General features: G+C 39.3%; 2 protein-coding genes across 2 annotated transcripts in view; both read left to right on the forward strand.

Moving 5' to 3' along the window:
• The first annotated feature begins 18638 nt into the window (after positions 1 to 18638).
• Positions 18639 to 39608, forward strand: LOC118701901 (desmoglein-1-like). Its single transcript, XM_036406870.1, has 16 exons — positions 18639 to 18686; positions 25264 to 25299; positions 25669 to 25797; positions 26465 to 26620; positions 26754 to 26901; positions 27861 to 28024; positions 28274 to 28408; positions 29015 to 29200; positions 29371 to 29630; positions 30560 to 30702; positions 30851 to 31069; positions 32208 to 32720; positions 34862 to 35010; positions 35495 to 35555; positions 36959 to 37167; positions 38637 to 39608. Exons 1-16 carry the CDS (start codon positions 18639 to 18641, stop codon positions 39606 to 39608), a joined length of 3528 nt encoding a protein of 1175 aa, XP_036262763.1.
• Positions 39609 to 51006: 11398 nt separating this feature from the next.
• DSG2 (desmoglein 2) overlaps positions 51007 to 72089 on the forward strand; it is a 21838-nt gene continuing 755 nt past the window's right edge. The window contains exons 1-15 of the mRNA XM_036406746.1: positions 51007 to 51077; positions 57211 to 57246; positions 58114 to 58248; positions 59211 to 59369; positions 59640 to 59784; positions 60927 to 61087; positions 61919 to 62053; positions 62200 to 62385; positions 63337 to 63596; positions 64282 to 64424; positions 65055 to 65282; positions 66789 to 67019; positions 68044 to 68186; positions 69331 to 69675; positions 71717 to 72089. The exon at positions 71717 to 72089 is cut by the window's right edge and continues 755 nt beyond it. Of these exons, the coding sequence (XP_036262639.1) occupies positions 51033 to 51077; positions 57211 to 57246; positions 58114 to 58248; positions 59211 to 59369; positions 59640 to 59784; positions 60927 to 61087; positions 61919 to 62053; positions 62200 to 62385; positions 63337 to 63596; positions 64282 to 64424; positions 65055 to 65282; positions 66789 to 67019; positions 68044 to 68186; positions 69331 to 69675; positions 71717 to 72089 (2725 nt within the window). The 5' untranslated portion in view covers positions 51007 to 51032. The remainder of the gene's footprint in view (positions 51078 to 57210; positions 57247 to 58113; positions 58249 to 59210; positions 59370 to 59639; positions 59785 to 60926; positions 61088 to 61918; positions 62054 to 62199; positions 62386 to 63336; positions 63597 to 64281; positions 64425 to 65054; positions 65283 to 66788; positions 67020 to 68043; positions 68187 to 69330; positions 69676 to 71716) is intronic.

Genomic DNA, 72089 nt, shown 5'->3' on the forward strand with positions numbered 1-72089 from the left:
GAAGAATTCCTTTAAGCACCCACAAAACAAGGTTTAGAAGTAGATCTGCCATGCAGCCCACTTAAGTCATACAACACTGTTTCCGTAGTCACACCATGTGGAAAAACTTCTACAAGCTGAGAAATACATGTACAGTGAATTTCTTGAGAGGGATGGAAAGCCAGCTCACTGTAGATCTCCAGCTGATGCTCTGTCTTGCTGAATGCAATCACCCTGTGATCCCTCTGTAGTCACTGGGAGGAGATAAGCATCTCCAGTAAGTAATTGAGAATTTGGACGCTCTGATTCATTATCTACAGGAGACTTCCTCTCCAGTGGCTGCCCAGGGAGGCAGTGATCCTATTTGCTTTACCCAAGTTAAGTGTTTAAACTTAAATATGCTAAAGAGTTCTTTAGACTAGCCAGGGAAATCCCAATGCTTTCTTCCATCTTCATTTCCTTTTCTGTCCTGGAAAGCAAGTTACACAGAATTTGTATTTAAAATATGTGCATTCCTTTCTGCAAATGAGAAAAGTGTATCTAGACTGCCCCAATATCTTTTTCTCACAGAAATAATCAGGTTTATTTTACTTTTTTTTATCCCCAACTGCACTAAGACTTTATCCAAATAATTTTAGGAATGATTTGGGCCTACTCAGCTCCATTCCTCCTTAGAGGAAATTAAATTTTATGCTCCTACAGCTGGATGGATTTAGTTTGGGGGGTAGAAGGAGACAAATAAAAACCTACTCCTCCTCAGATATGCATATTGCCTTTCTGGTTACCTCCTTCAGGGAGAAGTAGCTTCTCTGAGGGATCAGCTTTCAGTGAAAGGTTGATTGCATGAGGAAAGGAGAAGGGTGAGCAAAGCACACTGTGGCCTGGTGTTCAAGGGATTTATTGTGAGTTGGAAGGGAATAGCATAGGAGTGTTTGGATGCCAAGTCCGACATGCCCTCATCAATCACTCTTTGTCACTTACATCGATAACAAGTTACAAAGAGTTTTTGAATGACTGTTGACCACCTCTTTTGCTTCTCTCCTCTCAAAGTCTGTTGTTGGTAGGATGTAATCGGCCATCTATGTATTTAAATCTAATTGCATATTTTAGATGCAAAGAGGATGAAAACTGGGAGCTCTTGATTAAAAGATGGAGATGGCTTTAGCAAACAGACACTGAGGAAAATGACTTGCAGCTCATGACTTCCAGGAGGAACAGCAAGTTGTGCCTGTTGCTGGTGTTACAACTTGTGACTGGGGGCAGAAAGGTCCATAAATATTTTCATGGGCCATAATTATGTACATGAGTAGAAAATTTGGTCATTAGAGGACTCTCGAACTTCAGTAAACTAAGCAAGAATCCAAAGCTGAAATTTGTGTACCAGAAAAACACAAGCTGTAAATGCAGTACCAATTTTCAGATGGAAGTAAAATAAACATTAAACAAATAACCATGGGGAGCAATGGAATATCCAGCATGCAAAAGCCCTGCGTCAGGACCAGATATATTCTGAATTATGTACTTTGTTTCTAATGCATGACAAGTAAAATTATTGTAATGGTCCCCTCTAGCCTTAAAACTATGAACTGCTTCCTCTGGTGCAGCAACCTCACTCAGCAGGCTGACAGGAGAAGAAGTTTATTGCACCAGCCACTGCTCTTAAAACCACACCCCAAAGGAAAGGTGCTTGCGAGGAAATTGGTGCGGTAGGTTAATGAAAGGCAACAGTGACCAGCACAGAGAGAGGATTCATTCATCCTGCGCTCCTAACAACCACAGCTTGCGCCAGCTGGGGCAGGACAACCAAGAGAAGCATCTCGAAAATCACAGCTGAGAGTGAAAACTGAAATTCAAGACTGTTCTTCCACTAGTGTTGGTGTTCCAGCTCTCTAGTTTTGCATTCTGTGTCTGTGCAGAGACTCTATCCAAGTGCCATCTTTCATGAAGATGGTGCCTTTCTTCCCTAGGAAAAAGTTTCAAGTGCAAACTCAGCTTCCAACACCCACCACAAAGATTCCTCAAATTTTCCTTCCTCCTACTCAAAAACTGGTTGAGCATGAACTGTGTACTTTTCTGAAATAAGAAACAAAATCAGATGTGATGAAGAAAAATATGAAGGTTTTGATTAGCTTTCTTAAAACCATTTAAACTTTACAGTAAAATGTTATTTTTTTCCATAAAATGAGAAACTCCAAGACTGAGCCAAGAGTTATAAATGCATCAGATAAGATTTTCTAGCCATTTCTGGTGATCAACAGCAAAGAACAGCCAAGGTAGTGCTCATAGTGGAAGCTGGCAGGTTTGGTAGAATTTCTTTTTGAATTATTGGCCTTTTATTCAAGATAAATCATGACTGAATTTTAAGAGGATTCTTAGAAACATTGTTCCCCCTTCTAATCTATGGATTTGGTATAAGTGGCTGTGTCTATTAAAAAAAATGACAGTCTGCTTTTTGCTTACTTAGCAATTTCCTTACCAAGCTACCAACTGCGTCACTGTCTTTCTCAGCTGCTTCCTAAATCCAGTTGGACCAGTACAGTGAGGCTGACTTACTACCCTTCTTTTAGCTTTTTTGATAGCTGTTAAGAAGAAGACTATGAGCTTATTTTAGACGACCATGTGTTTCACACAGAGGGAGCCAATAACATTCATTATATACAAAGTTCTCCTATAAGCACCTGGTCCCGTAATCCAATATATTCAGCATTGCTTTATTCTGACAGGGTTTTTATATAGATTCTTTACATTTCTGGTTTTGTTTGCTGTTCCTTTCAAGTCTCAGCAATTTCAAATCCTTTCAAATATCTGAGCAATTGCTTGGAGGGGAAAAAACCCAAATATTTCTTTTAAAGAAAGATTCTATTGCACACAACGCAAAATATTCATGTTTCCTGGGCCAGAAGTTAGACTCAATGATTCTTGTGGAGCTCTGAAGGTGATTTTATGATTTCCCACTATTATTACCATTATTAACAATATTGCTACTATTATAAAACAATTATACAACACTGATTTTATGAACGTGACTAAACCCAAATTCTCTTTCAGAAAGAATTAAAAACAGGAATTAGAGATGCGCATATGCCTTCAGGCTATGATCTTATTGGCATGCTGGAGACCAGAGGTGTGGTGGGATGGCACCTATGACTGGAGTGTTGGAGGGAAGGGAAACATGCAGGTGCTTTAGAAAGGACAAGTAGGAAAGACAAGGAGGTGGTGTTGCACTCTAAGTCAGTGACCAGTTGGAGTGCATGGAGCTCTCCTTGGGGATGGATGAAGAACCAACCAAAAGCTTAATGGTCTGGATTAGAACAAGGGCAGGGATAGGTGGTTTTGTAGTAGGGGTCTGCTACAGACCATGAGGGCCAGGAAGATTGGAAGATGAGACTCTCTATGGACAGATAGGGCAGCCTCACATTCACAATCCTTGGTGCTCATGGGGGGACCTCCGCTGCCAGGATATTTATTGGAGGGACCACACAGCAATTCAGGAGGTTCCTGGAATGGCTCCAATAGAGAATTTCTTCTCCAGGTGACAGAGGAGCCAACAAAAAGAGGTGCTGTGCTGTACCTTGTTCTACAAACAGGGAGGGGCTTGCAGGGAATGTGAAGCTCTGGGGCAGCCATGAATTGGTGGCATTTGAGATCCTCATAGCAGTGAGAAGGGTCCACAGCAAGTTCCCTACCTTGGCCTTCAGGCAGATTTTGGCCTCTTCAGTCATCTGCTTCATAGAGTGCCAGAGAATAAAGTGCTGGAGGGAAGAGAGGCTCCAGAACAATGGTTAATATTCAAGGATAACCTCCTCCAAGCTCAGGAATGATGCATCCCAGTGAAAAGAAAGTCAGGCAAGAGCACCAGAAGGCCTGTGTGGATGGACAATGAGCTCCTGGACCACTCAAACATAAAAAGGAATGTGGGTTGATGCAAGGAGGGGTAGTCTGGGAGGAATACAGAGAAATTGTCCCAGCAGCCAGAGATGAAGTTAGGAAAGCTAAATCCCTGAGAGAATTAAATCTGGCCAGGGACATAAAGGGCAACAAGAAAACCTTCTGAGGGTCAGTCAGTGACAAAAGAAAGAAGAGGAAAAATGTGGGTCCTCCCAAGAAGGAAATGAGAGATCTGGTTACCTGAGATATGAAGAAGACAGGTGTACTCAAGGACTTTGGTTTAAATCTTCATCAGCAAGTGCTCCATCCACACCACCCAAGGTACTGAAAGTAAAGGCAGGAACTGAGAAAATTAAGAGCTGCCAGCTGTAGGAGAAGATCAGGTTCAAGAACTAAGGAACCTGAAGGTGCAGAAATCCATAGGACTTGATGAGATACATCCTCAAATCCTGAGGGAATTGGACAAGGAAGTGGCTAAGTCACTATCCACCATATTTGAGAGGTTCTGGCAGTCCAGTGAAGTTGTCATTTATGGGAAAAAGGAAAACATAACCCAAATTTTTAAAGAGGTAAACAAGAAAGACCGAAGGAACTACAGGTCAGTCAATCTTACTTCAGTGCCCAGCAAGACCATGGACCAGATGCTCCTGGAAATTGTGATGAGGGAAATGAAAAATAAGAGATGATTGATAACAGTCACTGTGGCTTCACTAAGGGTATATCATGCTTGACAAATTAATGGCCTTCTACATCACGGTTACAAAGTTGGTGGATAAAGGAAGAGCAAATGATGTCATCCACCTGGGCCTGTGCAAAGCATTTGACACTGTCTGGCACAACATCCTTGTCTCTAAACTGGAGAGACAGGAATTTCATGGATGGTCAGTTGGTCAATAATGAATTGGCTGAATGGTCACAAATGAAAAAATTGTGATGAGCTGTGGCTTGATGTCTGCATGGAGACCGCTGATGAGTGGCATTACTCAGAGTTGATACTGGGAATGGCACTGTTTGACATCTTTGTCATTCTCACAGGCACTGGAAACAAGTGCAGCCTCAGCAAGTTTGCTGCTGACACCAAGCTGGGCGGTGCAGTCAACAAAGGGAAGGGATGCCATCCAGAGGGGCATGGACAGGCTTGAGAGGTGGACCCATGTGCAGCAATGCAACATGCAAGGCACTGCAAAGTGCAAGGACCTGGATCAGGGCAATTCCAAGTACAAATGCAGGCTTGGCAGAGAATGGATTAAGAGCAGCCCTGAGAAGAAGGACCTGAGGCTGTTAGCTGATAAATTCAACATGAACTAGAAATGTGCACTTGCAGCCCAGAAAGCCCACCACAACCTGAGCTGGATCAAAAGCAGCATGGCCAGCAGGTCAAAGGAGATGATTCTGCCCCTCTACCTGCTCTTGTGAAACACCAGCTGGAGTGCTGCATGCAGCTCTGGGGCCGTCAGCATAAGAAGGGTGTGGACCCATTGGAGAAAGTCCAAAGGAGGGTGATGACTATGATCAGAGGGCTGGAACACCTCTCCCATGAAGACAGGTTGAGACAGTAGGAGTTGTTCAGTCTGGAGAGAAGAAGGCTCCAGGAGATGACTTATAGCAGCCTTTCAGTGCCTGAAGGGGGTCTGCAAGAGAGTTAGAGAGGGACATTTTACAGGGGCATGTAGTGATAGGGAATGCAGTGAAAGGGAATGACTTTGAACTGAAAGAGGTTAGGTTTAGATTGGATACATACAAAATTCTTTTCTGTGAGGGTGGTGAGACACTGGAATGTGACTCTGGTTGCCCAGAGAAGTTGTGGATGCCCCATCTCTGGAAGTGTTCAGAGCCAAGCTGGATAAGGCTTTGAGCTACCTGGTCTCATGGTTTCCTATTCATAGCAGGGAGGGTAGAATTAGATGATCTTTAAGGTCCCTTTCAATTCAAACCATTCTGTGACAAGACGCTTGTCATTAATTAACAAAAAAAGATAGAATACATTACAGTCAGGTCATAGTGCAAAGCTGGGAGTGCAAGAAGGGTATAAATGGTTAGCAGAGTTTCCTATCCTTGCAGAACACACAGTACCCTCTGTGTTGCTTCCTGGAGTTGCACTCTCCCAGTCAACTTGAAGTCATTGCTTGGTTGAAGTAGACTTAGGCTTTACATACCTTTCTAAAGCTAGTTTGACAGATCTACACTTCTCAGGTACACAGCTGAGCCAGTGGATGAAGTGTTCTGCCTTGCTGGAGTCAGCTTGTCACCTTGGATGTGGGGTACAGAAACTGTTTATCACTTAGTTTCCTGAGTGACTGATTGTTTTCTTAGGTGTGTGCCAGCACTCAGTGCACTATAAAGCCACACCTCTCCATTTTCACCACTCTCATTCCTTGTCTAATTACTTGTGCACCGTCATATCTTGTGAAAGCAACTGGACAACTTGCTAATATCATGACAATGCTTCCTTCTTCTATTTTTTTTGTTGTTGTTGTTGAGGCATCAGTTTTATATTTAACAGTGATTGAGACATTTTTAGTGTTTAATCTTTGCTTCTTCTGACGACATAATCTATGTATCAGAGTCATAAAGATATAAACTGCTGGTAATGATTTACTTTTTACAGAACTAAACATTGGTGTGAAATCCAATATTTGAACACTTATCCTTAATACCTGTTTTTCTTTTGTTGCTTCACCTACCCATCCTTTGCCTTTGTGTAAAAGAAACCCAAATAGTTTCAAACTGCCCTGGAAGCTCAAAGATGACATGTGGGAGGGTTGTGTGTTTTTTCTGCATTTGCTACATGAGGCAGCTTTGTCTCAAGGTCAAAGTCTGGAACATCCCTAGCTGAGAAACAGATGGAGAAAAAAGGCAAGGAGGGGATGACTATAAATTCAGTGAAATTACAGACAACTTAATTTTGTCTGAAATTGCATAGGTATCTCAGCATCTTTTGGCAGATGCAAGGTGTTCATATATTCCCACCATATTGATTAATTTCTGAATGTGTGTTCAAGCACACTGTCATATTTCATGCATGGATTAGATATATCAAATGATCAGAGAATGCACCTGTCCATCTTCCATAGCAGCAGGAGAGCTCTCCTCAGCAATTGCACCAGAAGAGTGAGCTGGGGACTGGGAAGGGTACAGGGCATGGTAAAGGCCAGGAGAATGAAGATCCCCACTGCAGGTATCAGGGGAGTGATAATCCCCACTGCAGGTATCAGGTATCTACCACAGTGACAAGGTCTTCCCCGAGGGACACCTCTGAGACAACCCCTAAGATGCCACAGGGCTCAGTACCAGTCCCTGCAAGCACTGCAAATTTGTACTGCCACTGGGGGTGTGTATCAGGTACTAGTGGAAAAATAGACACTTTTATGTAGCTCAGCCAAACATTTTCGCCAAAATGCCATGCAAACAAAATTTAGAAAAATCCATATCTGCTGGTTTTAAAGGGCTTTCTAGAGGCAGTATTCCCACATAAACCACCAGAAGGGGGAAAATAGCAAAAAACCTCCAACCAACCAACCAACCAACCAACCAACCAACCAACCAACCAACCAACCAAAAACTAGATTAGTCAACATGGAGAATACCTATTTCCCTAGATTTTCTCGTATACCTAGAATGCTTGTTCAAATTATTTAAACTAAGCATGACTTGAAATTTTTCACGTGTCCTTTAGATACCATACATAGCGTAGTGAGAACTTGGCATCATCTACTCTCCCTGTGCTCAGAGGCAGCACTGTCATCATCATGGGCGTTGGGAGCTGTGGTGTCTGTAAAAACTGTGAGTAAACAGAAAGCAGGGAGTTTTCACAGGTGTAGTAAAAGATATGCCAATTAAACTGGAGAGCAGTAGGATCTGAAACTTTTCAGAGGGACAATGTCTTTCCTCTATGTGATGGTGACCAAACCAGAAAATTAGTCTCTGAAGATTCAAAAGGAAACAGATCTGAATAAAATGCAGTACTTTATAAGAAAAATACATATCTGCATTGTATTCAAAATTAAGGCAAATTAATAGACAAATATTTTTGTAAGAAGTAATTTTAAAATGAAGCTTCAATAAATACCAAAGTGGATATTTGCTTGCACAGAATCTTGGTCGTACATGTAATCCCAGTAATTGCTTCCTTTTAATTAGGCTTGTAATAGGTACCCAACCCAGTCTAGATGTTCTTCAACAACTTGTCTGAGATGTCCATGGGCCAGATTGCAACAGAAGCTGACAGAGGGACAATGGAATAACACACCATGAGCCTGCCCATCATCAAGTGACCAGCACAAGGGTTGATATCTTCAGCTCACGTAGAGTTTGGAACTCAGGCATAGAAAAATCCCACCTGGCTAACTAAGTGCCTGCCCAATAAAGGCACCACAGAATGTGATGCTAAAAGCACAGTCATTTTAACTTTTGCAAGATTCAGAAAGAGCCACCTCTGGAGGGTCATCTTTGAGCTGTCTGGAGCATGTGACACTCTATTGACAATAGAAGCATTTGTGATGCTTAAGCAGGTGACATGAACCTAGGCCTTGGACGGAGGTAAGGGAAAGCTGGTCCACACAGCAGGTATGATAGGCATGGGAAATAGTAGACAGACAGCTTATTAAACGCCTCTCCAGCCTCAGGTGATCCCCTTTAGGCCCTGGGGGGATTGATTTCTTGGACTTAGAGATGTGAGAAATCTCCACTATCTGCTCTTCAGTGGAGAGTTTGCAAAGCCTAACAAACTAGACAAGTGTTAAAAAGTACCTGTGTCAAGAGAATAAATGAAAAGCCTGACTCACATAATTTAGGACTACAGCCTCATGGATCTGGACTTAAACCTCCTGTAGGGATGCTTCTTGCTATACTGTAATGAGGAAACCCACTTCACCTACAGAAACAGATTTTCTCTCATGGGACTTATTCCAAAGTTCAGGAAACTCAAGGATATCCATTTGCATGAATTCAATAATCTCTGTGTCAGTCACTTCCCAGAGATGAAAGACAGAATCCAGAACTGGAGAGATAAACAAGCTGATCTTTATTTCCAGCAATGCACCACATTAATCCTTAATGGTACATAATGATGGTTATTTACAGGGAAGGCTTACTCCTGATTAAAAGAGAAGTTTAGTCGTGATTCTTAGAAGGTAGGCTCTTTATTTTATTGTGTAAGGCCCCATCATTCAGTAGGATGCCAGTAAATGACCTGAAGAAGGTGACTAATGAAGAGCTCCTTATTGCTCTCATAACAGAGTGCATTCAGTGAAAGAATCAGTCTTCATGTTTAAAACAACAGAAGGAAGAACTTTTTCACATTGCATCTAACTAAATCTGAGGAACTCACTGCCACAGGGTGTTTTGGTGGTATGAAATTAATGAAGAAAGGTGCATCAAATACTAGGTAGGTATAACTATATGGATGTAATTTCCAGACCATGCAGTTCCTAACCACCAATGACCCTCTTCCATCAGTTCCTTTATGAACTTGGCTATTACACCAAACAGTTGCTGTTGACCACTCTTAGACTCAAGCTGTTAAGTTAAAGGGAACCATGGTCTGATATCTATGGCTAGTGATGTGATACATTTTCATGTCATTAAAATGACACAATATTTTTATTAAGACATCTTCTCCCAAGTTCAGTATGCAAGTATAGAATATACAAAGATCTGCAGCCAGACATAATACTTTACAGGCTTTGTCTGAAACATAAAAAGAGTTCAGAAGCCAATGATACTAGTGCTCATACAAAACCAGAAAATAACAATGTCACTGCACTAAAGAAGGTGATGTGTAATATGTTATGTAAATAAAATGTAAAACAGAAGTATTACATTATGGAAAATATTAAAATATGTATTCCAAGGCTTAAGCCTGGCCATTGGCTTTTTCATCCAGAAAATTAATTTAAAATCTGATATCTTAAAATATTATAATCTTACTTAGTGATTTTCATGTTTGATTATTAATGTTTAATAAAGCACTGTGTTAGAGGTGATTTTAAACTTGCTAGTTACTGTTGCGATACTGTAATGATGATTGCTAAACCTACTTCCACTTTCTCATTGATCCCTAACACCCAGATGCAAGCCATACCACAAAAATATGCCTTGAAAAAAAGACACAGGTGTCCATGCACCAAAAGAATTAGGAGGGGCAGGGCAGCACTTGAAGTCACTACCAATGTCATGACTGAGATGGTGAAAAACATCCAAGCAAATGGCTACCTCTTCAGGGACTTAGTTCATACTTGAATAAGGCTGGATTCAGAATATCTTTGGCTATTAGTCATGCAATTCACACAGCAATCACTGCCTGAGCTGTCAGATTAGACAAGAAACTGCATGCTTTGCTTGTAGCTCTCATACCAGCACTATAAAGTCAGTTGAAAAGAAGTGATCACACTCTCAGTAGTGTCCTGAGACCAGGTTTGTTAGTGCTGTGGATGTGCAAATGCTCCCTGAGCTACTGCAAAGGCAGCAGATGGAGATTGCTGACCATGTCCTGCAGCAGCATCTACAAATATGTGGTCCTTGCTATATAAAAGCTGCACTGGGACTTCTCCAATCACTGTCAGGCATACCCATTAATTAGAGCACTGGCTCTAAGGGCTAGAAGGAAAGGCACAGCTTTCCTTTCTCTCATGTCTCCTTCCTTTCTTCCCAGGAAGAAGGGGAGGTTGAGGGATTAAGTAGACCACGTTTGAAGGCATTGCAAGAAGCATTCAGCCAGGAATACTACTACTCCTCCTTTAGCTCCACTGCAGTGACAGATAGACTGAGCAGGCCTGTCTGTCTGTCTCTCATCTGCCCATGTGTGTCAGAGTGTCAGAGATAAAACAGTTGTCCTTTAAAAAGGACTTTGAACCAAAATGAGAATGTGACGTCTCTTGACAAGAATGTAAAAAAGTTGAAAGGAAAAGCAGGATGAGAGCACTATGCTGTAGGAGTTTACTTGCTTTTGGGTACTGAAAGCATTAAAATCAAGTAAAAATACTGTTCAGGGTTTCAAATCCAATAATGTTTTATTATAATATACTTACAGATGGTGAGTTTGTTTGTGTTAATTTAGACCCACATTCTGAGCTCATTTGACACCTAAACATGAATTTGGAATTATATATTAAAAAATCCATGTAAATATTTACCAAAAAAATCTGAATTATCCTGTCATGAATGTTGAGCTTCTCAAGCTTATACCCAGACTTTAACCTTGTTGTTATCTTCTTATCATGTACAAAGAGCTAGCAAGTCAGCTGAGGGAGGAACACCAGAAGAGTGAAGCAGGGCTCCAGACACAGTTTTATGGCTTTGCCCTTTTTGCCCACACATGCTTCTGCTGTTCCACTTGTTTATCTGAAGCCAAATCTAATGAAAATGATACCTAACTTTTCACCATCTAAATAAAATTCACCTTTAACAACCAGAAGAACATGGCTTCAGCTTTACAAGTCAAGGTTTTCTAGTTTTTGGTTTGTTGTGGTTGTTTGAGGTTTTTTACTGACTGCTGAAATTAGATTGCTTAAAGCTTCTTCTTTTGAGGTGATGTTGTGATGCTGTTACCCAACATGGTTTTCTAATTAGCAGGCCTGATTTTAGCAGCATTAATCTGGTGGTGCTTGACAGGTTTCAATGTCATGCCACTTAGATGCTTGCATGTGAGTTCACAAGTCTGTTAGTTGGTAAGAGTTTTTACAGATGTTGCTTAAAGTTCAGCCTCTGCTTGTCATAAAATTAGTCCTGCGTAGCTCCATATTGCTCTTATCCTCCTAGATCTTTATTTTCTTGGCACGTTCTCCCTTAAATCTAGGATTATAAACGTTCCTTGTCCCAGCACAAAGGTTCTCTTCTTTATCTGTAAGGACAGCTCGTGAGATTTCTAATTTATTTTTAGTTAAACAAGATATACTATAAAAGCAAAATTTTCAAATTAATATTATTGATTTTATTCACTAGACACTTAAAAATTTCATCTAGACAGTAAAATATAGAATATATTTCAAACATTATGCCAGAGTTTTATTTATCCACATTGCTTTAGCCACCCTACTCTTCCCCAAACTAACCTTAACTTCTCTTTCATGTAATTTACTGGCTTTTTCTGGTTGTCTGGCATTTTTTTAAAACTTTTGTGGATAAAATTTAATTTTTGTCATTATTTAAATGCCAGAAGTGTAATCAGATACTGCTACGTTTCACATAACACCGATTATTAAAAAAACTGAAGTATATAATTAACAGATTAACAGATTAATATTTAAAGATTAAAGAAATAATAATTAAAGATTAACAATGTTAAAATATTTTCAATAAAAATATAGATTGCTTCTGGTTGCAGATGGATGTTTCACTAACATTACAGTATCTTCAGTTCTGACAATCTTTCATTATTTATCTAGCTGCCAGTATGTCACAGGTACTACAAAGAACAATTTTTCAACAGCTTTAATGAAGTAAGGTAAGGTGTTTTATTGAATAATTCCAGATGCAGATGGGGATTTCTTCCCATGATTTTTTACAAAACTGCTTTTTTACTTGTTCATGTGTTTTAAGGGCAGCGATCAATTGCTCTCCAGTGCTTCTGAAGTCAAACAAATAGCAGTGTTCCCTTTGCTCCTGAATTGTGAGTGTGATTCTTTGTCTCCAACTCCACATCCACATAGAAATTTGCAATGGATTATATTGAGATCTTCAAAATGCTGTCCAGACATTGTCACAGCACAGGGAAGTACACCAATTTCATCCTTACCCAAAGCAAGTCAGGCCAATTATCAACTGAGATACATTTATAAATTGGCTGCTCTCCATATAAAATTGGTAGAGCAATGTCTTTGATTAACAAGAAGGAAGTTAATTATATGTTGCAAGTGATGTTTTAAACATTATGTTTAAAATGCAGTAATATAAAGCATTTATTTTGCACTCACATGACTTTTGTTAGTGTCTGAATTGAACAGGTTTCCTCTCTCTTTTGTATCAGAAGGTTTTACTTTTATTTCTTTATTTAGCAAACTAGGACAAAAGCAGACCAACATGCAGGCAACTTTATTCTTACATGCAGCGTCACAGATATGAGCAATCTGCAGCAAAGCAGCACACAGGTCCTGCAGCAGTGACCTGTCTAATTTTCTTGACTAAGACCATTTTCTCTCTTGAGTAAGCAATGAGTATGCTTATTGTTTGGTTTCAGTTCCTGGCTCCAAGGATGCTTCCCCTCATACTTAAACATCTTCAAAAAAAGCAGCTCTAAAATCACTATCACAGGCCAAAGCCAGTGACTGTATGGATTGGTGATGACTTTGCTGATCCCACCAGGAATACAAGGTGTTCACCTTCCCTTATATGAACCATAAATTTCAAGGATTATTATTTTCTGTGATATCTGAGTAAAAACTGCAGAAATTTCTGAACATATCCTTTCTTTTGTTTCTCCAGCACTTCTGCATCCTGCTCAGAGCAATGATCCTGGGACTCTCTGTTGCTCTCTCTGGTGAGAGTGAGATAAGATCAAGGCAGAGTCCACTCCCCACAAACCGATACTCTTTCACCAGAAACAAAAGCAAATTCTAGTCTGGACAAATCTTTTATACACAACTGTGTCTACTGTTTTTGAGACCCAGGTGCTACAAAGCCAAGGCCAAGCATCCTTACATCTTGCTGGAGGGAGTGGGAGCAGCTGCATCTGGTTCCTGAAAACCAAACACAGAAGTAATCAATCAGCAGTAAAATCTAGAAAAGGAAATTAAGGTGATCATCTTCCCCATCTTTAAAGGAATAATTTGTGCAATTGGCCAGTACGTATTAAACTCACAACCTGAGCAAAGTTCTCTTTGATCTTTACTGCTCCTGAATTGCTGCTGCTTTCTAGAGACTATTTGACGTCTGTTGCCTTGCCTTCGGGTCTTCCTTTCTAGGCACTGAAGATAAGCTAAGTAAACTCAATGGAAGAAGAATCTACTTAGCCTCTTTTCCTCCAAGAAAAGAAGTAAAGAAAGCGAGGAAGCTTGGGACAATTTCAGTAGTAAGTGAATTTTACCTTCTCAATTAAGTCTTCCTTTTTAGAACATAATAGTGAATGGCAGAGGATAGCTTTGGGCTTGAGAACAGATGGGGAGGGCTATATTGTCCAAAGACGTTCTCGACTATCCAAGATGATACTTGAAGACCTCTGAAGAACTTCTCTGGCCAGCACCTCATGTTTTCTCTGGTATCACCACCTCCCAGATATTGCCATGCCAGTGAATGTTCTATTTTACACCAGAAGTCTCTGCTCTCTCACGGCAGAGCTGCAGACTTACTCAGAAAACTCAAGGGAAGTAGCATGGTTTGGACATGGGTCTTGGAGAGTTCCTGGGCTGTGCAGTCAGGCTGAGGAGCTGGGAAATACTCCCATGATTGTACTAATACAGAGATAGCAAGACTGTCTTTCAGTGGTGGGTTTCATCATTTAGGGGGAGCTGTGGCAGTAACTCATTCAGGCATCCATATCCGGCATGAAAGCCTAGGCCCTCCACTGAACTGGGCTTCAGCAGAAGATCAAACTCACTAGCTGTTTATTAAAAATAAAAGGAAAATTACACCCCACAATGGGAGAATAAGAAGGCAGACAGAGGATGCTAACTGCTTGAAAAAAATAGCAGGTGACTGCCACTCAGGGCTCTTATGAATCCAAGTATTTTTCTGTTGCTGTTGAATTCAAAGGTTTGACAGAGATGACAGGAATAATCTCAGAGTGGGCAATTCTGTGATTGCATTTCTTTAGTAATTCTTATTTCTGCACACTTTTTCTCATATACATTTTCTAATTTAGATGCAAGGTTGTCTTTCTGATTATATGCCTAGGTTTGCCCCACACATTTTCAGCAACTCAGAAATAGCATTTTTGTCATCATGATTATTAGTATCAACAGTATCTAGAAGCAGTAAGATGTATGAATAGGCCGGAAAAATCATCTATTCTGAGGAAACTGAAAATTGCCTTTGGCATAATCCTGCCAAAATCAAATTTTAACATTCAATTTCATTCCCAGACAGATAGGTTGATAGTATAATGAGAGAAATTCTTTTGGACTGATATGTATGCTTAGCAATCTAAAATAATGTTGATAGGAGAAGCTCATAGTGCATAAAAGTTTTCCCAGCCTGCTGTGGTCCTGCTGATATTTAAGTAAGATTCCCAAAATATATCAAAACATAAGTATATGATGAAACAGAAACCCATGTATCAAAAGCATTGCAAAGTGTGTCTGTGTGCCTTACCTGTCAAACAAGTCCCAGGAGCTTCATCTCCATAAATGTAAAATAAGCTATATCAGAGGTGAGTGCATTGCCATATGCCACTCATAAGTTATCTTCAAGTGCACCAGGTGAGACAGAGTGCTGCCCCTACTTTGCTGAGATATTTCAGGCAAGTCATTGCATCTTGCTGTGCCTTGGGTTCCTCATATTAAAACAAAAGACATATTAAATCTTACCAACATCATCACACACTGCTTTGATAGAGCACTTGGCATTTTCCATTTGCCTTCTCTTCATATTGCAGAAACTCTCCTTTGTAGCCTTGCATATAGGTCTGAATATAAGACTGATAAAATAATTCAAATCCACATTCTTGGGTGTTTTCCAGAAAACCAATAGTTCAGGATTTAGGCTGGATTTCTCTCATTCTGAATGAGAGAAATTCTTTCTTTGTTAACTTAAGTATGACAGATTCTCCAGGTAATTGCTGAGTAAACCTACTTTCTTTAATCAAGAGGGTAAAGCTAGAGCAGAAAAGTTTAATTGTTTCTGTTGTTGGGGTTTCTCACTTCCCACACAGGAAGGTTAATTTGAGAGTGCACTATTAGGGTGTGTGTTCATTATTATCTCATGGAGATAAAAGATCCTTGAGGGGGAAATTGCTCATTGCTGACCTGGATCAAACACCTCCTCTCCAAATCCCACAACAGGGGCAGGCATGAGTCATTGTGGACTCTGTGCCAGGAGGGGTACAGGACCAAATATTTTCCTGTGAAATGTTCAGAAAGCTGTCTGAAATCTGTGTATATGTATATATTTATCTGAAAGTAGACTGCCTCAAATATGGATGAAGCAGGTCTGAAATCAGCTTCAGATTTGGACTTTTGCAATCTTGGAGACCCATTTTAAAAAAATTACTCAAGAACTATGTTTTAAAAGTAACAAGACCACTGCATAGAAAAAGGGTGCTTTCAGAAGCAGTCAAATATGTCAGCTAATTCCTGAAAATGGGAGTCACTAGGATGTGGACTCTTAGCTGGCTCTGTAATATACGTAGGTGACTGGTTGAATTTTCAGATACCAAAAAATATATTTGAAAAATCTTTCCATGAAAAGAAAAGTTTTAATTAACCACATTATACACCAATTATATTTTCAATTCTGTGTCTCTGTTTCCAAAATGATCCATGGCCCTTTTCTCTACTGTTTTGTAAGGTGCTAACAGGGGTAAGAGAAAAAAACAAAAGCCTTCATTCAGAATATAAAGGAGAGAAAAGCACGAAGATTACAAAACAACTGTGAGGTGAATGCCACTAGTACTCCTTTATTAACTCCCATACTCCAAAAGGGTAATGGCCAGCTGATTAGGATTTCTTCTCCAAGCTGCATCAAACTACTGTACATTTTTCAGTCATTTTCAATTAGACAAAACTATTTTTTAAACATTGTAAATGTGCTAATTATATTTTAAATATTTATTTGGAAGTCCTATTTGAAATTTCATTACAAGTTTTCCCATTGAAGAATTGCTCTTATTTATCTTTTTTCATAAATCCATGTGCACTCTTCATAATGAGATATGGCAAAGAAAGATGCAGTGCAACAGCTGGTAATTTTATTTTCACTTCTGCTGGGGCTGTTATTGTTGTTTGAAGAATTTTATCAGCTTTTGTAGATCAAATTATCTTCTGTTATAATAAAAAAATTGACTCAGCAAGGGATATTTTGGTCTGTAATAAAACATGCCTATCTTGCAGTTGCAAGAAATAACTTCTTCTACCCAGTGGTCAAAATAGAATTTCAGCATTGCCAGGAGAGGTTTTGAGTGATACATACTATCAGACTTTCTTGGCTATCAGTCTGGTATGAAAGAATAAAAAATACAAAAATAATGTTTCAAATTCTGCAAACAAAAAAAAAAATCCATACAAACTGAACAGCTGAAAAATCTAAAAGTAAAAATGCTTTAAAATTGACTTTTTAAAATTTATGATTAGGCAAAAGTTCTGAAATAGGATACTTGGGTTCATAAAAAAATACGCATATTTTATATGTACAACAATTAACTTTTTTCTTAAGCCGAAAGCAAGTTTCAGATTGTTGAGAATTTCGCAGAAAAAGAAAACTGCAGATAGAATCCATTTAACATTGCCTGTCCCAGTGTGCCTCACTGACTCACTGATGGGCATGTTGAGCTTGGTACCAAGGGCTGAGTGACAAATGGGGACATGCACGACTGGCTTTGGCAGCCCCAGCCAGTCGCAAGATAGCAAAGTAGCCGTGCTAAGTGGCATGGAGACGCGGCGTGCTGCAAAGCTGCTTACCCAGCAGGAGCATGGGACCTCACCCTGGCAGGGGCTGAGCAGCCCCAGAGGTGCTGAGCACTCTCTTCCCAACTCAAGTCCAGCCCTGGGAGATGCCAAGCACCATGGAGGGCTCAGCAGGCTTAGGAGCACACCAGTGGTATTGCACTTTTGGGGATGAAGTGTGTACCCTCCCAGCTTCAGTCACAGAGCAGAAGGCCACTCTAACTTCTCCTTGCCCTTTAAGGGGTGGTTCAGGTGTCCCAAAGACATGAGGAGGCACTTAACAACAACTGTGCTGCAGAACAGATAGTAAAGTGGGGAATGCTCTGTGGTTTCTTGGTCCCCCACACAACTGTGCTCTTGCCTTTAAAAATGAGGCCAGAAGAGAGCTTTGCAGCACATGCTCTCTCCTCCACTACCTGCTGTTTTGAGCAGCTTCCCAGTTTCTCTAACACACTCCCTCTCCACTGTGTCAGCGAGAGCACAGCCCATTGGAAGGGAAAGGTATGGCATGAGGAGGCTTTGCAGCTGGTAAAGGCAGAAAATCTTCCTCCTCTGCTTCAGATATTCTTGCAGTCTCATGAATAAAGCACTATTTTTTTCCCCAAAACTAATATGATATCTCTTTAGTGACAGCCCCATTCTACTCTGAGTGCTCCATTCTGTGAACAATGTGCATGGAACTCACTCCTTTGTGCCTGGAAGTAAACAAATGAACTACTAATTTTAATGAATAATTTTTTAAATTCCATATTCTTTATCGTAATATTAATTTAGTTCTTCTATTATACAGGGTGCAAAGAGAAAACTGGAAGTTGCATTCAAAGCAAAGATAAGTTACCATTTTAATGATTCCTTCTGTTGTGAGTAATTTATAAATCACCCGGTATCTTCTCAGCAAAGCTTGCCTCTGTTTTTAAAACGTACCTTTTTGTATCCAACAAAGGGTTTCAGTGCAATAAGAATTAAGGTGTGTCTCTTAGCTTTTACCTGCAAGCAATAATGATGTTGTCAAGCATTTCAGGTGAGACCAGCCCAGGATTTTGGGGTGGGGAAAGACACTCTGTTATACAGCATCTTCAGTTCTTCCCTCAGAGGGAGGCAGAGACACCTTGAAGGGCTGAGTATAAGGACATGTACAGAGTGTCTTTTTAAATAGTCACCAGAGCTGGGGGGGGAGGGGAACAGGAACAGGCTTGTAACCATAACTCAGTTGGACTTGTTTCTGAGAAGTCAGATGCCATGGATTGGCTCCCTCACCGAACGGCTGCTTTTCTGTTCCTTTTGTTGGTAAGTCGGATTTTAAAACAATATTTGTAAATGCTGTGACTACGCCAGTTTCATCTTCCTCAGCAGACCATTACATTTTACATTGTAAACTATTCCCCAAAAATATCTTGTGAAATTTACCATAAAAACCAAAGCTCTGCTCATTTTAAACAGCACTTCTGAACGTTCTATAAAATCAAATAAGCTTTTCATTAAATACTGAAAAATGTTTCTTTTTAGACTTTTGGCAATCTGTTGATGTTCAAGATGTGACTTTCTATGTTTACTGCATGATTTTTCAGGCAAATGTTTTCTGTGGCTGCTATTTAAAGGTCACAGTTATTAATAAAATGCTATAATTATAAACATTTTAATGGTTGGATATAATCTGGTTCTATGTCCTTACTTTTTTATCAGTTGAGGAAATACATTTTCTAAAAATTTAAAATGCCGTTTTTCTAAAACGATTAGCAAGATCGTTTCAGAGCTGACCAAATCCTACAGCTATTTTCAAGAGAGAAAAAATGACAAAATTTAGTAATCTTAGTTAAGTAAAAATCAAGACTTGGCCTATTATTTCACATTGCAAAGGATTCCTGTGTTGTTGTGCCCTAGCGTCTGAGCCGCCATGTGCTGAGCAAGTGAGTGCATGATGAAAGTGTTGCTCTTTGGGTTTGTTTTTCTCACTGTAAAAGGAAAGTTGTGGCTATGGTCAAGTGGCATAGCTGTTCAATGTGTTCATTAAGGCATGGAAATTACCCAGAAGGGACTTAAAAGGGCTATGGGTGCCCTACTGCTCCTGCAATCTGATTTTTGCGTGGATTCATTTTGCTCATCTGTGATGACCTCTTGAAATTCAGTAGAGGTTTAAGGCCCTGAAGATTGAGAAGAGCAGGATTTCTGCTATAGTTATGTCCTGTGGTTTTCATGAAATTTTATATTGTACACAGTGTATTAGTATGTGTAAATGTTTGTTAGCTTCTCATTATTGAATTCTCTAGAAATGCTGTAGTCTGAGAAAAAGTTTGTGTTATAGTTTAAGAAATCCTAAAACTAATATGAAAATACAATCGATTAATTTTAGGTGACAGCTCTGCAGTCAGTAAAGTAGAACTAATTAACACAGAGCAGCTGCCAAGCAAACAAGGGCAAAACTTGGCAAAAGCAAGTTATGGTTCGGATAAGTTTCAACTTGTTCAAGGCAGCAGAGAGGTGTCTGACACTGGCCTGCTGCACATCACACTAACACTTCTGGATTTTCATGAAGCACAAGTGACTATTCATTTCACTCAGTTACCTGGTGATGCACAATCCCAGTGTGTTGAAGTTCAAAATGCTTGACTGTTTTATGTCTAAGACCTGTCCATTCAAAGGCATTTTGCTGCTTTACTTCTCCCAGCAACTCTGGAGCCATTTTCATTCTATCATTATATTGTTGTTACAATTGCAAGTGATGGAGGGTAGGTGCTGGGTCAGAAAAAAGGAGCGATTCTGGAAAATGCCATTGTGTTTTGATGCCTATCAAATATTTGAACTTTTACTACCCAGAGAAACCCTTGTTGTTGTTATGTGTTCTTCTGCCCAGCAATGTTCATGATGGCCTGTACGACTTAATAGCATCTCCCAACTCTTTAAAGAAAGGTGGCAGACAAACTCTCGAGATCAAATTATACATTTACGTATCAAGTTTTAGTGTATTCTGAGAAAAAGTTTTGGCTTTTGGCTTAACTAATCTTTCATGAAAATCACTTGTCTGAATGGTGTGTCTGGTTAGTGCATTGTTAATAAGTTGCATCAACTAAAATTAACATGGAGTTATACATATTTTAGTATACTACTGCATTTTCAAAAAAAAAAAAAAGGAAACTTACCAGCCCCAAAACAAATAATTTTCTCTATGGATTTCACCATTGGTGGGACTGATTCTGCAACCTTTGCTCATGTGACTTCAAAGACATTATTCTCATGAGTAAGGGAGTTCTGTTTGTGATACTAGCACAGACACGTTTTATGGAAATAACCTGTTTGATCAGGTATGACTCTTCTCCTGCCAGCTATCATGTGACAGCCAATAATTTTAAATTCACCACATCTCTTATGCACTTTTGTCTGGATACATATTCCCATATGTTATCTAGTCTTATTTTTCCCCCCTCAGTCATAAGGCTATGGTTACACATGCTACTCATAACTTGATTGCGTAAAAATAACGTAAAAACTGTCAGGAGCTACATCCTCTTTTTGTATATTCATGTGAAACATCTGCCAGAATCGAATCAGGAACCTGCAAGTTCTTCTGCCAAATAATTCTGTTGTAGAAATATAAACTAAAGCAATTCCACATCCAGGAACTATCACCTAAGATTAGGTACTTAAGCCTGCAGTTTTACATTCCTAAGTAAAATGGCCATTAAGCAAACATGCATTTGCAGCCAGAATGCTCTAAGTCATATCAGAATTCAGGTTTTATTGAGGAGATTTATTGAGGGCACTTAGCATGGCTAATTTGAAAAACTCAAATTTTAATGATAATGGCGTACACACTATATTGAAATTACTTTTCTGTTCATTTTTCTAATGGTTAAGCTCATTTACTCTATGGAAATATATTGTATCTGCATACAATAGAAGATACAATAGCAGAACAGAAATAATCTCAGTGGAAACTTTCCTAAAGTTGTCCGTTCTTTGAGTAAACTTATTTTAAAATAAATAAAACTTAGAAATAAATTCTTCAGCTTAACATGAGCATTGTCATAATTCCTGAATTATTCCTGTCACAACTCTTGAAAGAGTAATGGATTATCCATCCTGGGTGCAACTCAAAGTATTGCTAACCTAGGAAACACCTGACCTCCTCTGAATTAGAAAACAAAATGCCAGGAAAATAATCCAGAAAATCTTTCCCTTTAAATTGGATGAAGTACATTCATAAGTGACATATGAAAAAGTGAAGTATAGAAAAAGAAAATCATGTTGCAATGTTTAAAAAGTGATAAAATGGCATCATTTTAAAATATGAGGGTTTGTCTTATATTTGAACTCTGCTTTTCATTATTTCATATGCACTGATGTATCATTTTTTTAAAGAGATGCAGAATGAATAAAGGGGAAGGGCTCATTATTGCAACCCTTTTCTAGTCAGGGCTTTGGATGAGTAAGAAAGATGTAAAAGTCCCAAAACGCTGACAGTGCCAGAGCTACCACGGCAGCCTGATGACTAACACAATACGTGTGAGTTCTCAGCACTCCTCCCATCCAGGCCAACAACAATGCCACTGTTGACTTCAAAGAGAGAGAAGCAGATCCCATATGAATAATGCTGGGAAGATGTTAAAGGCATGTTCAGTCATTTAGATTTGAGTAGGTGGAGAAGGGAGGATTCTGTAATTACGTATGATATTGCTTGGTACTCAATTAATGATTAGTTAATTCTTGTTTGTAAATTGCTTTGAGGGTGCAAAGAACAGAAGACATCCTATGGGCCTAATTCTGTCCCCAGTTACATCAGAATAAATCCAGATTAACTCCAGTGTGACTCTAAGGTCTCATTTTGGACACAGTGTCCAGGTATCATTACAATAAAAGACAAGCTTTCAGACAGAACACTGTGCAAATGACAGAAACCAAGATGACTTGTTTCCTGCCTGCCCATCTCCCAACCCATAACAGAAACAGCTTGTGCAACCAGCATCTAGATTCTCTGCAGCTTCCTTTTTTTCACAGTCTCTCAGAGACTAATAGGACAGAAAATCTTGGCATCATTCTCACCAGCTTGCCTACCCCAAGGTCCTCAGGATGCATCCCACACATTCCAGTGGCTCCTATTGCTTTAATTATTGTTTATCCCTGTGTCTTTGGAAAGTACTGTACTTCGATATGGGTTTAGAAGGGATTTTTTAACTACCTAAAAATTTGCAGGGTTAGCTGCTAGGAGACAGAACTTATCTGCTGGAAATAGCACTAGAAAAAGGAAAAGGTTTGCATCTCAGATAAATATTAGAAATAGACAACTAACTGGGTTAGGGAAGGACTTCTAACTGCTGGTGACAGTGGAGAACCAGAAGGCATTAGTTGGGGAGGGGGAGGAGTCTCTATCCCTGAATCCAGTAGGATAAATGTAATTTCAAAATTGTTCAGATTTATCTGGTGAACTAGACATTTATGTCTGATGTCTGCCCATCCTCCATCAGATCAGCCTTTTCAATAATAACATGAACTGTACTAAGGATTCTGAATTCAAGATCTTCCATTACCAACAAGTAGCAAAATGGGGTTTTCCTTCACTATCACTGCACAACTGTGAAAATACAGGGCCTAAATTCATAATCCGCAGCATCACCAACTGACAAATTCCTGATGCTCCCATTACTGGTGCTCAATAACAAAGGATAAGACTCCAATGTGAAATATATATTATTCACTGCTTGAAAACAGAACTCCCTATAGGCTGGAATCAAGAGATTTATGAATGCTTATGTCTTTAAGTAATGGAATTCTTTACAGGTATAATTCTTATTTCAGAAAAACTCAGAATAGTTTTTCAGAATATGAGAGTGATGTGGCTGGGTGTCAGGCATTAGTCTCACTGTTAAGTAACAGGATAGGCCACATGATGCAGACAGCAGACAAGATTCACTAACATTGCACTGGGAGGTGCATACCCATGGTTTGCCGGGTCAAGACAATTGTTTGCATGCCAGAAGGGATTTCAGCCTAAGGGTGGAGAGGATTTCATTGTGCTCACCAAATGAGGTGGGATAGACTGATAAGAGACGTTCAATTAGTGTTATTTCTGGTGGACCTCATCACTCAGGTTCTCTCGTGAGGGTGTAGTCTTCCCCTTTGACTCTTCCATGTTCCCCTGGGCTCCAAAGGGGATTATAAAAAAACAGGACTGAGGTCCCACTGGGGCAAACAAACCCTGCCATTCACGGGAGTCTGATATTGTCCCTTCTCTGACATGAGGAACAGAATGGCTGCATGTGAATTTGAACCCTATGCTGAAGCTGAAAATTTAAACAGTCATAAACCCAACAAAAGTTAAATGATGTATTGGTACTTTTAGCACAACATGAACATGTTGTAGTGATTCTCCTGCAGAGTACTTTTCTTAACCATTTATGTCAATAGCTGGCTCAAACAAGGAAAAAAATCCTTACTTTGTGAATAGTCAAAAAAATTTCAAGGTACATATGCACATCAAATGGGCAGATCCAGTCTAAACTCCTCCATTGAGAAGTGGATTAAGGCATCCATTATAGGCCAAGGTCTCAAGGGATGTTTTGGGTAAAACCTTATCATAGGAAAACACTGTTTTGTAAATGACAGATGGTAAATTCTTGCAGCATAAAGGTAAATGGGGAAGAGAAAGAGAGAAAGGAGGGTGAAGCTGCTGTTCATTAATCTGTTGCATGTAAGAAGCTGTCTTAACATGAAGTAAGTGGAAAAAATTTTGTGTCCATGTTCCAGTCTTGCCAGTACAATGCAATAAATTTGAAGTGAGGAAAGTCCCATGATGTAAGGATAAAAGATGCCAGATTTTATCCAAATATAGCTGACATAAAACCCCACAGATATAACATATCAGACAAAAAACAAAGAAACCAAAACAAACAAAAAAGCTATGGGAAATTATAAGGAAGTGAAATACTCATAACTGCAGCTGTTAACATTTGTTGAGAAAAGAGAAACACTGCAATAGTTTTTGAGTCACCTGGATATTTTGTATCTCCCAATGATGAATGAAACAAGAATCCAGTTCTGAAAATCCCACATTCTTCACCCTTTATTGTCTGAAGAGAGCCAAAGCAGATCCTAAACCTGAAAGAAATGCTCTGAAGAAAGTGAACTTCATTTTCACATCCTATTTAGGAATAAAGTTAATTAAATTGTGCTGTCTTTTAAATTGTGCTAATCAAGAAATTGAGGCTACTCTCATTTGAATTTTAGTTTTAAAGTAATTACATACTGCATCTGATCCTGCTACCTTTATTTACTCAAGATTAGTTACATAGTTGACTCTTAAATCAAAATCAACTGCACTCCAGGGAAATTTGCCTGAAAACTTCAGGTGGGTTTCCATCTTACATTGAATCTCTTCAATCTCACTGGGAAGTTCCAAAAAACCCATTCTCATTCTTTCTGGTTAAATTACATAATTAAGTACTCCAGGGTTATTGTCAACTTTCCAAATTGAAAAAAAATGAAAAAAAGATTAAATTATTTATGATAAATACTTTCCTGGTTTCCTACGGTGTTTGATAAAAACTCTTACAAATACTTCTCTCTTCAGCTGAAGTGTTAAAAATCTGTGTGAAAGCTTTATTTTGATAAAGGTATAGTTTGAAAATTGCTCTGGCATATCCATTCAAGTTCTGTCTTGAAAGACAGAATGGATTTTGAAGGTTTTAACTCTCAAGGAATTTATGTGCTGGATATAGAAAAAATTTGAATTTCACAATCTCATTTATGGAAATCTTGCAGCTAGGTAAGCTATTGCAATAGGCCTGCAGTATAGCAATGTCTTACAGATGGGTTTTGCTTGCTGCATTTTGCCTTGCAGTTTTACATGCCAATTTTTTTATTGTTCTTGCAGGTACTCTTGGATTTCAGCACAGGATTTCATGTGGAGGTAATATTTATTTATTTAGAAACTATTTTTCTGATTAAACAAAATGTAACAAATGAAAAAATCACGTGGAAAATATTCAACTAAGACACTTCTGAACCTGAAGATTGAAAACATATTTAAATATTAAACAGCTGCAGGTAATAACCTGCTAACCCTCTCAAGAGAAATTCACCTAAATCTAAATGAGTATCTCATACAAATGAGTAATTTTAAAATAAACATGTACAGTCATAGAGTTTGGGAATCACAGACATGTAAAAAAGCACATGGTCTACAAAATTCTCTTTCCTTCTTATTGTTGGAAATTATAATTGTCTATATTTATTTTAAATGGACTGAGTCACATGATACTGGAACTCTCTGTTAAAGGTAAAAGAATGGGATGAAAATGGAATGGCAAGATGGAAAACCTTTAGAAGACAAAAACGTGAATGGATCAAATTTGCTGCAGCTTGTAGAGAAGGAGAAGACAATTCCAAGAGGAATCCAATTGCCAGAGTAAGTAGAAAGAAAAACACAAGTATTCACTGACAAGGAAGTTTTGCCAAAGACAGGCTGATAAAAGCAGAGAGATTTAAAAATACATATGCTTAGAGTAGTAAGAGAAAGGAATGTAGAATAAAAGAAAGATCATGCAACATTCCCAGCTCTGCTGAGACAGTCTCATAAGGTGAATCCATGTGGCTGTTGAGGAGTAACCAGAGGCTTCCTAGAACATTGCCATGAGTCTACTTCCCAGGCAGCTCCAACCAGTGACATTTTTCTTCTCTCTCTCTCTCTCTACCTGGGAAACCCCTGAGCAGAAATTCAAAGATTGTACATGACCTGTGGGAAACAGAGAAAAAGAAATATTTTCCTGTTCTCTCACTGTGATCATGCCCTTACTGAGTTCCAGCCACAGTGTGATACCCTTGGAATATCTCTTCATTTCCCTGACAGACATAGGAGAAATAAAAGGCCCATCCAGCCCTTAAGGGTTCACAGATGTCTAGGTTGACATTTTGTAGAGGAGCCTTCCATTGATTCTGTCAACTGAACCTTGCAGTAAGTGGTTGAGAAACTGAAGTTATATAGAATTTTTTACAGGAAGTAGGAATAGAAGAAAAAACCCTGTAGGTGTCCTCGGTAAACTGGCATAAATCATTATTATTATCTCTAACTGTAGATCCGGTCTGACTGTGAAGAAGACAATCCAATCACATACAGCATCTCTGGAGTTGGAATTGATCGTGCACCCTATGGAATATTTGTTGTTAACCCAAGAACAGGAGAAATTAATATAACATCAATAGTGGATAGGGAAATAACACCAGTATTTGTTGTAAGTACTCCCCTTTTTCTTGACCTTTATAATGATGGATCCGGGATGGGACAGACAACCAATTGGTTTATTTCAGATTGCTACTTTGCTTACAAAACTTTTGGTTTTAAAACAAGTAAATCTCTTTATTTAGATACGTTGCTTTGCTAAACACTCAGTGACCGGTATAGATTTGGAACCACCTCTTGAACTTCGAGTCAGAGTCCTGGATATAAATGATAACCCTCCTGTATTTGCACAAACTGTATTTACGGGATCTGTTGAAGAGAGCAGCATGGACAGTGAGTACCTGTGCTATGCCTTCTTCAGTACTGCTAGCGAAGCTCACAGAATACAGTTAATATAAACCTGGGGAGCTCTTTCTGCTTTTCTTAGGTAATGACATAAAATGGTCGGGGCCACTGCTGAGGAGGGAGCAGCAAATGCTTCTCCAAGTGCTATTTGAGCCAGGGCCTGGGCTAATTGCTATAAATTAAACAGCAATGCTTCCTTCTCCCTTTCCTCCCACACACGAGTGCTGAATGTTCCAGCATACCATCATGCAAATTCTTTCAGATGTGAAAATGTAAAAGAAATAATTTCATTCCTTCTCATTAGAATAAAAATATCATTACACTTATTTCCTTGGAGGGTATGTAAAATACATTTTTCCCCATTTTTCTCTTTCAAATATTTGTACTTGTAGCCTGTGTATTTGCAATTGCAGCAGAATATTACTAAATAATTCTGTACTTAAACCATTAAAATAGTTCTTTTTACCAAAAATGCAGCAATCAACGTTAGACATGCAAATAGCACTGAGGCAATGGTGCCTAACGTTAATTTTCTTCTTTCTAGAAATTCTCATTTAAAGCTGTGATTTCTTATAGTGATCTCTACAAGCTCAGTACTTACTGTATTTGCATATTCCCTATGGTGATAGGGAATTTAACTTCTTTAAAGAAGTTCAGTGAAAGTCTGCATTATTCTTTCTGACATGGATTTTTAGTTCATTTGAAGTCATTAACATTGTCAGAATCAGTACTACAAAACTAAAGTTTTGGTTTTCTCTGCAAATGTCAAGGAATAGATAGCCTTCTATCATTTTCATACACTGTTTTAGCATTGTCTTCACGAGTTGTTTGCAGGAACTCAAGAGATTTTGGGGTTTTTTTTGGTTTGTTTGATTTTTTTTTGTTTGTTTGTGTGCTTGTTTTGTAGGGTTTTTTTTAATTACTATTATTTTTAAATTTATTTTTAGACACACTGGTGATGAAAATCATTGCAACAGATGCAGATGAACCTAACCACTTGAATTCTAAAATTGCCTTCAAAATAGAGAGTCAGGAACCTTCTGGTCCACCCATGTTCATTATGAATAAATACACAGGAGAACTCCATCTTGCAAATTATCTTGACAGAGAGGTAACATTTCCCCTTCCAAAGCTAAATAAAATTATGCTGTAGTGACTATGTGCTATGAGAGCGAGAAAAATATAGAAGAGAGAGAAAGGTTGTGGTTTTTTTAAATATTAGTGGAGAAATGCATGGTTTTGATGTGTCGCAATAAAATGTCTAAGTAGAATTCCTGTATTAGGAAATAGTAGCAAGCATGAGTTATTTATAAGATGCACAGATGGTCTTCTAACATACTCATTTCTCTTTTTGTGACAGCAACATAGTAGCTACACTCTGGTTGTGAAGGCATCAGACCGGGACGGGGCTGCAGATGGAATATCATCGCTTTGTAGCTGTAATGTGAAAGTTATTGATGTCAATGACAACTTTCCAACTCTTGCTCAAAGCTCTGTAAGTTTCCAATAACAAAGGCAGCAATACTGATTTAAAACCCCATTTAAAAGCCCCGTTGGTAACAGAGCCCTTACTAACCCCTAGAGAACTTTCACATTTGCATGCTCCATGGGATTGACAGAGTTGTTCCCTTGAAGAGTGCTCAAAATACAATCTGCTGCTTGTGCAACAATTCTGGTAACATACACACAGATCATTTTTGTATTCAGAGATGTAAATCCTGACACTGTTAGGACTGACTTCTTTGTATTCAGAGAAATCCTGTCATATAGGTGCCCAGATCCCTGCAATATGAGATTATGTAGAATAACCCAATCCTTGGAAGACCATTTCTTATAGAAAGCACAAATCCTTTTCTTCTAAGATGCCTCTGTAAACCTTGGAGGTGACACTTGGAGATTTTCAAATCACAATCACGATTTTCACAATTTTTTACAATCACAATTGTAATCATAATCACAATTTTCCCAGAACACATTGTTTTTATTTAAAAAATTATTCTTTGCTCAGAACATCCTTCAAAAGAATCTCTGCAGACAGCTGTGGTTTCCTGTTTTCCAAACATATATATGTTTGCTAATAGGTATTTGTCTGTCATTTCAGTTTTCAGCAAGTATTTCAGAAAATTCACTCAGTTCAGAACTGCTACGAATACAAGCTCTGGATGCTGATGAAGAGTTTACAGACAATTGGTTAGCAGAGTTTTTCTTTATATCCGGTAATGAAGATAACTGTTTTGAAATTGTTACAGATCGAGCTACAAATCAAGGAATCCTCAGAGTAATTAAGGTATGGATAAATATTGTGATTCAGCTCTTGACTTAAAATTTTAATTAGTTGTTAGTAGAAATAAACAGGCAGTAAAAACACTGTCACTCAACCATTAAAAATAAAAAATACTTTTAAAATATTAAAGGAGCTTTTATGTATTATCTAGTTCTCTGTGGTTTACCTTTCAGGAGCTGGATTTTGAACATATGCGAACTCATTCACTGATGATCGGCGTCAGGAATGTAGCTGCATTCCACCACTCTGTTGCACATGAGTACCAGATATTTGGGACACCCCTCACAGTAGAAGTAAAAAATTTGATTGAACCACCAAGATTTCATCCATCTTCAGTTGTGTTTTCCCTGCCAGAAGGCGCAAGAGTGAATTATGTTGTAGGAACATACACAGCTATGGATGAGGACACTAGAACCATTGCATCAAATGTTGTGTAAGCTCTGCTCTGCTTAACTTCCTGGATGGAATAATTCTTTTGAGATTTCAATGGGAGGAGGAATATGTATTTTAAAGGATGCTTTAAAAAACAATGATTATTGATTAGCAATAGAAAAATGGCAATAGTACTATATAGTATCATACATTCTATGTTATTATGGAATAGTATATAGCCCATTTTGTCCTTTTCTTTCCTGACTACTTTTCTTAGCCTTATGCACAAGACAAAGAAAAGATCACTTTTCTAACAGGCTGTAACTTAAATAGACTAGAAGAGGGTTTGTTTTGTTTTTTTTTCTCAGCCTAAGAATGCTTTTTCTTGAAACACTTGCTACAAGGAGGGAATTTGTTAGCATCTCAACAAAGCAGGCAGAAAATCCCAATAACAGTCAATATTTTCCAATCAGAGTAGAATAAGCCCCTACTAGCTCATTCTCTAGTAAAAAAAAATTTACACCTGTTTCTCTTGAAATTAACAATAATAACTGAGACAATAATTTGCTTTTCAGTGCATGTAGAAATAAATACAGCCTATTTACAAATAGTTGAAAAAAAATTCCTAAGACACAGAAATGTGTCAGCAAATACAACTTTAGAATGTTATAGGAAGAACTGTGGATTTAACCATTGCAATCAACAAGGATTCTAGTAAAGGTTTACAGGATCCAGAAAAGTTTTACTTTTGGACTATGATGCTACTTTCAAAATAAAATGGGTTTCTATGCATTAGCTTTATTCCTAATTACTTTTCTGGTCTACCTTTTTTTGGAGTCTACATGGATTTTGCTTGAACTGGGTGAAATGCAATAGGATCTAGCATAGCCGAAGAAATGCAAAGAAAATGCCAAATTTTGTCCGCAAAATAAATATGTAATACGTATATTCATAACATAACGCTGAGTATTTTTACTTCACCAAACACAGATATAGTATAGGACGTGATCCAGCTGCCTGGTTCAGAATCAATCAAAACACTGGTGAAATCACACTGAACAAAGTTATTAGCCGGGAATCTGTCTATCTAGTCAATGGGCAGTACCAAGCAGAGGTTCTGGCTATCACCAGAGGTAAGAAAAGAGATTAATTTTTCCAAAATAAACTCTTTGTGTTCCAGATTTCTCTAAATGTTTTTTGCTGTTTCTAGTTCTCCAACCCTAACTGCATTGTTTATAGTATCAGTATTCCCTCCTGACCACAAATACCTTCTTTTTACAGGGGTTCCTCGATATACTGCTACTGGCACCGTTGTGCTTTCACTGGATGGCATCAATGCCAATTGCCCAGCTATTAGTACTGAAGTGAGGAAAGTATGTATGCATTCCCCATCAGTGGTTATCTCAGCAAAGCCTAGGGATGGTGTTGTCTATGCTACCCCCTTCACATTCAGCATACATGGTGAACCTCAGACCACATGGATTATCAGACGAATAAATGGTAAATTAACCTGCATTTTATAACAGAATAAATGATAGCAATAAGCTCTTATCTAAAATAACTGATTGGGATGTTACTTTATTAACAAACAAAACACACATTAGAATCTATTCAAATCACAGTTAAATACAAATCTAAGAAGTTACTCCAAATTTGAATATATGCATGCAAATACATATATATTAGAATATTTAAATCAGAATTATTACATGTATTATATTTTAAAGAAAACTGAAAATTTACTAGCAAAACTGTACTTTGAGTATAGATATGACAAGAGCCTTTATGGGTCTAAACATAATGAAATAACTCAAAAGGAGTAATTTGACACTTTTTTATTTCTGTGTTATCTAAAGAATCCTAAGCGGATATCAAATCTCAAATTTGTTTATTAAAGTATAAAGTTTATAGTTAGCAGATATTTACTTTTATGACAGGCATATGAAAATGGCAAATTAAGATTACAACTTTTAAAATTTATTGTACCAGTCACACCTACTTGTATTTAAAGAAAATTGTTTTAGTCAGTGCCCAGTGAAGCTTTGCCAGTTTCCTTCAATACGACATAACAAAATAATGAATTAATCAAATCCCCTGCATAACTAAATGACAGAATTTGCATAACTTACTGTTTACACAGAAGACTACATTATATGGCTAGTATCACAATTGCATGTATTCTTCAGTCTCCTACCTGTCCTAAACAGCTGCAAATATGTAATCTTAAATATTTTAAACCTTCTGAAAAACATGGATGAGTTCCTTGAGAGAGGAATAAAAAATGCATAAAACTTTCAACTTTTACCTTTACCATTGTGCAAATAAAATACAGGAAATTCAGCAGTAGAAATAAAAGACTTCATTTTCCCCTTTTGTATTGCTCAAGTTTATAAGTGATAACTAGACTGATTTGGCTCAGGTTTTGCAAGGAAAAAAACAAGCATAGATGAGTACTTTTGTTTCAGCTTTGAGTAAATACTGTAGATGCATAAGTAATTGAGGTGCTTAGAAAGGGAACACTTTGTTTCATTCTGTTCTATGAATGTAATACACAAGTAGTATAGATTTGTACAACACTTATAGTCAATACCTTCATCCAAATATTTTTCTCTTTTTTTTTTTTTTTTTTCTCTCCAAGATTCCTCTGCGGAACTAGTGGGCCAGAACATAGACTTTTACCTTTATAGGATCTACATCGTTGTAAGGGACAGCCAAGGCCGGCGCTGTGCTCGACCACACATAATTCCTGTGCAAGCTTGCCAGTGTGATAGCCGGAACTACTGCACCAGTGGGGCCACAAGAATAATTATCATCGGTGGTGGTGGTGGCTCTGGTGGTGGCACTGGTGGTGCTGGTGGTGGCGGTGGTGGTGGCGGCACTACTGGCGGTGGTGGCGGCGGCACTGGTGGAGGAGGCCGGGAAGACGGAGGACAGCAAGGTGGTGGTGATTATGAAACTGGAGGAGATTATGTGGACCACACAGACTGGCAGGGTTATACTGATGGCTACGGAGGAGGTGAGGAAGGATATACTGCCTCCACTGATGACGGTTACGCTGGAAATGAAAATTATGGCAGGCAATTAGACTCAAATACCACACTTAGTGGTGCTGCCATTGGCCTGATGTTCCTCGGCGGATTAATATTTGTTTGTAAGTATAAAATTAAGAAAACTGTTTTTATTATTTTTCTAAATAATGTAAAAAATGCATTTTTCAAGTCTTCTAAAATAAGGTTACTTTTTCAGTTGGTTGTTAATCCACTGGCTGCTATTGGCCATTTGATAGAGAAAAAAATTGTCTTTTAAATGAAAAGGATTTCCATAAGTTTTATGTTATACATAGATTTTTTCATTTAAAATTAAGCATTTTCTTTCTAAGACTTCTATTCCAATTCTTAGACAGAGCTGTCCTGTCACTTACATTTTGCAATTTCTACATTTTGTAGAATGTAATGTAATTTGTAATGTAATGTAATGTAATTTGTAATGTAATTTCCATTACATTACTAGAAGAAATGGGCAAGTATCAGCTCCAAGTTTGGTATGAAAGGATCTAAAGAACAAGATTCCTTTGAACTCAAAGCCAGATTTCAGTAGCAGAACAATAAGTCATAGATTTTGAAACTTTTGGCTATTCCTTCCAAACATTACATCTAATAAAAAACCAGTAACATTTTTGATAACAGGATCAAAACAGGATGTTAATTCATTTGTCCTAGTATGTTCATGAAGAATTATGAGCTTCATGGACTCAAGTTAGAATTTATACAAGCAATTATTTCTCAGACTACCACAATCATAGGTGATCATGCCCTGGGCATCAAGTAACCAACATCTAAAATTTTCCACTGCAGAAATACTGACTACCAAACCTGAGGAAATTGATTTTTTTTTCCCCCTGATTTTTTGAGGAGGGGGATTGGCTTGGGTTTTGATCTTTGTTTAATAGGAATCAACAAATACAAAATTTTGAAGCTTCAAAAGGCTGTGCAATTTGTAGTCCCCAGATGGCTTATGTTACAGGACAGACTGTCTTTCTGCCTTTGTAAATTTCCCCTCATAGTCTGGAGTAAATACATCCTTAGTCATGCTGTATGAGGCAGCACTTTGTACACAGTATAGTCCTCTCCCCTTTTCATTTCACTTTGATGTTCAAGTAATCAGAGGGCTGGAGCAACTCTCCCATGAAGACGAGCTGAGAGAGTTGGAACTGCTCAGCCTGGAGAAGTCTCCAAAGGAAACCTTAGGGCAGCCTTCCGGTTCCTAAAGGAGTCCTGCAAAAAAGCTGGAGAGGGACTTTTTAAAAAGGCATGTTGTGACAGGACAAGGAGCAATGGATTTAAACTGAAAGACAGTAGGTTTAGGAAGCAATTCTTAGCTGTGAGAGTGATGAAACAGAGGCACGTGTTGCCCAGAGCAGTTGTGGATGCACCCTCTCTGGTTCAAGGCTGGGCTGGACAAGTCTTTGAGCAATGTGGTAAGTGGAAAGCGTCCCTGCCCATGGCAGAGGGATTGGAACTAAATGGTATTTAAGATCTCTTCCAACCCAATCCATTCTATGATTCTATGAATTAATACTGCATTGCCTTTCTAAAATAAGCAGTGGTTTTGATGCTGGCCATTACAAGCATTCTGCAATTTCCAGCACTGAGTTTTTTAAACAACTAAGCATAACACAGCACTCTGGGAAACCTGACTCACTCTATGTAAACATTTGGTGAAACTAGGGCTTGGGGATTGCCCCTACTGCTTTTTCAAATCAAGCATTATGTATATGTAATGTACAACTGGAGCCTTAGCCAAGGATCTCTGTAGTCAGGTGGACTCTCCACTGATTCTCATATGTCTATTATTACTAATGTGTATTTCTTTTCAATTATTATACTTGAAGAGAAAAATGTATGCTCATATATCTGGAAAGAATAGCACTGAATGCTATACATAGCAACACTGGTTTTGTTTGTTTAATTTTAATATGTATGCAACTTATATTGGTTCAGCTGAGACAGATCAAAGTCTGTTCCCAGGTGTATAAGCATAAATTTAGAGTAACAGCCCCACCCCTGTGCTGCTGTGCTATAACTAAAGGTACAAATTATTCTGAATTTACAAATACAGGTATCTCCATAAGCAGCAAATGATTATGAAAGCCAGACTTACAGGCTGCTTGGTTAGAAACATTTGAAAGGCGTATTTGCAAAAGTTCATGAGCACCTGCCCTCTGGGGAGAGCAGCTATTCCTGCGAGGAAGAGATGTGTTAAATCATTGTTTCCTGTTTCTTTCCTCGTTAGTGATTCCAATTTTGATGTCAATGAGCGACTGTTGTGGCTGTGGACCTGGCGCTGCAGGTGGAGTTGGAACTGGATTTGAACCTGTACCTGAATGTACAGAAGGGGCAATTCATCCATGGGGAATAGAAGGTGCACAGCCTGAAGACAGGGTCAGTACATCCCATGTTTCTAAAACCAGAAGTAATTCATGAGTAAAGGCTGCATTTTGTTACAGAAAGTGATAGTAACACTGTGTAATCTAAAACCAGTCTGGCATTGTCAACAATTGCCAGGCAGATATGAAAGGTGATTCTTAATTAACATTCACTGATGGGGTTTATGTGTTTTAAGCAGTGGTAGGTTAGTTTGGCACAAAAGTTTGGTGCCACTGTTCCTTCAGATGAAGCATAACAACCAGCAAGCTTCTTCAGTGCAAGTTTAGGAGAAAAGAACACAAATCATCTTCATTGATCATTGTTCATGTTGACAAGGGAAAAAACTTGTAGTCTCTTTGTTTTGTTATGGAGATGGTGATAATGACTAGCTACCATTAACAGTTTGGACTGCTAATTTCTTTACATAATTCACAAAGTCTCGGTCTTCATATGGGAATTTCAAGGTAATCATTCAAGGAGTCAAAATGTTGTTTTCCAGGATGTCTCGCACATTCTTGCCCCAACAACCGCTGCAGGAGGTGATTTTGGTGAACCTTCGGGTAAGCAGATCCTTAAATCTTCTATGTAATGCTGTCATAAAGCTGTCTTTCAGCACTTCATGCCTTCAGATTCATGCGGTCCTTTGTTTTCCCAGTTTAACCCAACCCTTCCAATCTCACATCTGCAGATAGTCAAACTCATGCTGGTAGCACTTCCAGTATGAATAGAAAGTCTGGGGTTTGAGCTTTTGAACAGATTAATTTCTGCAAACTACACTTACTTTGAAATAGCTGCCAAGGCTTTCAAATCCCAGGTATTTTTTCTTTATCAGTACAGCTACTGAATGGAGGGCATTTTCAAGACACCAGTTTTAGCAGAAATCAATCTTTAGCCAGAATAGGGATATTTGCTTTCATACCTTGGGTAAAATCTTCAGTTCTCCCCAGTTTCCTGCTTCCCACAAGGGAGCATGTGAAGTAGCTAGTTAATTAGTGACAATTTGTGTGTTAACCTAGACAAGCTGATACATAACACAATAAATGTATGCTTCTGAGATAAGGTTCCTCCAGGAATTCAATTATCATAGAGAATAAACCCAGATGTGCAGCGCTACTTTCTCCTTCTCCCCCATTCCTTACTTCAGAAGAGGAATGGCACAGATCCATTTTCCTGAGCTTCTGACAGGAAGAAATGTTTCTCTGCTGACCATTTATTTATAGAAGAATGTTCTCAGATTTCTCATTTCATAAAAATGAAAAAAATATGCAATTTAGCCTGTTTCCCATAACCATAGTCAAGACTACTGTATGCAATTGTTTTAATATATGTTGATCATTATGAAAATTCTTTCCTTTTTATCATGTATTAAAAATATGGAGAAGATAAAATCTTTAAGTATTACTTCATAACTTATTATAAAGGCCATTTCCATTATGCATTATATACTGGTGGTTATTATGATCCATTGTTGTTCTCCCCTAAAAGATCTAGAACATGTGAAAACTCCTTATTTTCTAGGATTTACAAAACTCTTTATTTTCTAAGTGTGTAAGGGAAAAAAAATAATGCCAATGTGATCATAAATATGCATTTATGCATTTGCACAGATAAACATTATCTGATTTTCTAACACAAACCCCATGACAGCACATATATACACTAGACAGAGTAATATGTCCAGCCAATAACAAAATAAGTAACTGATTTTCTAAAACACATGCACTCGTGTTGCCTAGCCTCAAGAATAAAATCAAGCACTTAGATGTCTGTTAATACATATATAATTGTTACTGCAGTTTCAAAGTTTGGTGCCTGTGCGCATACCTGTGACTGAGACTGGGCTAAAATACCTTTAGAAACTCAGAAGTGTCATTATAGCATTTGTAAAAACAACTGACAGATTGTGTGTAAAATTTCACAGAGCACAGCAGGCATATATAATAACACATTTTTCTGCTTTCAGACATATATAATAACACATACGGAGGAGGAGGAGTAGTAGCTTCTGGAGTTGAAGAAACGACAGGTGTTGGCTATGGCACTGGTACTGGCTATGGAACAGCTGGAGGAATTTCTGGAACAGGAGAAGCAAAAGGGTCAATCGGAGGAACAATAAAAGAGTATCGAGAAGGAGGAGTGAACATGGCCTTCCTAGACAACTATTTCTCTGAGGTAATTAAATGCTGTTCTTTGAATTACTACTGTGAGCAGGCTTTCTGTTAGATTCTCCTTCCCAGGTTACATGGTGGAAATGCAAATTAATTCTACTCAAATTGAAACTTCCACGCTATAAGACTGCTGTGAGAGCAAAGCTGATCACACTGGTAGGAAAAGTTACAACACTAGTAGTAGTAATGTCTTTGGGCTGCTGCCATAGTAGGTGGATTGTTCAACAGCCTTTTTGTAAAATTGATGGACATAATGCAGGGTCGGGGTAGGAAGCAATTAAATTATTTCATAATTACCCACCAAATTTATGTATTCCCAACCTTTCTCAATGTATAAATATTTAATAACTTTTTGGAATTGTTCACTCCTACTTCCTGTATAGTTTGTTTGATGAAGTAATTTTAATCCTGAAAGAACTTTAAACATCAGTTCTTCCTTATTTTTATCGCCATTTCTGGTCCCTAAAAGACTCATCAACTACCAGTGACACCAATATGAAGTTTTTCAATTGGCAACACCTAAATTCATCTTTACATATGGGATTAAAAAAATGGTATGGAATTTACATGATTAATGGTTTCATGGGCTATATTTTTATTCATATGCATGAACTGTGAAGCATAAACATTATAATTGCATGTCACCAAAATATCAATTAAGATAGAAGGATTGTTATATTTCAAAATCTAAACAAGGTTCATGGAGGAGAGAACAGAGCAGTCCTGATATCTGAGCATGGATTTCTCCCAGACTGCAATCTTCCTGCCTTGGCCTGAAGCACCATGTATTAATTGTCTGCCTGCCATAGGCCTCCACATACTACTGCTATCCTCCTGGACCATCTCAATTCCCAAACTCTTTGACTCTCCCTCCCAGACTCCCCTTCCATCCTTTTCTGCTTCCTCCAACCCAAGTCAGCACTCACTTTAAATTCTCCTTTTTCCTGCCTGATGTCTTTGCAATCACCACACCAGGATCCAAAGCATCATTCCCAGTTGGCAATTTCCTTCTTGCTCAAAATGGACTCCCCTCTGGACTCACCAAGTCTCCCCCACTGCGGACAATCCTCCATCCCCCTCCTCCTCTTTCCTGGTCTTTTCATTGCTCCCCTTGTCAACCTGCTTCACTCCTCTTCCTACCACTTTGCTCAGATACTGCATCTGTTTGCCTGTCCCTTTTGTCCCACAGTCAGAGACATTGACGGCAGACCAAATTTGAGATGCTACATGTCAGCAGAAACAAGAATAAAACAAAGTACTATTTAAATAAACTTATTTCAAAGTTTTAAAATGTTGATGGTATAGTCTGTCCTGTTGATGTCCTATTTTTCAAGTCAGGTGGGCCTTACTGTGGTTAGGGAAACTTTACTGTGGTTTGATTATTCACAGTTAAAAACCTGACAAAATTCATTCTGTTATTCTGTTCTTTTTTTTCTTTCTTTTTTTTTTTTTTTTTGTTTTTTCAAACTACAGAAAGCATTTGTGTATGCAGATGAAGATGAAGGTCGGCCGGCAAATGACTGCCTATTAATTTATGATCATGAAGGAGTCGGTACTCCTGTTGGCTCCGTGGGTTGCTGCAGCTTTATTGGAGAAGATACAGACGAAACATATTTGGATACATTAGGACCAAAATTTAAGACCCTAGCAGAGATCTGTCTGGGCAAAGAGATTGAACCTTTCCCTGATGCTAACCCACCCTGGCCAGGAGTCAACATTCCCTTCCCCAGTCCTGAAAGTGATCTAAACCTCCCGCCACCGGGCACCACCATCATTGTCAACGGAAGTGCACCTATGCCTCCCGCCGCTGGCACTACAACGGTTGTTACCGAAAACACCTACACATCTGGGACAACCATACAGCCCCCAAGGCCCATGCCGGATCCCTTGCTCCATGGCAACATGACGGTGACCGAGACCTACACCTCCAGCCAGCCCTCTGTTTGCGTTGACCCTCTGCGTGCATCCAACGTCGTTGTGACGGAGAGGGTTGTGGGGCCCGCGTCTGCCTCTGATTTGCGTGGCATGCTAGATATCCCCGATCTCACAGAGGGCTCCAACGTTATCGTCACAGAAAGAGTAATCGCGCCTAACTCCCGACTCCCGGCATCTCTGAGCATTCCTGATTTGGTAGATGGGTCAAATGTGGTAGTGACAGAAAGGGTGTTCAGGCCTGCCTCCGGCATGCCAGGCAGCCTAATAAATATTCCCTCAGAGTTATCCAATGCCCACAACGTGGTGGTCACAGAGAGAGTAGTGTCAGGGGCTGGCATGAGCAGCCTGGGAGCAACAAGCATGGGAGGAGCAAATCTGGGGAGCCTGAGCAGCACGGGTCAGATGCTCAGTGCCGAATGTCATCTTGGTCAGGGAATGGGCACGGCATCTCCAGGCACCTCCCGGAGACGAGTGACAAAGTACAGCACCATGCAGTACTCCAGTCAGTAAGGCCTCTGCTGGCACCCCTTCCTGCTGAAATCGCCATTTGCACCGACACTCATTAGCTGCCACCCACCAAGAATATTTTTATTATTTATAACTAAGAAATAGCGCTAAAATTTCAGGGATTCCTGTTTGTGTGAGGATCTCTGACGGGTGCCCCATTTTGAGGTCAAATACACTTTGTCAGTGAAGGGAAAATAGAAGTTAGCTTTAAATTTCTTTCTCTCCACCTAGCACTGCAAGTGCATAAAGAGACTAGTATTTTTGGAGAGATATCTGATTACTAGGGAGAGCAGTGAGAGGGGATCCTTGCATGCACACAGCATGAATTAATATCATACAAAAGCATGTCAAAATAGTGTACAGCTGAATGATCTCTCACAATAAGCAGATTTGGGTTAATAGGCCCTCACTGACAAGAGAGGAAAAGAATGTAGTTAATAATTAGTCAACTCAAGACTAAATAAGCACTTTCAAATGCATCATTTAGTTTGCATGTAATTCAAGAAGCGCTACAAAACGGCACTTTCAACCATTTCTCCCATCACCAACAATAGTTATAAATAATAATTATATAAACATAACACACTTCCATTGCTTTCTGAAGTTCTCAGTAAACAAACACCCTGACACAGCCTGCCATGCTGTTCCTGTCATGGCGCGGAGTGATTTGTCACAGCTGGTGCTGCCACGTTGACACTGTCACCCAAGAAGATGTTGGCTTCATCCTTTCTCCATTGCTATTACAGCTTTGCTTAAATCTAAAAGGACTTCAGTGACAACCAGGAACTCTTAGTCTTATTTTTGTGCCAAACTATGACTACCATTTAAATTGCCAGCATCAGGTTATATTAAGAGGTCTAAATATACTGTGCCAATTTTCATCTCACATACTGATAAGAAAAGAAAATCTTGGAAGCTTTGTGATGTAAGGAGGCAATAGCAAGTATTGTATTACTGACACTGGTAGCTGAAGTCTTCCTGAAAAGAAAAAAACACTTGGAAGCAATATAAATTTGCTAATAAGCAATGTGGAGAATTCTTATTTCATATGTCAATGTATTTTGCATTGATATTTTGAAAGTCTATTTGAATGTATTAATTGAAAAAGTCTTTATGAGTTTATAAACTTAATTAAATCTGGCTTTTATTTTCCCACAAAAACAGCTCTGCTGGACTCTGTTATTCTAATAATACCTTAACATATCTTAGAATATGATCTGAAGGACCAAAATACTGAAATATATCTTTTATCTCATTTTATTTCTGTATCATATGTATAGTAACCATAGCACACCCAACATTGCTTCAGTGTAAATAAAATAGAGTTATAGGGAGGGACTAGCTTTTTTTGCTAGACCACCAAATCAGTAGTTTTCCTGAAAATTTTGCTTTTTTGGCTTTGACAGATAAGTTAGTGAAAAGTTTAAGAGTTGTCTGTGAACCTCCCACTCTATAAAATGGAAAAGAAACTCAATTGTGTATCCAGACTAACTTACCTCAGAAGGAATGGATGACCAGTTTCTGAGTCTGATACCAAGAAAAGATTTCTTAAAAGATGTTTTTGGAAATGCAACTAGATCTGCTGTCAACAACAGCCTGCAGTGCCCCCTGAGTCAATGCCACTGTCAACATCAGTAATTCCTAGGAGTCATGACCAAATCCAAGGCCACCTCCAGGAAAGGTCCCTTCCATAGCTTCAGGCTCTTTTCTACAGCATCTGAGCCTGCTAGATGCTCTTCCCATAAAATCTGACATGTTGCTGGTTTTGCTTCTATCTGTAGCCTCAATTATCTTAAGTATCATTAAAATTGCATTGACTTCAAAGGGATTAGTCTTCCCTATATGTTATGTACCAACTGTAATTATGGTTCCTGGAACCATTCTTTAAAGAAGGAAAATAGGTACTAATATATAAAGCTATATCCTTTTACATCTTGAGAATTTTTGCAGAAGTTCACTAAAATGCTGACCAACTCCCTTTCATTTTGCTAACTACCTGTTTACATTAAAAAACAAATATTTAAAATACATATTACTATCTGGTATATGAAAAGCCTATGTAATACAGCCAAACCCCACTAGAAAATATTGTAATGTAAAAAAAAAAAAATTGTGTAAATATTTCCATAATCATCTTAAGCAAATCAGAAATACTTTTCTGAATTGTGTTCAAAGTAATGAAACTAGTCTTCAGGAGCACATGCTGAATTCCTTGAACAGGAATGCTGTGTGACGTATGAGTGTCTGAACTATGGTCTCTTGCATGTCTAGAAATAGGGGAAGAATGAATAGGAAAAAATAGAGAAATAGAAAACTAATAGAAAAATAGAGAAAAAATGTTGTTTCAAAGGACATTTTGGTTTTGTGGTGGTTGTCTACTTCTAGTACTATCTTTTACCAACTTTTTAATTATTATGTAATACAACTTCTCGAAATATTTCTAGCATCTTTTAATATTGGTTTCTTACAACAAACAGCAATTGCATTATCCTGTGCACTTCTGAATATTAACTCTTATTGCTTTGTAGTTTTTACAAACTTCCTAAAAATTGTTTTCTTAGTCAATTGAGGATTCTTTTAGGTTCAAATCTTTTAGATTCAAATTGAGGAAGAAAAAAATGCATGTGAAGATGTGAACAAATACTTGGTTCATTAAAAATTCTGTTCAAATTCTTTTTCTAGCTTTATTGTTTAAAAAATAGCATATAGTTTAATTCTGGCCAGCAGACATTAGTTTTGTTTCTTTTCTTCCAGTTGTAATTTAAAAGCCTGTTTGCTGTCTCACCTTTAATAATATTGTTTAATAATGAAGAAGGAATTGTTTTAGGGAAGAAAGACAGTGGTGATATCAGTTCTGCTCTAAACCACTCAAAAGAAATGCTCTTACCTAGAGACAGCAACATGCAATCCCAAATGTATGCCTTGCTTTTCTTTCTTTTTAACTCGTGCTTATTTGGGAATAGGATCCTACCATTTTGAACAGGCTGAGTGAGATCTTGGCATGATGAGAAGTATACTGACATGGAAGAAAACAGAGTCAGAAGCTGAGGGTCTTGTTAGATTTCTATCTTAGGAACACTATCTTAATTTGAACTGCAAGTTTCAATACTTTTTACTCTGTCCTAATTCTGTAGTAATAAATAACACTTTTAAACTGTTATGAGCAGCACTTACTATGTGCAATATGAAGAGGCCACACAATTTAAGCAACAATTTAAAAAAATTCTAGCATTTTGCTTGAATTAACATAACTGCATAATTCAAATGCTCCTCAATGTTGAGTCACCAAATGCATCATTTTAATTTTATTTAAAATATAAGTAATATTACTGTGGGCTTGTGTTTTCATAAATAAAAATATTAGAGGTTTGTTTGTAATAATTTCTGAATGGCACTGAAAAAATACAATAAATGATCATTTGGAACATCATGTTTTACATAGAGTGGCTCAGAATATTTTTTTCCATTTATCAGTGGGAAATACAGTTTCCTTAAAACTGATGGGGTTTATTCAGAAAAAAATCTCCTTCTTTCACGAAAAAAAAAAAAAGAAAAAAAGAAATAGAAGGTTTTGATTTAGAAAGTCAGGTAATTCCAAAACAAAATTATTTCATGTGTAAAATTAACTACAATACTTAATTTCAGGTTGTCAAGCAGAAATATGTGTCAGGTCTCACAAGAATTACAGTACGATTTCTTCAACCCATCATTCTCTGCATTGTTCTCCCTCTTTAGACAGCCTTTTCTGTGATACCCTTCTGTCCTGCAACTCTGAAACAGTGCTTCAGAGGAGCTATAAATTAATGCTGGACTACAAGCCACAGAGAGAAGGACAGCAGAAGTCTCTAGAAACACGGTATTTGGGCAGCACAGGCATCACAGGTACATTCTCTGCATGTTGATCAGAATGAATTGAACCAAGGAAAAGCACTTTGGTTCTAAAATCAAATTTCTTTCTAATATTCCAGATCGGTGTTCATGATAATAATTATTTTTTGTACAGAGATTTTTTAAAAAAGTTTTATCTGAACTCAATAAATTACTGCTTTGATAAACAGTATCATGTATTAAGCAAATGTCATCTAATCTATCATTTTATTTTGCCTTAACACTTTGACATCTTTTTATTGCAGTTTCATACAGAATTATTATGGGCACTCTTTCATATTTCAGATAATGATTTAAGTGTCTTTTCAGGAAGTTAAGTTAGAAGAAAAAATTGTCCATCTTCAAATTTATAGCAACTTTTCTATCACTCTGATGATGCTGCCAATTCCAGTGCAACAAAGATAATTTATCATTCATCTTTAGTGTATTTAGAACCTGCCTAAACAGAAATGAACCAAATCTATGTTACACATCAGTTTTTATGCTCAAGCAACTTGAGTTGAAATATATGGGAGTACAGATACAAGTCAAAAATGGGTCAATAGAAAATGTTATTTCATATTCCAAGTGCACTTAAATTTTTGAAAAAGGAGAATAATGACAAAATTACAACTGGTGACAGTTTTAGATGCATGTTTGTATAATGATTAATCTGTCCTGTTTCTTTATTGTGACCATATGTTAAAAAGTATCTTGTAATTCAGGATACAGTGAAATAAGTTATGAAATAGAACAGTCACAAAATGACAACTTAGGAAACAAAAGCTGCTTAGTTGAGACCCATCACGTATCCTGACTTCTGATGTTCATCATGTGCTGTTGGGCCTACCTGCAAATTTAAATAGTTGCCAGTTTAATTTTTTTATTTTTCTACTTTTTGGGAAAGCTCTAAAAAACAACAACAACAGCAACAACAACAAATAATATTTCAGGCTTCCTCCCAGCTCCTTCATTAAAGATTGGTTTCAAGCCAGTCAAAATCTAGGTCAAACAAATGGAATTTTTTACCTGCAGGCTTTGATTTTACAGTTTTCCAGTACCAAAGGTCTAGGTGAGGGTCTGTTCCTCTGCCAGTGACTGCAGGCTCAGGCTGTCAAGGAGGTGAATTGTGACACCAGAATAGGACTCAAGAGAAAAAGGCTCCCCAGGATTCCCTACAGGATCTTGGTAAGCTGACTAATTTTTCTGAATTTTCAATAAACTGTCTTTGAAAAGGGGGATTGCAACTTAATCTCCTGCCCTTAAGAATATGATCACAAATTCATATGATTACAAATGATTGCAAGATGCTCAGGTGTTAAGGTGTTTTGGTAACCCCCATAAATACATTGTCAGCCATGTGCCTGAAGCACATATGCAGAGGGACATCTGGAGTCTTTGATGCTAAATGTCTACTATATGAATGCTATTTGACTGTAAAATCCACTCTAGATCAAATGTTTGAATATAAATAGCAAAATAACAGCTATTGGACATGCAAAAGTAATGCTTTTCTTGAGTTGTTTCTGCATATGTACATCTGGCTTTTATCTGTATGACCTTCTTAGATAATATATTACTGAATAAAAGACACCATGGTAAGCTGTAGGTGTCCCAAGAGCCTTAGAAAGGGACTGGAGAAATTCATGTGTAACAGATCAACAAATACAAACTCAACTGGGACAAAAGAAGAAAAGAGGGGGGAAAAATTCTAATTCTGGGAAGTGTTTTAGACCACAGCACCATCCATTCAAGTAATTACAAGAAAAATTAAGTACACACAAAGTTAGAAGGTCAGAGTTTACAGCAGCCTTCCCAGTACCTGAAGAGAGCCCAGAAGAGTGCTGGAGAGGGACTTTTTACAAGGGCATGTAGTGATAGACAATGGAGAATGGCTTTGAACTGCAAGAAGGTTTAGATATTAGGAAGAAAATCTTTACTGTCAGAGTGCTGAGACACTATGCCCCATCCCTGGAAGGGTTCAAGGCCAGGCTGGATGGGGCTTTGAGTAACCTGATCTAATGGAAGGTGTCTCTGCCTCTTTTTGCAGGGCTGCCTTACTGAAATTTCTTGGAGCCTGTAAGCATAAAAGGGAACCAAGATTCCCTTTTATCTTCAGACTGACCACTTATCTTATTAGCGCGAATCATGTGACTCCTCCTGAGCACACATCTCACTTTATGTATCAAAGACTTTGAAAATTAGAGAATATGTATATATATTGCCTCTTGAACATATTTTTATTTACTTTGGAATGATTATTATTAATATATTATTATAATATTATTATTGCCTCTTGAACGTCTTTTTATTTAATTTGGAATTATTATTATTAATATATTATTATAATATTATTATAGCCCGATCTAGTCAAAGATGTTCCTGTTCATTGCACTGGGCTAAATTACCTTCAAATGTGCCTTTCAACCCAAACCATTCTTGGACTCTATAAAAAAATGTGAAGTGACTTTCTGTTATCACCACCAGTCCATTGATAACTGGAAAACACATTATAGAATCCTTTCTATGAGTTGACTGAAAACCACCCAAAAATCCATTGAGCTCTCATCTCCGAATTTCCAACCTAGACACTCCAAACTCCACCAATCAGAGTTCAACATTTCTCCAATTTCCATCCTAAACTTCAGGTCAGTTGATATCTGGTTTACTGCCTGCATTGTTCTCCAGTTGGAGCCCTCTTTTTTTTGCTAAACCAGCCCCTTCTAAGGTTACCTACTGACATAGCACGCAGGCACACACAATAGTTTTACATTTATTAGCTCATATACCTCAGTTGTGACAGAAAAAAAAAATAATAGAATAATACTCCTTTTCTTCTGAGACTGGGAATGCCACATTCCTGAATCTACAGTCCCTGAAAACTTACACTGTACAATTGCAGCTAATACTGGACTTGACAGATTAGAGTAAGAGCAGCAGAGATTTTTTCCAAGGTGCAACTTTTCAGAATTATCTTTCTGTTGAATACAGTTCAGTTGTTCAGCACTGATGCAAATTCACAGACCAAAAGGAGGCTACTATTTCTACTTATGCCTAACACAAGTATAACATGGGAAAGGAGTGGTTGCAGAGCAGCCCTGCAGAGGGGCATTGGGGGTGTTGGCCAGCAGGAGGCTCAGTGGGAGTCAGAATTGTCCTGGCAGCCCAGAGGGCAACACCCAACCTGCGGTACATCAAACACAGCACACCCAGTCAGTCTTAAAAGGAATTAAAAAAATATTTTGTTGTGTTCAGTGTTGGTGTGGCCTCACTTGGAGCACTGTGTGCAGTGGCCCCACACAAGTTAAGAAAGATGTGAAAGTCCTTTAACTTGTCCAGAGGAGAGCAACAAAGCTGGTGAAAGGAATGTTCTATGAGAAGTGTCTGAGGACTATGGGTTTGTCTAGCTTGGAGAGAGAAGGCTAAGGGACCACCTCATTGCTTCCTACAGCCTCTCAAAGAGGAGAAGTGGAGAGGGAGGTGTTGATCTATTCTCCCTGGTATCCAGTGACAGGACATGTGGGAATAGCCCCTAAAAGTCCCACCAGGGGAGTTTCAAACTGGACATCAGGTAGCATTTATTTTATGAGAGGCTGTTCAAACACTGGAACAGGCTTCCTAGAGAGGTGGCTGATGCCCCAAGCTATCGATAGTTAAGAGGCTTTTCAACTGTGCCCTTAATGACATGCTGTAGCTTTTGGTCAGCCCTGAAGTGGTCAGGCAGTTGGACTGACTGATTGTTGTAGGTCTCTTCCAGCTGAACTATTCTATTCTATTTATTTTATTCTATTCTACTAGCTGCACAGCACAGCAGATTTATGTGTATCCACTTAAATGCTCTCTGTCGTGAGCTTTCCCAGGAAGAGATCCACACCACCTTGAAAAAAGGCTACAGGAATTTCAGAGCAGTGCCAGTTCCTATGCAGAGGAAAGCAACCAAAGGGTTACTCTGCCACGCCTTGTTTCACACACACATAAAAGACAGTATATCACCCTGTCAGTAACAAAACGCCTGTGTTCAGGGCAAGGATCTGGCCTGGCTATCTTACAGCCCTGCCAATCCCACAGCTCGCAGCTCAGCAGGCTTACTCATTTCCACAACTGCACCTGGCACACTGAAAAGTTAAACAACCTGGCCACACCAGAAAAGAAAAAAAAAAAAAAGAAAAAAAGAAAAGAAAAAAACCAGGCAAGTAGCAAATAAGCAAATAGAAGAATGCATATAAGGTAAAGAGCTGAACAGAGAAAGATAGGGAGAAAGCAGTTAAGTGAGAGAGAGGAGGCAATGCAAAAGAAAGGGGGGGTTAATTTCTGCTTGAATTTGTTTAAGGTGCATGACAGGAGGCATAGAGAATAAAAAACATTGTTCACCCACACAGGAACAACAATGACTCCATTTTTAGAATGCCAAGTGTTTGTTTAAAGTATCAAATCCTGCTGCTAATCTACTCTCCTCAGCTAGAGCATTTTTGCTCTCAAAAAAAATTCAGGTGCTTGGTTCTGTGAGCACTTTGAAGCTGATGACTGTACCTATTGCAATTGCTCTGCTCTCAAGAGCTGTCTGGGTGTTAGAAACCCTCTGTGATGTGTATAATTTTTTACATATTATGCATTATCCATTACCTATTTTAAATAAATAAACGTTATTTTGATATATCTGTGCAATGCCTTGATACACTGCTTTCTACTGGGATCTCTTCCCAAAAAATGAGTGGCATCTGAGACCACAGTGCAGTAAAGAATCTGTAAACAATGCAGAAAAGATTAATGATAATCTCAAACAATGCAAAATATTTGTATAATAGCTTCATGTGAATATAAATGAATTTCAACATTTTATTACTAAGAATATACACTGGGTTTTCCACCTTAACACCATTTGCTAGGTACCACACTTGTCTTATTTGGTTGAATCACTTGTCAAGAAGAAACTGTATTGTTTTAGAAAAAACAACAAAAACCACAATAATAAAGTTAACCTTGCTTTTGTAAGAAGCAGAGATGGACTCTGGTGGTCTGATCAAGCTGGCTTCCCTTGTCCTTCCCCCCAGAGAATCCAGAAGTTTCCAGGCACTGATGTAGGGAAGATTAGTCAGCATGAACAGGGAGCGGCAGGCAGAGCTGGGGGCAAGGCAAGGTTTCAAAGGAGTCACCAAGACCCAGCCACTATGGCAAGGGTGTGATAGTAACTTTCTAGAACACCTGTGCTTACAACTATTATCCCTGAGAGCAAACACTCTCCCTCTGACAAAAGTTTGGCTGTTTTGTATGATAATTAATTGCTGTTAAAAGTTTATCAGGAGAACTTAGACATTTTTTTAGATGTTTGTACTTTGAGAAAACAGCAACCTGGTGCATGCCTCACACCTTTAAAGCCCCTCTCCTCACCAAGCACCAAGAAGGGCTCAGCTGCTTTTATTGAAAAGCACAGATTAACTTTCTCTTTGTTCTGCAGTGTTGGTGAACTCTGAATTGCTGCTGTCCCCACCGGGGAAAAAAAAAGATCTAATGCTCAATGGATCCTCCCTTGCAAACTGATCATAGGGACAGAACTGCAGCCTGGCTGTGGGAGGAGTGTTTAGCTGCTGCCAGGTTTTAGTGGGGGAAAGACAGAAAGAAATTCAGCCTCAATGGTTGCTAACACACTTACTAGCTGTACTAAAACAAAATCGATACTGTTTGACATTCTTTTGTAACAGCAGGATAATTATTTTTGTAAATAGGGATCACAGAAGTTTTTCATACAAGGCAGCCAAGTTAAAGAGAAAAAAAACAACAAACAACTTCTTTATAATAGCTGAGGTTCTTGTAGGATGTCCAAGGCATGTAGCTGGCCCATACTTAAGCCATAAACAACTTAAGAACAGACATCTAAGCTCTGGCAAGCTAATTTGCAGAAGAGCTCCTGTGCTATTGAGCTCTGGGAAAAGATTATTCTATTCATTTCTCTTGTAAGCACATATGACTTCAAAGGGAACTCAATGCTAAGAATTTTTCAAAAGAAATTAATTTAGGTTTTTACTCCACCATATCAGCATTTAAAGTTGGCAAATAGTTGTGTGTGTATATATATATATATACATATACACACTATCATCTCGTTAATAGTGTGCTGGATCTGGCAACAAAAAACTGTTTCAGAATTCCACAAAGCAATCTGCAGATTGAAAAGAAAGTTGCAAATCATAGTTCTTCTCTTACAGCCTTTTGATGTAAAGAAATACTTGACCATCAGACAAGGAAACGTAACATACATCTGAAAGCAGAATCTCCTTCTAAATCACCAAATTAAAAGGGTTGCAATATGCTCTCCAAGACACGCTCTGCCTCATTTATCTCAAACAGGAACAGCTAACAGAAAACTTCACAGTACTTCTATTACCATTAGCTGCAGTAGCTACAACAGCTGTTAAACCTGGGCCAAAACACACCCCTGTCCTCCAGACCCTGAAGAAGAATCCTCACAGGATATCAGTGTGTACTGCTGTGTGAATGTGCATAATTCTGTGTGGTTGTAAAGTGATCAGTCCAGCACAGTGACTCAGTGACAGAACAAAGAAGGCATATAAAAGCCCTTAATTCTGTGCATTTCACATATATTAGCTCATTTATGCCTTTTGTTTTCCTTAAATTAAGACAACTATTTTTATGCAGGAGTATCAGCAAACTCCATGAAGTGGTATATTCTAAGTAAATAACACAAACAGATATATATCACTTCAGAAAAATCTTTAAGGTAAAGCTCTTCCCCTCATGACGGTCATGGAAATTATAACTGTTGCAACTGACATTGAATTATTTATTGTGCATTATTACAACACGCAATAAAGGTACATAATGTGATTGGAAAGACTCCCCTAAGGCTGGTTCCCCTCTCAACCCCAACAGTATCAATAAAAATAGTATCATAACCAGCAGGTTCTGAAGTTACTCACCACAACTGAGTGTGAACCTGGAAAGATTGACCAGGTAACTGCCTCAGCAGAGAGGATGTACAAGAAAGCAGGTTTAATTGTTTCGCCATCGTGAAGAATCAGTTATGCCTTCGTAAGCATCAATTAATCAGGTGTATCCAGGAGAGATCTCTGCCAGATAAGAGTAGAAGGATATGGCTCGGAGCGTATAAAAAATAAGGATTACAGGGAAGGTTGTCCTAAAAACGCCCACAATTTTATTTCCCCGTGAGACTGCGCTCCCCCCTACCAATTTCTCCTCAATGTATCAGTTTGTTGTCGCAGCCCTGCACGCTCCGGCTCGCCTCCCTCGGCGGAAGCGGGGCAAACAAACCAAAGCAAACTTTAGGCGCCCAGGGGAAGCCAGGGCCGGGCGCTCCGAGGGCTGCCCTGTGCAGGCTCCGCGGGCGGGGCGCGGACGGGACTCGCACCGCGGGCCGGGCGGGGCTCGGGCCCGGCTGCCTCTTGCCCCCTCCCGGCGCGGATCCCGCCCGGCACACTCCACCCACCCGCGGCTACTTGTGCCCCCCTCCGCGGGCCGGCGGCATTCCCGTGTTGGGCGGCCACAGGAGCTGAGCCCGTCCTGTCCCATCCCGGCACGGCGCTCATGTCGCGGGGCCCCGCGGCGGCGATGCGGCTGCTGGCGCTGCTGGTGAGTGCGGGTGCTGCTTGCCGCGGGGCTTCCTCGTCCCGGGGCGCTGCTTGGTCCCTCGGTCCCGGGGCGCTGCTTTGGGTCCCTCGGTCCCGGGGCGCTGCTTTGCCGCGGGATGGAGCCGCGGTGGTACTGCCGCAGGGCTCCCGAGTGCGGCCGCCGGAAAGAGGTGTTCCCGTCGGCACTTGGCAGCTCTCCCAATACTGTATGTGGCTGGGAACGGGTTTTCTATATTTCTTTAGGAATTAGGTAAAAGCCATTGCAGTTTGCTGCCTGAAAGCTGGTGGAGGTAGGAAATCCCTTCAGGAGCGGTATCTGGGATGGGTGGGGTTGCTGAGGCGCCGGGAGAAACAGAAAGGCAATGAGGAGTTCACATTGTTGCCGTTTTCTTGTTCAACATACTCTATACTAGTAAATTGCATTTCCCTTCTGAGGGAGCAGTGCCAGAACGGAAGATAAATCAACAAGTTTGGAACTCTTTATCGCCTTAGAAAAATTACGCCAAATTCTTAACAATCCAGGACTCTTTAGGCTTTCTCCTGCCCTTCCCTCACTATTTTTCAGCCATCAGCCTTTAGATCTTCCATCCTATGAAATACTTTCTCAGGCTAATAACAACAACTGTCTCATAACAAACTGAAAACTAAACACTTAGTTTGTTGGATTTGGACTGATGCTTTCTAGCTCTTTTAGCTGGTTTACAGCAAGGTATTCATTGTATCTGTGGCATTTTCTTTCACTTTTCACCTTTCCAGGCTGGCAGAACGCCTGCGGAAGTTGGGCTGCCGCCACTCAGACAAAGGTGAGGGTGGAGGCCATGCCCTGGGCTGTGCCAGGAGCTGCCGAGCACCTGGGCAGGGATCAGGAATGGCTTGTTGCATGGACAGAATGGAAGGAGCTGGGGGTCGGGACCTTGTTCCCTGAGCTCAGGAGTGTGCAAAATCAGATTTGTTATCTGGAGACCTGATGTCTGATGACTTTAATCCAGACATATAATATAGTAGAGGAAATGTATTTGAATATCCGTATAGAGGCTTTGCCCCAGAGGTCCCGGTTGCCCTTGATGGGCTGCAGCTGCCATGTCCTTAATTGGGCTGCAGCTGTAACCGATGAAGATGACCAGGATAAAAGGGGGCGGGATAGCCAGTCAGGGAGAGCCTTGGAGGAGCCCTGACCTGAGAGAGAACAGCATGCAGAAGAAAGAGTCCATGCTGTGAAGATCTGCAGCCATGAGAATACACCCAAGAAGTATGGACTTTAGAAATCTAATAACAACAATATGGGACTCTAGAAATAATAGAAGAACAACAATATAACCATATGTCTGTATAAGTGCATAAGTTGACCAGCAACAGTTAAACCTGTTTTTACAGCAAGGTGATAGTTGGAGTTTGGTTGAAAAATGTTTGATCCTAATTTTGTCCAAATTAACGATGGAAAACATGGAGCACCACTTGTGCAAAAGTTTTTATGTATTCTTCCTGCAATACCTGAAGCCACACCATTGTCCATTTTGGTGGACTTGCACTATCAGGATGCTGTTAGTTTTGCCTGAAGAACATTATTTTTCTCAATCCTCATCATCATCTGTTTCAGCTAAGGCTGGGTCAGGATAAGATGTACTGAGAGTCAACTCAGTATGGCCTAAAATACTCATTCTTAGGATATTAGAGTGAATAAAGCTGCTGGTGGCAGAAGAGAAAGAGAGGCACTGCTGGGTTTTGAAATTTTGGGGTTTTTTTTCCCGTCAAAAAGTCAAGTTTCTTATTCGAGAGTATTGGATTAGGGTCATTTATTTCTTATGAATCTTAAGAAATGACTGAAAAACAAAATTAGTCTAAAAGTAGTGTCTTCTCAAATCTTCTACGTTAGAAGCATCAGGAATGGTAGATTCTTCCTCTCCCAGTTTTTCCTGGAAGTATCTCTCAGTGCTCCCTCCCTGCGGGCTGCATGCCTGTATCATCATCCCTGGGTACCTTGCAGAGGTCACAGCAAATCTCCCGGGGATTTTTCCAGGAACCCTTTTCCAGGAACATTTGTGCTGAATGATGGTGCACCCAAAGGGTTGGGCTTGACTTGGAGCGTGTCCAGGGCACACACCCAGAGCCATGGGCCTGCCGGGCAGGCATGGCTATCAAGGATTATTAGACTGGGAGGTTTCTTGGTCATTTCTAAAGGGGGTGGACATCATGGCTTCAACAGAAGAAGTCTTAGAACACTTCCTGCATTTGAGTGAAAGAATAGTTGACAGAGATGAATCTTACTATGGGAGTAGCAAAATTTACCTTTACTCTGAACGTCTTCCTCAGATTGTACTTCGTTGATGTTTGGGATGTTAGGCTGGATATGATGAAATTCAGTCCTGAATATATTAGATGTAATGTCAGAGTCAGTAGCAGTTAATTTTCAGAAGTGATAGAAACAAGTTAAATAAAAACCATCACCACAAAGTGGTGCTTGGTTTTACAAATAGCAAAGGTGAGTTAATTCAAAGCAACCTAGCTTCTGTTGCCAGTAACATGTTGAAACGTAGTAAAAGTATTTACAACCATCTGTGGATTGATTCAACATTTTAATATTGTTCCAAAAATGAGGGAAAGCCCAGCTGTGGTGAGGTCTGAAAGTAGCTGAGAAATACATAAGGTCTAGTATTTTATCCATTCTATTGAACTGAAGTGGTATTTTACTTTTGAGACCAGACTTCAGAAGAAAGTGATTCTGTCCAGAAGAGACTACAGAACAGTTAAAAAAAAAAAAAAAAAAAAAAAAAAAAAACCACCAATCTAAAGTCACAAAATCCTGGTTTATGTTTTTTAAGAGAAATTAAGGAACTGGTAGTTGAGAAAAGACAGTGAGATGTTTAATAAGTTTGCAGATACAAGAAAAGTGGAAGAAAGGTGAATTGCACCATACAATGTCATACATGTCAACATGACAAAGGAGGTTAAGTTTGAGGCTAAGACATCTCAATATAGATGTTTAAGTTTCTGTGAAGGTATATGGAGATGCAGTGGATGCTGAGTGCACCTGTTTGATTGGATCATATTGTACTTTTGACGAAAATCTCAAGAGTGTGTGAATGGTATCCCTCCTGAGTAAAACCACATTTGGAGATGAATCCATCTGCTTGTAGATGTTTGATCTGTGAGGACAAGCTAATTCTAGTCTGGAAGATCCATCAAACCATGGGTTGTATGGTGTTGGGTTCTCTGCATCAAATTCTTTGCCCTACAAATCCTCCTATGTTGAGTTTACAATACTTAATTGGACATACCTACAATCAGAAGAGCTCAGAGAGAGATAAATATGGGCTGGTTTGGGGGCAAGTTGAGCAGCGCTCTCATCTTTGTGGGTATTGGCTATATTTCTGCTGGTCATAATGAAAGTTTAGGTGCTTAGCTTTCATTTAGATATGTAAATTTGTGTGCCTTACTCTGAATATAATGCAAGCAGCAATATGGTCAACTTGCAAGGAGCTAAGAATTAGGATCATAAAATGAAGATGAAAATTAAGAGACTTTTCATCTGTAGGACTATCTAGGAGCCCCCTTAGGTTAGTGAGGCTGAGAGACGTCCATCCCTCATTTTTAAGAACAGTTGTCAGGAAGCATTTGGGTGTAGTTTGTTTTGCCCAGGACCAGGAGATGTACTAGTAGATGACCTTGAAGGGTTCTTCATGCTTGCTTCTCTGAGGTCTTCACATGTTGTGTTCAACACCAAACTGACTCACAGGAGGTGCAAGCTCCAAACCTCCTAACACACAGCACACAGAAAAGATCACATTTCTAGTCATTATTGTTTCCCAGTGTAGTAAATACAGACACATACCTTCTTGGTTACTCAGTCTTTATAGTTTTACAGCTTAAATCTGAGCTTTATGTTGAAAATATGTCCTTTAGTCACTTCCTTACTATGGATGAGGGATTTGGGCAAGAGCAGCCTTACAGTCACTGTACATGGCAGTCACTCCCTTCTTTCCCATGCCTTCTTGCCTATTCCTGTTTCTTTCCTGTAGTGTTTCATTCCAATTTCATTACTCCAAGCCTCAGACTTTTTTTGGTAACCATCCCATTTTCTTCTGACAATGTGTTCGTAGCTCTGGTCAGCAGGTGTCATCAGTAGATGTCTGGTTTTTGAGCCAAGGCTGTGATCCACAGCAAATGACAGAGCTTTCCTTCTCTGAGCCATTTAACAAAAGGCAGTTGAAAGATACTAAAAAGAAAAAATAATGTGGGGCGGAGGGGGAAAATTAACGTGTTCAACAGGCAGTAAATTCTGACGTTTCACTTGTCCTTGAAGAAAATGTCGTTAAAAAGTGCTTTTCCTCCAGTTTAAGATTTTTGGAACTTTAAAAATTAAAAAAAAAAAAAAAGGATGGACCTCTTTATGTATCTTGTGAATAAAATCATAATTCTTCAAATTTTTTTGTAGATATCTTCTAAGTCCCTTGTGAGGCTACCTATCAACTGCAGATTGAATAATACAAAAGCAAAAGTATTTTTTACTGTCTTAGCATTAACCTAGAATGTTTTGAGATACATTTTCTACTATGCAAACAAATTGATTTTTACTTTTACTTATCTTAATGAAAGATTTTCTTTTTATAATGGCTAGTGGAATTTTTTACACATTTTTGACACGCATCTCAGTAGAAGATCTGCTTATTCTTGATTTTCAGACGTTCTTGTTTATACTGGGTTCTCAAGTTTCCAATACAAGGAAACTTCTCAGTGCATGCCTCTTGTCTCCATTCAGTTTTGAGGCAATTTTTCCTCCAGTTTACCAGTTAGAACAACCAAGGATGTTTCTGATGATATCTTGACAATTATTCACCTTCCAAAAGAGTTGGAGCTTCTGTGGAAAACCTTGACTATAAAGCAAAATTCTCCTGACACTCTTGCTGGTATAATCTCATTAGTCATGAAAATAAATTTTGAAAATCCATACTATTAGTAAAATCAAATAAGATTAAGAACATCCATGAAAACTGCTTGGTGTGAGATCCTGTACCCTTCCTGATGCATATCCATTAGGGAACTTGCTGCTTGATAATTTCTGTCTTCAGAATCTATACATTGAGAAAAATATAATTTGAAAAACAGTTTTGGTGAACAAGTTGAAACAGAAATCTGCTGTATTGCTCAACACAGTCTGCTGGATTGTGTGGGTACAAGATAACATCTTTTTTTAAAATAAAAAAGAAGCTGTCATCAATTCAGTAATCAAGGCTGAGTCAGAGGGAAGAATAGGGAGAGCCCAGTGAACAGACTAGAAACCAGTCAGAGACTGACTTATTTGAGTAGAAACCCACCTTTTCTGAGCCTGCTTTGCCTTAGGCAGTGGTATGCCTAAGAAAATGATCACCTAAGTTGCAAAATATAAGTAGTAATAATTTTCAGAACAGTAACAGTTTTCACTACCTGTACAAAGTTAAAAAGCTTGATTTGTAGGTTTCACATGTTGCAATAGCCTACTTTTTATTGTTGCTGCTTTCAATACCTACATTTTTTGCAGTTTGAGGGGTGTTGTTACTTGCGGAGTCTATGGTGCCTGGAAAGTGGACATAAATGTGGGGTGTGAAAAGTTGGCTTCTTCCAGTCAGGATTTGTCACCTAACTGAGTCATTCAAAGCCATGCATAGCTGTCCTGGCCTGTCCTGGTGTGTGAAGAGGTAGGCAGTTCCAATGCTGAGCATTGGCCTGCAAGGTTCTGTCAGAGCAAGCACCTCTGCCTTGTTTAAATGAGTGATGCCATTTATTCTCCCAGCAAGGTTCTGAGTAGGAGAGCTGCTTCTGTCGTGTACACTTCAGCAGATGTTTGGGTTAGTCCTTACCTTTAAACACCATTTATCTGATTTTCTTCTCTGATGCACTTGGTAACCCACCACAGCCACAAATCCAAGGTTTGCCCAGAAAAGGGAGCTTCTCCAAAGTGCTGCATGTTTTTAATGCCAATGGTTTTGGGTGAATTTTTCAGAAGCTGTTATGGGTAAATAATAAATATTAATTTATACATGTCAGAAGCTTTCTGCCTTATGGCTTTGCTGTTCATACGAAGCAGGTGACAAAAGTTATGTTTTAGTGCTGCTGAAGAGACATAGAATTAATAATGACTTTTATAATTTCCATTGCAGATCTGTTTGAATTATGGACATGGGCTCTATGTGAAGGTAGGATATAATGGAAAGCTTTTTCTTTATCAGTGCCTGTAGAAGGGTTCTCTGAGCAACATGTCAAAGCCCATACCTTATTTCAGTTGATAAATGTCTTGAATTCTACCATTTTGTGAAATGTGAAAACTGCATAATGAATAGAATGAAAGCTGAAAGTAAGTGAATAGATTCCTACATCCATCACCTAGAGTGGCATTGAACTTTAAGAAACTTTCCCCTAACACAGTAAAAATGCAGATTGCTTTTTTGAACTCACTAGATGAAAAACCACTGTTTTGGTGAATATGTTAAACTAGGAGTCAACAGAGACAGTAGAAAATAAAGTGGACAGAAGGATGAGGGGTCTTATGCAGAGTGAGAATGAGATGTAGTTAAACAGAGATAGTAGAGACATTGAGTGGATTGAATAGAGGCCTGCTCTTCCATGTATTCTGTTTCAGAGAGAAGGTTAAATATGCAAGGCAGTATTGGTGGGAAGATAAAGACGGTGGTAATGCAGAAATGGTGCTTCAAAACAGCCTTAGTGCCAAACTTCTTCCCACATCTGATGACAAGCATTTAAATCTTCCAGAGTCAGGTGTATTTTCACCAACCGCTGGTCATGGAAACTTGCTCATATTTTTAAAGCCTGTCTTGCCTAATTCTGTCTTCATGAAAAGACCAGTGCAATTTTCCTCTTCAACCAGCTTGAGGACTGTGTAGCTCTTAGGCTGTGACTCAGAAGGCGGATGCTGCTCCATGATTTTGAAGTTCCTAGCCATTGACAGAGCAAAAGTTGCTCAGAAGTCTTGTCTACAGCAGCAATAAAGCATTTATCTGAAATGAGTAAATGCAGTGCTGACATTCCATCTTGTCTTTTCTCAGGTTTATAACCGAAATGACAGGAGTGGCCTGCTGTCTCACCCCAGCAGCCCAGTCAGACAGAAGCGAGAATGGACAGTCCCTCCAGCTTTCATACGGGAGGAGGAAGACAATTCCTACAAGAATCCAATTGCTAGAGTAAGCCCAGAAAGCAGTTAAATAGGAAATACACATAAAAAATAGAGATGAAAATGTAAAATAAGAGTGTGGCTTCCCTAAAAACATGCACAAATATTTCTGTAATTTTAAAGGACTTGAATGCCAGTTGAAGATGGACACATTTCCTTCTGTTCTTACTTTTAAAGCCTGGTTTGGCTCAGTCTCTCATCTTTTCATAGCCCCATTTTTCATTAAGCTTTGGGAATGCAGTATCTTTGAATTTTTTCACCCCACTACCCCTTCTCAGGTGGGGTTGAACTTGTCAAGTGGGTGCCAAATGTGCTGGTGCTGATTGGGCAGAAGGATGTACATAGAACATGATTATTTATGCCTAGTCTTTTAGGAAACAGAGCTAAAAATAATGCGGGTGTTATCCTGGGTTAATCCAGATGCAAATCACTGAAAGAGTGATTTGCATCTGGTTCAGCACCAATGTTCAAGCCTAAATTCAGCACTCCTGCCACTTTAGCATCTGCAGCGACTGCAGGTGGTGGCAAACTGTTGCCCTCTGCTTGGGATGTCCCTTGGTGGTGATACTGCTACAATGCACGCTTTTCCAGATGGTTTGAATATCTGCTGACAGCAGAGAAAGGGTGTAATCTCTAGTCTCTGCAGCCTCTTCTATGTGTTCATCTCCAGGTCTGTCCTTTTTCCTCCATCCTATCTCTTCTCCAGTCCTGGTATATTTGCCAGCTGAAGTCTGACCTCCCAGGTCAACTCCCTGCTCCAGATGTTTCTCATCTCCCTGCACCAGATTCTCAAATAGGACATGCAGCCTTTCCTGCATTCATCTCTACATCTCCACAGTCAGAGGAGTGCAGGGAAATGTGTTAAATATTTTTTTTTGTCAATTCATTACAAGACAGAAAAAATATTTTGTTGCACTTTTAAATGGGGTTTTATTTACCTGAGTGCTATTTAATTTGTTATATTCCTACTAGATACATTCTGATCTTGAAGATACAGGAATTGTAGTAACTTACACTATATCTGGTCAAGGAGTAACAGAACCCCCATATGGATTATTTGTTATCAATGGAAAGACTGGTGACCTGAACATAACAGGAAGGGTGGATAGAGAAAAGACTCCCATTCTTCTTGTAAGTTGAAAATTAATTTTTTTCTTTATATGTCCCCTCCTATCCATTTTTTTTCATTTTCTTTAAATGTGTCTGCTTGAAATAATACACATATATAATGTATTTCTGGGTATTTGTGTATACCTGCTTGTATTTGTAAGCATATGTAATAAGCTTTTATAGTATTTAGACTTTGTTATATATAGTGGGTATATTTCTGTTTTGCATATGTGTTTGTAAATATGACAGTCACTCATTGGATTCATTTATTGTTTCTGTCTGTATTATCAGGTCCGAGGCCATGCACTAGATAAGAATGGGGCAAAGCTGGAAGAGCCAATAGACCTCCCAATTAAAGTTGTGGACATTAATGACAATTTTCCAGTGTTTTCACATGAAGTTTTTGTTGGTTCAATTGAAGAATTAAGCGAAACAGGTAACCTTATTTAAATTTTTTTTCTTTTAGTTTTTCCCTGGATATGCAAGAGGACATGTGAATTTGCACTTTGGAGCAGTACATCTGCAGTAGCTAGGGCACATTCTCTTGCTGACATAAGCCAGCTCATCCGTGTGTGAATGAAGGATTTTATTCAAGGCTATGTTGTGTGATTAAGGGAGCGCATGCCCCTAGGGGCAAGGGAGAACAGTATTTCCTTTTGTGGCACCTTTGGTTTGTTGTCAGAGCTACCACAAATCCAGGAGCCAGAGTTCTTCTGCAGGAATTGCACCGGAAATGTAATCTGCATTCTAGCCTAGAAGTCACAGCCTATTTAGGAGGGACTTCATTCTGCCATCCTCATCCAAAGCCCTGCTTTATTTGTGGGCTGGAGAGTTAGTTTGCTGGTAAGCACATATGGCTGTGCCATAGCCATTGAAGAGCAGGTTAATGGCCGTTTTCCTGTTGACATCAGCAAGCACATGTGGCTGTGCCATAACCACTGAAGAACAAGTTAATGGCCATTAACCTATTGACATCAGTAAACATAAGAGCAACAGATTATTTTCAAGAAGATTAGAAAAGCTGGAATAAACAACCTAATAAATACCTAGCAGTGTGTCTGCTAGGTATTTATTAATGCCACTACATGTGAAGAAACATATTAAATTATAAGGAGATTGCCCCATAGGTACCACCACATATATTGAGTGAAGCTGTTGGAGGGCATCAGTACAGATCAGTGGTTTTAATAATGTTCAGGTAAAGAAATAATTAGTGCTCTCTTTATAATAATGTGTGAGGGAAATGTAGCTCATTGTTCAAAAGCTTGTACTTTCTGCTCTATGTGGTATCTACATTTTTCATTCAGAATTACTAAGAGAATTTAACGTGTTTAATTTGTGCATTGAATTTTTTGAGTTTCAGATGTGTAAATGCAATCTTTTTGTTGACTAGAACATATACTTTTGACATGTACCTATTGGGTTTAAGAACACTTCTTCAACTTCATGTATTAAATAAATAACATCAAGATCATCAGAAAATTGTGCAGTGCATGTAACAAAATGCTCTTATCTTTGACATTGCAGTAAAGTGCATGGTGGTTTAAACAAGTGCCATATTTTGTTTGTGTTTTCCAGGTACAATTGTAATGAGGATAAATGCAACAGATGCAGATGAACCAAATAATCTAAATTCCAAAATTGCTTTCAGGATTGTTTCCCAAAGCCCTAGCGCTGCATTCAGCATGGATAAGAATACTGGCGAGGTTCGAGTAGCAAAAATAAACCTTGACAGAGAGGTAAAAAAAACCCCTCCCGTTTTGATGTTTGTTAGTAATGATTTTCTGGTGCCCATTGTGTCACCCTCAGCCCTGCCTGCAGGGTGAAGAGCTGGCCCTCTTACCTTTCTTAACTTCCCCTGGGATTAAAGCCTTGTCTGTCTGATGCATGCTTTTCAGGAGCAGAGGGAGGAGGCAATGGGATTAAGGCTGTATCCCCCCCACCACCTCCCTAGCACAGCACCAGCCTGATGGTTGTTCCTTTTTGTCTGTCCTGTGCAATCAGGGCAGCAGTTACACAAAACAAGGTGTCATTTCTTTCTGCTGGGAAAGATAACCTCGATCACCACCTGCAAAGTTGCTGGCTGCATCTGGATTTTTGTAGCCTGCCATGCAAACTGCGGTTCAAAGAGTTAGGACAGGTGCTACTATGAAACTGCATTGGAAGTCACATATTACCAGGGCCATGACCTGTGCTTGCAGAATTTTCTCTGGCCAGCAGATGGTGATGGGAATGCTGGCTCTGTGGCTGAGGGATGTGGCTCTGCCTCTGTCCTGGTATGTAGGTGTCACTGGTCTTGTCCCTGTTCATGGGCACTGGAATTTTTTACTTTGCTATGTAAGTAGAGTCTGACTCTTTGTGGGGAAGATGTGAAAGTCCTGAAAAGTACCCTTTGAAAAGCCTCAGTTCTATTCCAGCAGAATCTGTCAAGGCACATGTGTGTGAGATTTACTTCTAGCTAGAGAGGAGTTACAATTGACTGTAAGAGACATTACCAAAATGTAGTAGAGGTTATATACCAAAGAAAGAATTTTTAGCCTGGATTAAACACATTTTTCTTACCATGACAGACACAAAGTAGCTATTCTTTGGTGGTGGAAGCAAAGGACCGTGGTGGTGAAAAAGGTGGGAATGCTGCAACATGTTCTTTAGAAATCAAGATTCTGGATGTCAATGACAATCTGCCTGTTGTTGAAAGTCGTGTAGTAAGTACAATTATCACAATTTTTAGCATGTTCCTACCCCTGCCACTACCCCATAATAAGACAAAATCAGTGCAAAATTCCTTGCACTGATGAAATGAGGTAAACCATGACATCTTTTTAAACAGTGGATTTTTTTTTAATTGCAGTTTGAAGGAAGCATTGAAGAAAACAGAGCAAATGTGGAAATTATGCGAATAAAAGTATTTGACAAAGATGAAGAGTTTTCTGATAATTGGCTGGCAAACTTTACATTTGTTTCTGGCAATGAAGGTGGTTTTTTCAAAATTGTGACAGATACCCAAACAAATGAAGGAATTTTGACTGTTGTGAAGGTAAATACAGATTTTAGAGAGTCTGCTTTATATATTAGAATAATTTATCCATCTGTGTTGACAATTTGTGTTTATTCAGTCAATATGTAAAATGTGTGGATACTCCTCCCTTGCCATATTTTTAATGCATTCAGTAATTCCATGCAAAATAATAATTTTGTCAAGCTTTTCCGTTTGCATTCTGTGTGATTTCAAATATAACTAGTAGGGCAGGAGTCCTCAGACTTCTCTTGCCCTTTGGGCCACAGTACTAACATGGTGTAAACTTTCATGTTTCTGCTGTCCTTGATTTCAGTATAAATTTCTTTATTTCCCTTGGCCACTGCTAATGTTGCAGGCAACACCTGTTCCATGATCCATGAGCTACAGACAATTTTATGAATTTCAGCAAGTTGAAATGATGATGAAAATATTTTAAATTAATGGAAATGTCTATTTTATAATTTTCACATTTCTTTAGTCCACAAGTACTGAAGATGCATAGATGCATAGTGCCCTAAGTAGCTTTTTCTATTCCTGCTCAGGTTTCCTTATCTGAAAACTGCTAATTATTAAAAAAATATTTGAGCATTATTAAGTAAATGATTAGGTTTAAAAAAACCAAATGCAAACACATAAATTTGGAGTAGCCAGGTAATTGAGGACTGATTCACTGAAAGCACAGGCAGAATATATGGGTAGGACTCCTTTCACATACATTGAATAAGTTTAATTCAATAATATAAAGCCATACCTATGGTGTCATCCATTAAAAATTAGCAGGAGTAACAGATTAAGAAACTTCCTTACACTGTAAGATCCTTACTGCTTAAATATTACTTACATATTTACATCCTTATTACTCAAATAAGTATGCTATAGTGTTATTTAAATATTAAATGTATGTATGTTGTGTAGATATTGGATTCTGACAAATTCTGAATTTTTTTATTATTTTCTTTATTGCTCCAGGAGCTGGATTATGAAAAAATGCAAAGCCTAAACTTAGGCGTTGTTGTTACAAACAAAGCAGAGTTCCACAAGTCAATTAAACCCAGTTACAAAGCAGAAACAATTCCAATCAAAATTAAGGTGATCAATGTGCGGGAAGGCCCTGTGTTCCCTGGTGGCACAAAAATTATTGAAGCCAGTGAGAAACTGCAGATAAAACAGGTTATTGGACAGTATCAAGCCTATGATGAAGACACTGGAAAAATAGCAGAGCACATTACGTAAGAATTTTTTATAACCATCATAATTGAGTATGTCAGCAGTCATTTGTTATTGTCAAAATTTGCATGTTAAACAGAAAAAATTTCAAAGGCAATATTTTTCTGCTAAGGATAATTCACACCTTAAACATCAAAATGATCATCAATATTCTATTATGCAGAAAACTGGTGATACAAAAATCCTCCTTCTTTTGTTGTATATGGTGAGACCTGAGTATTTGGGTTGAAGTTGTTTGTGTTTGCATGGCATGTTTGTCATACCTGTCTACTTTTGAGATTAGATTTGCCAATCTGATTCCATTGTCTCCAGTAAAATTAGGAAGGAATATGCAGAAACATTTATCAGTCAGACAGAAAGGGTGTAACACAGACATGTCTGCATGTGTGCACTTGGGTTTTGAATCATAGCTTTTCAGCTAGAATGTTAATTAACCACCACCATGGCCTGTACAAATGGTGCACAGCAGAGTTGCACATCCAGGGGTGGACCTCTTTCCCCCATGCCTGTAATAGTTTTTCATGGGTGTCTAATGCTCAGCTTTTGCTGTGAGAACAGACGGGGGAAGAGGACAGTGCCCAGCAGTGCAGCTCTGTCTCCTGTTCCAGTCTTGCTCCCTGATTGTACTTTCTGTGCTGCACCCATACCTAAATCTTTGATTGTCCATCTTTGCATTATTTTCATCAGATACATGAAAGGAAAAGATGCAGCGAACTGGATCACTATAGACTCAGTCACAGGTGAAATCCGACTTGCTAAAAATCTTGATTACGAATCACCTCATGTAGTAAATGGTACCTACACTATCACCATGTTGGGTGTAACTACTGGTAAGTTGAGAGGGTTTTGTTTTCACACAAATTGCCTATCTAAAAGGGTTGCTGGTTTAACCTACCCATCTCTAAAGTTAGGCAGCAAGTGCAGTCTCAGTATTCAAAGGAGAGACACAGGCAAATCACTTTTTGGAATGGGCTCCCAAGGTATCTGTTTCTCCCCTTTGACTAGATGGAGGTGAACTTTTTATAAAATTTTCAAAGATAGGTCTGATAGGAAACTCTACTGGCAAGGTGGGAATTGCCAGTATCTCAATATGCCTATCATCAAACATAGTCCTAAGTTTTCTCAACTTCTAAGCAAGAAAGACTCTCTGAACTTCTCTTGTATCTAAATAGCATTCTTCATTTATAATCTACATGTTACTGTGTAACCATACAGGATTATTGTTTTTTAAGTTAAAGTAATAAACCAGTTTGTCTTCCGACGAACCTTGTCAATATATTTATTAACATTAGGAATGAAGCACTGCTGTCATAAGCTCCAGGGAGATCTCTTTCAACTTACTTCAGCAGTGTTGGGATTTTGGAAGATACTAAGATTTGGGTTTTGGTTTTTTTTTTTTTTATTTTAAGATAAATTTTTGTGCACAAATCAATTTATTTTTTTATATTTTAAATTCTTAGATTCCCCAAGGAAAACAATCACTGGCACAGTCGTTATTCAAGTTAAAGATGAGAATGATAACTGCCCAGTTATTGTGAACCCTGTGCGGACTGTGTGTTCAGATGCAAAATTAGTTGATGTTACAGCTCATGATTTGGATGGTTACCCCTTCAGTTATCCCTTCAGCTTTACTGTCATTGATGAGCCAGAAGGAACAGCAGAAAAATGGATAATCACATCTGGAAATGGTAAGAAAATGGTTTTTTAAATTACTTTCAGTTCTTTGAAGTCCTAAGGTCATAATTTATTCATTCCAGTCAAACTGACAGTTTGGCTGAGTGAGACAGTACAGCAACCCTATATATGGAGTCAGGCATTAAGACCATATGTTGCATTCTGCTCCTTTTACTCTAAAGGTTGTAAAAGTCCAGACATGTCCTCTGGCCTCTGGGGTGTGTTGCCTTCCTTCAGTTTGACCATCTTTGTCTGGCTTGATATCCCATGTGTGATGACCAGGATTTCATGAATAAGGCTAGGAACAAGCTATCCCCATTTTCTTGTGGATAATATGCAGTGACGCATTACCTGAGCATAGATGACAAGCTGTATGCAAGCCAGCAGTGTGTCCTTGTGGCCAAAAGGTCCGTGGTGTCCTGGGTGCATTAGGAAGAGCGTTAGCAGCAGGTCAAGGGAGGTAGGTGATCCTGCCTCTCCTGTGCCCTGGTGAGGCCGCATCTGGAGTGCTGTGTCCAGTTCTGTGCTCTGTCCAGTTCTGCCTCCTTGGTACAAGAGAGATGTGGAATTCCTGGAGCATCCAGTGGAGGGCAACAAAGATAATTGGGACTTGAGCATCTCTCTTCTGCGGTCAGGCTGAGGAGGTAGCTAGGCCTGTTCAGCCTTGAGAAGAGATGACTGAGAGGAGACCTCATCAACATCTATAAGTATCTGATGAAGGGAGAGTGTCAAGAGGATGGAGCCAGGCTCTTCTTGCTGGTGCCAAGCAATAGGACAAGAGGCAATGGGCAGAAACTGATGCTCAGGAAGTTTCCACCTGAATACAAGGAGGAACTTCTTTACTGTGCTGTGACTCTGCAATTGGAGCAGACTGCCCAGAGAGGGTGTGGAGTCTCCCTCACTGGAGATACTTAACAACTGTCTGGATGCAATCCTGTGCCATGTGCTTTAGGGTGACTCTGCTTGAGCACGAAGGTTGGGCCCTGTGGAGATGCCCCACTGTGGTCCCTCCCAACCTTAATCAGTCTGTGATCTTCTGCCTAAGTTAGTCCTTGACATGACATAGCCACAGGAGCAGGTGTTTTGTTGGCTCCTGATCTCTGTCTGTGGCCTACAACAGATTAATCTCCTCAAGACTGAAGCTGCTTCTCTGTGAGTTCAGCCTTTATCTATCCAGATGACATGGTTGATGCTATACAGGTGATTGGGCTGACTTCCGTGCTGTCTCTGGTCATGTGAAATTTCACAATTATCTAAAGCTGTAAGTGAGCATGGCTGTTCACTTACCAGCATGATTACTTGATCAAAATCATCAATTACTTGATAAAAATAAAAGCACATACACTGTAGCAGCAGCTAATTAAACTTAATTCCATTACATTGGCTGGGCTTTACTGGAGGGGATTTGCTGAAGACTGTAACAGTGGTATTTTAGTTAGTTTACAGGAGTCCATTTTCTCTCTGCTCACTCTTTGTCTTTTTTTTTTTTTTTCTTTAACCTCCCTCCACTTCTGTCTCAGACACCAGCGTACAGCTGGTACCACAAAACCTGAAGCCGGGCAGAACTGAAGTTCCCATGCTAATAAAGGATTTCCAAGGGGTCAGCTGTGCTCTGCCACAGTCTCTGCAGCTGACTGTTTGTGAGTGTACAGGTGATGGTGTGTGCCAGGAGAGGTTTGTTGGAGCGAAGTCAGTGGGTCTGGGACCAGCAGCAATTGCCCTAATCATCTTGGCATTTTTACTTCTGCTGCGTAAGTAATTGTTTCATATTATCTCAGAGGCACTGTAATGTAATGTAATGTGGTCTGCAAAGCATCAGGAAAGAAACAATCCAGCTCCCAGGTTTTATCATCTTGATACATTATGTGTAAACTCCTAGTCTTGTGGTCATGGCAGATCCCCAGCTAATTTTGGTAATATCAGCATTTCACCCTCAAAGGATTTCAAGCTGTGCATTTTAAAATTAATATCAACAACTTTTAATATTTGTTTATGGTGCAGTAAATAACTAGTGGGGAAGCAGTGAGGAACACTTTTGGTATTCTGAGATGTCCCCAGGTGAACCCTAGCTCTTCCTACTCAAACCACAGCACATTCTCCACTGTCTTTTCTGTCACTGCAGATTCACTGCCTTGCTCAGAGCAGCATGTGACATTCTTCTTTGGTGAGATAAAATAAAAGAAGAATAAGAATATTTGTAATTCTGCTGTGGCCAGGTGTAGCAGTGCTGCATTTAAGCTCCCAATAGTTTATTGCTTGCGCTGGCAACAATCTAATTGTGATAAAACAAAGTTCATGCCACAGGAATAATATTCTCTGATTCTGAAACTGGGTTATTTTGAGTCCCCCAGGCAACTCTAGGCATGTCAAAGGAGTGGCGAGGTGGAATTTACATGATGCCACGTTGTTATCTGGCAGTAAAAGAAGAGGAGGAGTTAGAAATGCTGAGGTTGTACAGTGATAGCCAGGGCTTGGGATTGGTATATGAGATCTTTGATAGAAGTACAGGTACAGACATGTGTGGCCATCTGCAGGATCCAGACCCTGATGTGTTAGTTGTCAGTTTGCTCTCTTGGAAACTGGCCTCGGCATATGCTTCTAGGAAATGCCTTGAATATTTGGGAACCTGTCTTCAGTCCTTGCCAGCCCTCATACTGATCACTAGCTCATTAAAAATACATTTGGGTATGGGAGCTGGCCAAACTTACAGGGGCTGTAAGCATGCTAAGGTCCTAATAACCACACAGTTAATGGCAACCTTCTGTTTCGCTGTAGTTGTTCCACTGTTGCTGCTGCTGTGCCCGGGTGGCTTGGGAGCCAAGGGATTTGGTGGAGCAAAGACGTTTGCTGACATACCAGACCACAGTGAAGCGATGCTGCGTCAGTGGAACAGTGAAGGAGCAGCTCCTGAAGAGAAGGCATGTATCCCTAATAGCCCCCCTTCTCTTTGATTTCTATTCCAGTGTTCAGTTTGGCACCTGGGGTCTCTTCCACACTACAGGAGGATATTTTGAAGCTCTACAACATTGCTGATTTTAACAACTCATGAACATTAATCAAAATTGACCCTGTGAGGTTCAGCAAAGGATGTGTGGGAGATGACTTCCACCAGCAGCTGTAGAAAAAGCAACCATAGCACTTAAATCCCAAAATACAAGGAAAGTAATCAAGCAAATGCTGATCATATCTGAGCAGAAGATAGCACTGTGGGAAAAGCGTTGAACCAATAGAGAGTGAAACATTTGCTTTTGCAAGCCTGGAATGCTCTGCACCCCTTTGGGATGATGATAAAACAACAAAATAATGGGTTATAATTCTGAGCTTCCCTTCATTGATTTGAAGTTTCAGGCTGCTTTAAATTACTTCTCTGTGTATTTTCTCTTTGAAACAGAGGAAATTCCTTAGTAAAAAAAGAAAAAGGCAGAAAAAGTGCAAATCTGCAGAGGGAACAGTAAATACCAAGAGAAATTTGCTCTTTGTTGCTACACTACAAAACAACATTTTAAAAAAAGGGCATGACACTGACATGCTTTTGCACAATAACAGAAACAGAAGGTAAAAGACTTTGATTAAGTGCCAATGCTCACACCAAATTCTTGTCAAAAGATAATTAACAAGCCAAACTGCTAGGGGAAAAAAGGGCCAGGCAGTACAACAAAGGTGGCAGGTAGTGCATATTTCCCCACTTAGTGTCTGAGGAAAACTGGGCAGAGTTTTTCTTGGAACAGCTGAGCTCCCTAGAGTTTTGCAAGCCTCTTTTTGGTGGGTTTTTTTGCTTTGTTTTGGTTTTGGTTTTTTTTTCATTTTCAATCCTCTGAGTTTCAAGAAAATAATGATCTGTAGAAACATTTCTATAAACCTTCTTGGCAATACATTTGGGGAAGCTGCACCCTGTTTTAGGAGGCTTTTACTCTTTGCAGCAACATGTATAAGTGCAAATTCAAACAAGTCATAAGGCAGCACCCTCCCTGTTCCCACCCAGCCCCACTGCTGGTTTGGTGAGTTCCATGTGCTAGACAGCAAAGCTTTCATGTCACATCTTAATTTGTCTTATTTATGTAGCCAGTGCTAAGCTTCATTCCACCCACTGCACTTGGGAACGTGAAAGGAGGAACAACAGCAGCGGCAGCAGGAGCAGCAGCAGCAGCAGGAATGAGTGGAGAAGAAGCTCTAATAGGAGCAGGCAGCTCTGTCTCTCATGTAGGAGAGCATCACAACACCATTACCAGGGAAAGGTGGGAAGAGCAAAGGCATCTTCTTTCTGCTGCTGACTATGGAGGCATGGCAGCTGGAGCAGCTGAGGGCATGGCAGGTGTGGATGGGAAGACAGTCGTGTCTGGAGGAGGAGTTGCTGTGGGAGCAGCTGGAGCCATGAATGAAGAATTCTTAAGAGACTACTTCAATGATGTAAGCATATGACCCAAAAATAATAGTATTTTAATGATTGCACTTAGCATTGTGAAATATCATGTTATGACTGACAGAGGTGAGTAGATATGTAGGTATGAACAGTCTTGATACTGTGCACATGGAGTTGGGGACATTAAGGATTTTTGGATTGGCCACACTTGGAGTGGGACTTGGAGTGTGACAGTGTTCAGTCTTCTAGCACTGAATGCTTGCAAGGCCACACAAATAGACCTTTCTCTCAAGGGAGATATTTGTGGATGGGATCCAGAATATTTAGCAATAGCATAGGAGTGCCTTGCCCGGGAAAAAGCCCTGAGAAAGACTGTGATCTAAATTTCAGGGACTTAAGAACATGAAACTGATCTCTAGGGAGGCTCCTGTGACTCATCATGAGTCACAGCTCCAAACTTTACCACGGAGCAGGTTTTTGAAAGATAAGCTGAAGATGTCATACACCAGTGGGTGGGGCTGTATTTTCAAAGTAGCTGGTGCAGTGAGTGGTGCTGACTTGTCTGTTTGCCCAGCAGCCTGGGTAAAGGGCCATTCATCAAAAGTGTATGAGGCATATGTTGCAATCCCCTTTCTTTTTTTTTTTTTTTTTTTACCGACCTAACCATTGGCCAGTAGGTTGTTCCTACTTGTTGAAGCTACTTCTCTTCATGTTACACACATCATTAGTCCTTTGGCTGGTGAGCTCCTTGTAGTGAAAGTTTGACTTCCATGCACCATCACCTGTACAAACAAAACGTCTTCACACCCTACAACTGGCAGCTGATGTGGTTTTGCAGGGCAGTAGCTTTGCAGATTTCAATCACCATCTCAGGCCAGGGAAGGATTTGAGCTTTAGGTACTTGTATGTCTCAGAGTACTCTAGCTACTAGTCTCCTGGGTGAAGAGATGCAACAGTAGCAATCTCCTTTTCTTCCACTCTTTGTGACATAACTTTAAACATGACTGCCTGATGAAGTCTGCAGGAGGAAAGTCATACTCAGTATCCATACAACTTCTGGGAGGCTAAAATATTTAGGGATTAGGGGTGAGGAAACAGACACGTAACCAAACCAAATAGATTCAGCTGCTGATTTTTGTGGCAGAATCCTGGGTTGTGTGCCTACTTCCAGGATCAAATGCAGATAAACATGCAGGGTCAAATGGGTTCTGGATACATAGCATGTTACACAGACTCCTGAGCTAATTTGCAGTCCAGAACTTCAAATGTGGCGGAAAGGTGGTTCTGAGCACAAGCCAGGAGCCATATTAGATAAAGCTGGTTCAGCAGGCCCAGAGGATTTGGCTTTCTTCACTTTTGGAATTGGAGCTGATGCTGACACATACATAAATATTTGTGCCAGCACCGCAGCAGCTCCATGGCAGACACTGCTTTCAGATTGAGCTGACCCTATAAGCACTGTAGCCAGAACTTATGAGCCCTCCTTGTTACCAGATAGCTTGCAGAGAGCCTAAGAATTTATGTGATGAACTATGCCTGCCTGCTTTACTAATCCATTTAACTTTTTGTGTCCTATTGGGCATCTTGGATGTGATCCTGTAGTCTGTGCTAGTGAAAAGGGCCATGGTAGGTGAAAACATGTCAGCATGTACTCAGTAAATGTTTGTTTAAATGTTAGGATACTCTCAGAAATGGTCTTGGTTATCTCCCACAGAAACCTAGTCAGAGGTGAAGTTCATTCATTGAACTAAAACTAAAACAATTTCTTCATGATTGTGGATCAGTATCACAAGTGGCACATTTACTGGAAGGAACAGCAGCAGGTGGTGATGGTATCCAAGGCTTTAAATATAATCTTGGATTTTTCTTCTCATCAAGTGTACTGTCAAGTTCAGACTAATTTCAAAAAGCAAAAAGCATGTTAGGCACAGCCCTCACTTGGTTGACAGTTTCTGTGGGATCAGTTCAATTTCTTATTTCAACATTTGTTGATTTGTTGAATTGTCCAAGTATTTCTGATTTTTCAAAATTACCAAGTCTGGAGCTGGCATTAATGAACTCTTGCTTGCTTTTGTTTTCTGTTTGCAGAAAGCTGTCTCTTTTGCGGAAGAAGACGAAGAGCAAGCTGCAAAAGACTGTCTCCTGGTTTATTCCCAGGGAGAATCAGGCTCCCCTCACGGCTCCGTTGGCTGCTGCAGCTTTATTGAGGGGGATCTTGATGACCATTTTCTTGATGATTTAGGAGACAAGTTTAAGACTCTAGCAGAAATATGTATAGGTAGACAGATCAACATGAAAGATGGTGGCTACAAGAATGAATCAGGTTTTGGTCTTAGTGAAGCAAAGTCACAGTCCTTACATCAGAAAAATGCTTCCACCTCTGAACAAGCCTTTGCCTCAGGCAGTGGTTTCCAGTCCATCCCACCCGTGCACACAGGCAGTAGCACAGGAGAAAGCACCC

Source organism: Molothrus ater, chromosome 1 (genome assembly GCF_012460135.2).
Source record: "Molothrus ater isolate BHLD 08-10-18 breed brown headed cowbird chromosome 1, BPBGC_Mater_1.1, whole genome shotgun sequence".
Lineage (NCBI taxonomy): Eukaryota > Metazoa > Chordata > Aves > Passeriformes > Icteridae > Molothrus > Molothrus ater.

Excerpts from the sequence above, each read along its gene's own strand:
- LOC118701901 (XM_036406870.1), top strand. The coding sequence starts at position 18,639 with ATGGATTGGCTCCCTCACCGAACGGCTGCTTTTCTGTTCCTTTTGTTG. Across the intron at positions 26,621-26,753 it reads AAATAACACCAGTATTTGTT|ATACGTTGCTTTGCTAAACA; the intron begins GTAAGTACTCCC and ends CTCTTTATTTAG. Across the intron at positions 37,168-38,636 it reads TAGACAACTATTTCTCTGAG|AAAGCATTTGTGTATGCAGA; the intron begins GTAATTAAATGC and ends TTCAAACTACAG.